Source organism: Buteo buteo, chromosome 8 (genome assembly GCF_964188355.1).
Source record: "Buteo buteo chromosome 8, bButBut1.hap1.1, whole genome shotgun sequence".
Classification (NCBI taxonomy): Eukaryota; Metazoa; Chordata; class Aves; order Accipitriformes; family Accipitridae; genus Buteo; species Buteo buteo.
Window position 1 is genome coordinate 43,806,214 of NC_134178.1, and position 71,543 is coordinate 43,877,756.

The 71,543-nt window shown below is 42.0% G+C and overlaps 2 protein-coding genes across 3 annotated transcripts in view; both read left to right on the plus strand.

Annotated features, from left to right (window-relative positions):
- Positions 1 to 12,990: 12,990 nt before the first annotated feature.
- SLC22A15 (solute carrier family 22 member 15) lies at positions 12,991 to 50,053 on the plus strand. 2 transcript variants are annotated; one of them, XM_075034383.1, is made up of 14 exons: positions 21,112 to 21,145; positions 21,259 to 21,356; positions 22,400 to 22,451; positions 27,491 to 27,703; positions 30,791 to 30,923; positions 32,858 to 33,022; positions 34,031 to 34,160; positions 36,507 to 36,722; positions 38,051 to 38,191; positions 38,968 to 39,053; positions 41,153 to 41,273; positions 42,229 to 42,301; positions 45,647 to 45,835; positions 48,924 to 50,053. In XM_075034383.1, the coding sequence occupies exons 1-14, from the start codon at positions 21,128 to 21,130 to the stop codon at positions 49,008 to 49,010; spliced, it is 1,722 nt and encodes a 573-aa protein (XP_074890484.1). In that variant the 5' UTR covers positions 21,112 to 21,127; the 3' UTR covers positions 49,011 to 50,053. The 2 variants fall into 2 exon arrangements, with proteins under 2 accessions (XP_074890485.1, XP_074890484.1); XM_075034384.1 differs by lacking the exons at positions 21,112 to 21,145; positions 21,259 to 21,356; positions 22,400 to 22,451 and adding an exon at positions 12,991 to 13,153.
- Positions 50,054 to 68,071: 18,018 nt separating this feature from the next.
- MAB21L3 (mab-21 like 3) overlaps positions 68,072 to 71,543 on the plus strand; it is a 16,272-nt gene continuing 12,800 nt past the window's right edge. The window contains exon 1 of the mRNA XM_075034776.1: positions 68,072 to 68,349. Within this exon, the coding sequence (XP_074890877.1) occupies positions 68,302 to 68,349 (48 nt within the window). The 5' untranslated portion in view covers positions 68,072 to 68,301. The remainder of the gene's footprint in view (positions 68,350 to 71,543) is intronic.

Sequence of the window (71,543 nt, forward strand, 5' to 3'; positions counted from 1 at the left end):
TGCTTGTAAGTCTAGCAGCGCATCCCTGCCAAAAAAAAGACTCTCCATTTCCATTTTGACTTTTTCCTTTTCAGTTTACATAGACATATATGCAATTTTTTTTTTCACTTCTTTCTGCTGTTTTCTTTATTAGCAAATACTAAACTATAGACAAGTTTGGGTTGCAGTCCATATGGCACATATGATAAAGTTGTTCCAAGTGGCACTGTGGACTAATCACTTCCCAACTATTCTCCACTCATGAGGAGCAAAGGCAGCTCTGCCTGTATTCTTAGCAAATCTTCCCTTGCTTTTATTGGCAATGCTTCTGTTTTGGCAGCAACCTGTCAAGTTTAGAGCTGGCAACCACAGTTTTTTTTCACATTCTCAGATGAAACGTAGGCAACATGTTTTCTATGAAAACACCCTTCCTACTCTTCATTAGTGTTTCCAACATTATTGTTCTTTGTACAGAAAGCAAATATTGGTAGTTTTCCCTCTCCCACCACTGTCACTTGAACTGACAGGGAGTTTTTGACTAGGAAAAATTGTCCAGTGAAGAAATAACAAGCGAAGTCCCTCTCAGCAAGCCCAGAATGGCCAAGTCTGTTCTACAAGTGAACGTCAAGGTTAAGAGTTGTAAGTTGGTTTTGAATGAGCTGGTAGGTCCACACTGTGCCATGTAAAGATACTTGATTTGTGGTACTGGAAATGCTATGGTGTGTTAGCATCGCTGCACCATGCTCTGGTCACGTCCCATGCACCTCTTTCAGCTGCACAAACACATTACATGGGAAGCAAAGCAAGTCAAGTCCAAGAAGTCAGGTTTCTTTTTTTCACTAAGTATAAAAAAATGTGTCATGCATCTGAGGGCATCAACCAGATCAGCATTCTCTTTGCTTGAGCAATGAGCTTCTCCCTGCAATCCCTGTTTAAATCTCTTCTGGCTTCCTGTGCATCTCACAAATTATTTAAAATCCAAATCCCTGTTGAGACCTTATTTTATCCTCCTAAACCTCTGTTGTCCTACTGTGTCTACCCTTATTGGGAGTTTTCTACCGTTGGCCCCCTCCCTGCAGGAAGGTTGCCAGCCCAGAGCATGCTGTGCTCTGGTCCTTCCTCATCAAATATCATATTTGTTTCTCTGTTCACTACACTCTCTCACTTTGCAACAAGACCAGGGATAGTAGTAGTCTATTTCACAGCTAAATGTGGAAAAATACCTCTTAACATCTTCCAGCACTGTTGCTGACTCCCTGTGCACCTTGTAAATCAGTTTAGCTCATGGCCTCCGTTTCCCTAAGCCTCCTACACTGATTTCTGAATTGCTGCTCCACTCTACCCCTTAGGAGACCTGGTAATCTAGGGTGGGATTCAGTTCCCCATACCCACACACGAGGATTTTAAAAATAAACTGTGAGGCAGTGAGGAAGTTAATCTCTGCTGAGAAGCTTAGAGTGTTTTTTTTCTTGCCCACCCTGGGGTTAGGATGGATATCCCAGCCCCAGTGAAGAGTAACGCAGTAGTTCACACTTGCGCTTCCTTTATCCATCCTAATGGAGCCTCTGCCCCCTCGACACAACTCACTTCAGTGACTGCAATCATTAAAGGCGTTGGAAATAGGGTCTGAGACTCATGCAAACTCCCGCCTCAGGTGTCATGACCAACGAACCGATCAAAAATGCCAGCTCCTCTTAGAATGCCAGCCCTGAATTCATACCCGATGGCAGATCTGTCACACAGTAGCCAAACATGTTAATACAGCTGAAGCCTTTAGGTGCACTTGTACCCTCAAAACTCAGTGGAGTTGCTGTCATCCTCCAACTGTTCAGTGGCCTAGATGAAATTAGTTAGAGGTCTAAATGCAGCTGCTAATAAAGATACTGTCTTTCCGCCTCAGAAAAAGCACCAGCTCCCTTTGCTACCAGATGTCCTCTTTGGCAGTTCGAGTCAACGAGGAGCTAAGTGATGAAGAATGAACCCAGTCTCCAAGAGGAGGCCCCAGGCCCCTGGTGACAGCGGTGGCAACAGCAGAAGGGACGTTCTCTATCGCTGCTGCCTGCTAGGGCCTGGAGTTGATGTCGGTTCCTACTAATGTTGCTTGTCACCAGAATCCGATAGAGCCGCTTGTGCGAACTGTCTCTTGCTCAGGAAACTTCTTCCCTTGGCTCCACGCAGGTCTCCTGGAGATGGGTCTGGGGCTGGATGGGCAGAGCGATCTCAGGAAGAACTGCAGGGTCTGGGACCAGCTGACAAGCACAGCCTGTGGATGTCCACGTTTTTGGGGGGAGGCATGTGTATCCTACCTTCTCTGCTTGCTACTATCAGAAAGAATTCATCCATGGGAAAGCAAACTCGGTTGGATGGACTATTCTCAAAATCCAGAGCTCCTAGAAGGAGGAAATGGAGCAGAAGCACTGCCTGCAACCTTCACTGAGACGTCTATAGATATGAAGGCTACGTGTAGCTCGAATTCCGCACCACTGCCACCTTTGGCAGCAAAAGTGCTCTCCACCTTTCATTTCATTTATAGCAACAGTCCTAAATCAGATTGCTCCAACTGGCCAGCTCTGGGCTGAGCAAAGTGGTCTGGGAGCTGGTTACAGAAAATCACACATCTGAGAACCTTTTATGCACTTTCTCCCTGTGTTTCCAGCTAAGGAGCTTTCCCTGGGAAGTTCTTCCTTTGAGTGCTGTCCAAGAAGCATAGTGGGAGATCTAACAGTGCCCACCAAAGTTTATAAAACTACAAGTGGTATGGAGGATGCGAACTCTCCTCCATTTCACCAAACAAAGAACGTGGTGTTGGCAGGTGGTGTGTTCCAGGACAACAAAAGGAGGTCCTCTTTCACAAAACATGCAGTTACATGGTGGAAATCCTTGCCGCAGGGCACAGTGAACAAAAGAGTTGGTAGGACTTCCAAAGGGGATTGGGCAAGGCAGAAAACCTGTCCAGACCTACTAAGCATAAAGCCATCAGCTGTGGCTGAACCAGCCACATGTTGCAAGAAAACTGGGAAAGGGGGCTGGGAAGTCTTGGGATATGTTTTCCCTTTTCCCTTGATATCCGCAACTGGTCGGTGGTGGAGAGAGTACTGGTCTTTGGTCAGACCCAGTACAGCTACTTTTATATGAAGTGCATACAATGGTATTCTAAGGGTTAACAGGACTAGGTAGGTCCTAGAATGAGCTCATTTCAAAGTCAGATAGCCTACCCTGGCTGAATTAAGATCTCCCTTTCCTTTATCATACAAATCCAGAAGGACCAGAAATTTGGTTGCCTCTTGCTGAATGTATTTTAAATTCCTCTAGAAATCGCTGTACCAGAAGAGCACGTATTTTTAATGCGGAGACATCCTTCTCCTCTTGGAGGACAAAGGTGACTCTCAGATTTCAGCATCGTCCAGATTTTCTAAAAAGTCTTTGAATTTGCTGCACAAGACTTGGGTTCTACCATTTCAGTTTTCTGGAAGGATTTCCCCCATTCAGCCTAAGCTAACTCAAATTTGCTTCTGTGCTATAGGCTTAAATAGGTATAAAACCACTGCATGCGTTTACACCCAGGAATTCAACTGTGTGATTCAGACTTGGAATCGCCACATTCTCTCTCTGCCCCTCTCCCAGGTTTCGCCACCATAAACAAATTTTGCAGCTATTCTGTACCTGTTTTGGCAATTTAATGCTCCCCAGCAGTCTGGAAAATGTGACCATTGCGGCCAAGTGACCCATACGCTGGTAAGCTTGGTACTTAGCATTGCTGTGTCGAGTAAGTCAATCCTCTAAGGGCAGCTGCTTCTCTCACCTCTGGTAGAAAAATGTTTTTTGGCTTTCATTGTATATTATAGCTCCATGCCTGTATAGCGTGGTACGGTGATGGGCGCAATGATTGATAGTAACGGCAATTAAGAGCTAGATCTTTACAAGTCTGGATGGCAAATTTGCGTACCTTTTGCCAGAAGCATCTGACGAGACTGCCTTTGTATTCTGAGAGAGATTAATCCAGGCTACGGCATTCAAACCCAGATTTCAGACACGCCAGCCTGGTCATATTTGAATAGCATAGTCAAGCAGCAAGACACGCAGGTTCTTGCAACGCCCAGCTCGACTCCTGCTTCAGGAGACGCGCTGAGGGGACCGATGCTCGAACGCCTCTCTGCCCAAGCAGTTTGCAACCCGCTTTCGCAGGCGATTAAATAAAACGCGCGGCGACCTGGAGTTCCTCCTTGCTCCCCCCATCAGCCCCCCGCTTCGTTTTCCGAACTTCAAGGCTGAACTCAAGCACATGCAGAAAACGTGCCGGCTGAAGGAGAAAAAAACCTGCCACAGCGTTACGGGGAGATTGACACAAGGCCGGGGGCCTGCTCCTGCTGTCGGCCCGGGCTCCGAGGATGGAGCCAGACCCCGACCCCGAGGGCTGAGCCAGACCCCGGCTCCGACCCCGGTCCCGGTCGCGGCCCCGCGGCAGCGCTCGGCCGCTCCCTGCTGGCCCCGGCCGGCGCCGCAGGAGCTCTTTGTTCCCAGCGCGGAAAAGAACCAGACACAGCCGTTTATTTATTTATGGAGGGTTTTTTTGGGGGGTGTGTGTGGTTTGTTTGGGTTTGGTTTTTTTTTCTTTTTTTCCTCCGGCTCTGAAAAGTGATTTCGGCATCTTTCTCCGTTCTTTTGCCTCTCCCGCCTTTGTTCCGTCCGCATCGGGCAAGCGTTGTGGGGGTCCTGGGGAGACTCGCCCTCACCTCAGAGGGGCACGCTTTGCTTTTCCTCCCAGCCGGTTCTTTTTCCAGCATTGCGGATTGCTGAGGATGCTGAGCAGGAACATGAGAAGCTGTGCCCTGCATAAAAAAAAAAAAAAATCCTGCCCAGCTGAGTTGCAAAGCCCTATCTTAGGAATTACTTCAATGGTTAAGCTCAACTTTCATGTCTGGGTGATTTAAGCTTGTGTCAAAGCTGGTTTTAACTGCGTAGTAAAAAAGAGGTGAGACCGAAGTGTTTCCTTCCCAGGCTCACCAAACAGCTACTAATGCTCAGACTGTGAGCGGTGGGACAGCCAGCCTTGGTACAGATCTGACCTTCTCCAAAATTCACATGTAGCCACCTTGTTTCTTTGTACAGCCAGCTGAACGTTTTGACCCCAGCCGCACGTCCATCCTGTTGCAGTGGTTTGCAGGTTGTCCTGAACCAAATGTATGGGAAGGTCCTGGCTGAGACCTCCAGGCTTCCTGAGGTCCATAGCATATAGGCAGTCAAGCATCTTTCCTGCTGTCAGGGCACTGTAACATCAGCTATCACACCGTCTGCACTTTCACATCCAGGATACGTAACAGCCCCTGCCATTGCCTCTGCTGGAGAAACCCCATATAGTCCAAATCCACTCCATTTGAAAGCCTTCCTCAGGGCCTCTTTCTACCTGAGTGCCTATGGAAATCTGCCAGTACATATTAGCTGTAACGGGCAGTTCAGTGCCAGCGTATTTATCTCATTTATATTGTACCATTTACATTCAGCAGCAAAACCCATTGTCTCCATGTTTTCTGCATCCAGCTAACTTGTGTGTTCGTTTGGATTCACATGACTGTCTCCCTGTTTCACTGTCCCTCATTTCTCTCATTGACTCACGTCTTGCACCAGACTTTAAATTTCTGAGGCAACAATCAACTTGGGAAAATAAAAACTAGGATCGTGGATGGCTGAGAGACCCTTCTGACTGTAGGTGTCCAGGAGCTGCAGGGCAAAGCCAGCTGTTTCTCTGGGATCAGCTGTTTCTCTGGGATGCTGTGCTGGGTAAGGGGTTTGGTGTCTTTCTTTTCCCCACATATCAACTGGAATGTCTGAACACAAGGATGACTTGAAACCTCCTGTTTCCTTGGGTAACGGGAAGCACCTGAAATTCTCCTTTTCCACTGCCTATCTGCACAACCTTCAAAAGCGTCCTTTGCTGTGAAACTCCGTGTGCACTCTCCATTCCTGGTATTACTGAGTGAGGGTCTTCCCTTGCAGACATCTTTTGTTGATGCTCCTACAGGATCCCAAGATCACTTTGAGAACTACAGCTCTTTAGAGAAACGAAGTCCACAAGACCTTTGTGTCTCGGGAACTCCCCCAGGGTGCAAACCTGTTTGCTGGAGAAATGCCCTACTACGACCTATAGAAAACCTCTCTGTGGCACCCTTATTACTGACATAATGAGTATCCCCTACCTCCCACGTCCAGAGCTAAAAATGCAGAATCCTATCACCCATGGATGCTTTCTCTTTTTTGTGCAGAAGCCTAAGGTATGTCTACACAGTTCAGTAGTTCATACTTTGGATAGCCCTGAGCTAGTGCCAGCCAGTGCCTGGCAGTCCCTATAGCACCATCTGTGTCAACCCATTAGGTCAGACAAATAGGGCCTCATGAGACTTTTTATGTCCCTGCCACAGCGCTCTTAGGTCTTCAAACTTCTGCTAATTTTGGCTGTGAGCTTCTACCTGACACTCAGCAGCACCTGTCTGATGTCTGGCTGTCTTCACACCTTCACTTCTGAGGTGTTGTCCTAAGTTATCTCACTTCTTTTGCAAAGGCAAGACAGGACCAAAAGCCTTACTTTGCACTTTGGAGTTGCTGTTGAAGGACAAGTTACTCGTGATAACGTACAGCAGCAGTGATTAAGAAATTCGATGGGGGACAAACATACTGAGCAGAATACCAGCACTGCACTACATGGCACACCTGGGGTAGGAATAGGTGGTGAAATCCATGCGGTTGTCCTTGCTAAGGGCTTTTTGCGTTTTGAGGGCATTGTGAGGAAGCTACCACCTGCCAAGTGCCCTCTCTGCCTCCAAATCCAGAGCGCTGTTGCTTCTGCCAGACAAGCCACCTGTAAGTGCTTCTGTGGGATCTTCGGCAGTCTCCAGAGCGAGAGACACAGTCCAAACAAGTCTTCTGTACACTGGTGATAAGGCAGAGAACGAAGGGTATAAATGTCAAGATTATGAGCACTACTCCAGCCAAATGATGACTGCTTGGAAAGAAAAGAGCCTAGGAAGAACACATGGGTTGTCTCAAAGGCAGTGCGGCACAACTTCGAGAGAACCATTTTGAGCTACAAGCACTCACCTTTATGTTCAACATTGTTAGCTCTGTCTCAGTCACAACAGCCAATCCTGCCTCTTAGGACTACATTGTTTTTCTTTTTTTTTTTTTTTATGTCTAATTTTTTAGTATGTTTAAGCACAAAAGTGTGGTTTGTTATCTCCTTTTCTCAGCCTGAAACCCCTGAAGGTGTTTGTGGTGAAACCAGAGCTCCCACCCCAGGGTAGACACTGCAGGTAATGTCTAAGTGATGGGAAATCGAGCAGGATCAGGACAGTAGTTACAGATGCCGTTGGCCAAGAAGGGTGTTGGATGCAGATGTGCGCCTTGGGACATGACCAGGGGAGACACCTTGAGAGCAACTATCCACTGTCAGAGGTACGTGATGTGTGAGGAAGCTCAGATCTCTCTGGAACCTGAACTGGAGCTGGTTTGCAACAGACAACCGTCCATCTAGCAAGAGATAGGGAATCAGCTTGTAACATCATTCACTGTACAGCCAGAAATTCAGCAGCCCCAAGCCTCATCTAAAATTGAAAAGCGCCTCCAAAGGAACTGTTTGTTGCTTTGTTTGTAAAAAGTGCAAACGGCACATCAGAGAAGCAAAAATGCCTTGGTGGATTGTTTGGCTGAACACTTAGTCAGGGTATATTGTAATGAGCCATATGCTAGCTTTGCATAGTATTATGGGGTAAGCCAGCTGCAACGTGCAGCTGATTAGTCTGGTTGGAAAAATCTTCATTTTCCGTAACAGGAGGCCAGCAAAGGCAAGCATTCTGGCAGGTACCATCAACCCCTCTGACTGCTCCTGTCATCTTGCTGCGGATCAGATGAAGCTAAGAGAGCAAGAGAACCTCTGCTTTATTTCCATCCTAAAGCAGGGACCCTCCTTTAGCCCTAGGCTTGTTTAATAGTAACTGGTTTTATGAACAATAACCCTTTTATATTTTTATGGAAGAGGTTTCCACCACCTCTTCCTGCAGCTGCCATGCTCATTGCCTCAGTCAGAGCTCAGTCGTTCACCATTCTGCATGCAGCTCAGCCGATGTGGTGAAAAACCTCCTGTGAGTTAAGGGGATGGAGGTCAGGAGGGGATGGGAACCTGATGAAGTGCGAGATCACAAAAGTGGCTGTGCAACAAGAAAGCAAATGTCCTTTCTGACCCAAATCCCACCTCCTGCTGTGGCCAAAAGCTGATGCCTAGGCAGGAGTATAAGAAGAGAGGGTAAGTATTTCCTCCAGATATCAGCTTTGAACAATTTGTCTCTCAGGGTCTTTGCGGAGCCAGAGGTGTTTCCTCTTTGCATTAGATAAACCTTGGTGGACTTTCCTTCTGTGTACCTACTGAGCCTTCATTTGAACCTTCTTGACCTTCTGGCATCCACAGTAGCTTGGGCTAAGGAATTTCATAGCTTAATCACAACATCCACTGGCGGAGGAGCTGAAAGTTCCTCCATCAGGAACAGATCTTCTTTAGATCTCAGCTGTGCTAAGTGCTGAATCAACAATTTGTGTGGCCACCCTTTGAATGGGCCAGAAATCCCCACCTAGAAGGTGGGAACATCAATAGTTCTTTTAAGGTCTTTTTTCAAACTACTGTTGGTTGCGTTTCCAAGGCGAAATTAACAGCCGTGTCAGAATCTACTACAAATGAATACAACAAATCCGGAAACACAATGCCAATGAACCAGAATGAGTTTTTAGCTCTAAGATATCTGATTTAACTTTTTTTTTGAGAGAGGAACTTAGCTTAGGGTTATCCCTTTGCATTTACATATATCTAGTGCTTCGAATGCTCTGGGTCATCATTACATACAGACAGAAAGGGGCTGAACATATATGGAACTATTATTTCAGAAAAGCTGAAAAAGAAGCCATACAGCTGTCTCAGTTTTGGGGTGCCCACGTGAATTTGACATGTAAGCCTCTAAAGACCAACAAAACCGTGAAGCCGTAGTAACAGAGGGGGGGTGGGAGCGATGTGGGAAAACCTAGGGGATACCATATTTATGTCTGAGTAAGAAGCCTGAATTGGTCTCATTAAAAGAAAAATTCCCCACAGACAGGATTGTTAAGACTATTCTTAATTTGACATGGTTATTAATGAGGAGGAGGAGGGAGCAAATTACACATTAATGAACTTCACAGACAATAATACTCTGGGAAGATCTGAGGGCTCCAGTGAGGACAGATCATTGGCCAAGTGGAGTGCAACGCTATCATTATGTTGACAAAATGCTGAAACCTCTGAACATCGTATCCAATCCTTTCCAAAACCACCGACCCCACGGGGCAGACACCTTGCATTGTCAGTGAAAATCAGGAAGACAAAAAAGCCTGTTTTCCTCTAAATTCACCACCTGGCCATTGCAGAACGTGACATGAGGCGACCTGCATGTCTGGGGTTTAGGGTGATGGTGAATGGGTATTTTACTTCACCCACCCAGTTCTTCCTCTCCACCCTCTAGGCTCCACCGGGGTTCTTTGCTTCATCCCTCTGGCCAGTGTCCCATAGATACACTCCCGCCGAGAACCACCCTTCAGGCTGACTCCGAAACACCCCCCTTTCTGCCAACACCCAGGTTTCACTGCAAAAAATGAAAAGCCAAATCCCTACTAAAATCAGACATTTTGGTGGTGTGACCAAAATCTGTGAGGTGTAGAATGAAGTGGGAAGACGAGAGGCTCAGTCATAGCTCCCCACCAGCTCTTTTCCCCCGGCGTAGGGCATCGCTGCGTGGTATGGAGATGCCCAAAGCCAACCCGGTGACTTTGGGACAGTCAGGACTGGAGGCTGCCGGAGTCGGAGGTGTTATCTCAGCAGAGCCACGGCAGGAGCAGAGCAAGGGCACTGTCTGGAAGGCAGCACCACGCGGAGGTGAATACAGCAGAGAGCTGCCAGTTCTAACTGCTGCCCACGCAGCGGCAGAGCCTGTAGCTTGGGTGGCTGTAAGGAAGCAGGGAACATCGGAGGGAAAACTCCCAGGCAGGGGTGCTGGAGGTCCCAAGCAAGAGGGAGGAGAGCGATTTGGGAGGCAGTGCCCTCCTGACAGGGAGCAAGCACCGTGACAGCGCTGCCTCTAATTCTGCTCACCTTGGCTCCAGAGTCGAGGAAGGGCTGAGAGTTGACAGCAAAGGCAACAGCCCTCCCTGCTGCTGGGCAAGCTGGAATAAAGCCGTGGTTGCCATAGAGTGCGGCTGAACCGCCTGGGAGGGTGCAGGGAAGAGGGCCGCAGAGCGTCCTGAGCAGCGGGACACCTCCTCTGCATCTTAGCCGAGTAACAGAATGAGACAAGTGCGGTTGGGTGAATGCCAGAAAGGTCCTGACATTTCAGAAATCCTTTGCTGTTTTGCCTTTAATCAATCTGTACTAAGCCTCAAATGTGAAAAGAAGTGCTTAGGGCAAAGGTGAATTTCATATTAAGAGTAAATTGCTCTGACGCTTGTCAATTTGCCGAGACTTTTACAGCAAGGAAATGGTATTATTTCCCAGGCTCCTGCCATGGTCCTAAAGGTCACACCTCATGACACAACTCTCTTCCTTTCTCTCAAGCTGTTGTTCACACAAGAAAAGCCACAAGCATAAAGATGTTGCTGCTGCTTTTTGGTACCAGGTAAAAAAGTCTCAACAATCTAGGTTGTTACATGTTCCTGGAGCTTTATTGTAAAGGTGGAATGAAAATGGACTGTGAAAAGTTCATTGCCACTTTACATGAATATTATTTCACACATGTATTAATCTCCCTTCCCTTCACGTTCCTTCACAAACCAGCCCCATCACTTCTAAGTGAGAACTTCTACCACACGTTCACAATGAAGGCTCTCCAAATAAATGGCAAATACTTTTCATAAAACACACTACAACTACAGTTTTATGAAGACTGCTGTAATGGAGAGAGGCATGTCCTCACTAGGCATTAAATCAAGAACAGCAAGATTTGTGTAGGTCCAGAACTGAACTCTAGAGGCACCTACATAAAAGTCTCACACCAAATTTGCTTTTTTTCAACTACCAGCAGATATGCTACGAAGTATAATTACAGAATATTCCACAGCTGAGGTATGACAGCATTTAGGGGTCCTGCATGAATTGACAGAGTTTAAGCAGGGTGTGCTATGTGGGTACAGCTTCCCAGGCACAGGGCTGACGCTGTTCAATGAAGGTGCAAACCCACTGAGCGCAGACTGTAACTTAGCTGTGCTCTCCTGATGAAACTGGATCAGAGCTAAGCTGTTGTATGGAGAATGCCACAAAACCCAGAACCACCTCGCTAGCGTGGACCCACAACAGCCTCCTGGCCAGGCCCGTAGGGGCTAGCGCATTGCCTTGGTCTAACCAAGGGTCCAGGGGCAACACCTCTTTCCCCCTCCCCTTCCAAACTACGACCAGAGCTGCTGCACCTCATGAGGAACACCACCCCCTCCGCCTAGCACCCATCTCCCCAGTCCTGCGCCCACTCGCTGCGAGCAACCCAGCCGCCCCAGGCACCTCCGTGCTGCTTCCCTGACACCCCGCACAGACCCCCTCAAGTCCCCCCTTACACCCCACCTCACGCCCCCCTCACAGACCCCTCACAGACCCCTCACAGACCTCCTCAAGTCCCCTCTCACACACACACACACACACCCCCCGCACCTCACACCCCACCTCAGGCCCCCCTTGCTAACCCCTCACGGACCCTCCGCAGTGCTGTCACACACCCCTCACAGACCCCTCACACCCCACCTCACAACCTCCTCACAGACCCCCGGCAGTGCTGTCACACACCCCTCACACATCCCTCACAGACCCCTCACACCCCAGCTCACGTCCCCCTCACAGATCTCCGGCAGTGCTGTCACGCACCCCTCACAGACTCCTCACACACCCCTCACACACCCCTCGCAAACCTCCTCAAGTCCTCTCACACCCCTCCCTCATCCCCCCCTCACAGACCCCCGGCAGTGCTGTCACACACCCCTCACAGACTCCTCACACACCCTCACAGACCCCTCACACACCCCTCACAAACCTCCTCAAGTCCTCTCACACACCCCCCCTCACAACCCAGCTCACGTCCCCCTCACAGATCTCCGGCAGTGCTGTCTCACACCCCTCACAGACTCCTCACACACCCCTCACACACCCCTCACACACCCCTCACACACCCCTCGCAAACCTCCTCAAGTCCTCTCACACACCCCCCCTCACACCCCAGCTCACGTCCCCCTCACAGACCCCCGGCAGTGCTGTCACGCACCCCTCACAGACTCCTCACACACCCCTCACAAACCTCCTCAAGTCCTCTCACACACCCCCCCTCACACCCCAGCTCACGTCCCCCTCACAGACCCCCGGCAGTGCTGTCACGCACCCCTCACAGACTCCTCACACACCCCTCACAGACTTCTCACACACCCCTCACACACCCCTCGCAAACCTCCTCAAGTCCTCTCTCACCCCTCCCTCACCCCCCCCTCACAGATCTCCCGGCAGTGCTGTCTCACACCCCTCACAGACTCCTCACACACCCCTCACACACCCCTCACACACCCCTCGCAAACCTCCTCAAGTCCTCTCACCCCCCTCCCTCACCCCCCCCCCCAGACCCCCGGCAGTGCTGTCACACCCCCCTCACACCCCCCTCACACCCCCCTCTCTTCCCCGCCGACGGCCAATGACAACCAGAGGAACGGACGAGCCTCCCTCCCTTCCCCGCCCCCCCCCCCCCCCCCGCCCAATTCCCCCGCTCTTTAAACGGGGAAGGTGCGCGTGCGCCGGCGCCCGTTAACGGCACCACGCCGGCCGCGGCGTTTCCGCTTCCCTGGCGGGCGCGGCCTCGCCCTCCCTCCTCCCCGGGCGGGCCCCTCCCCGGCGCCTGCGCATGAGCGCCGCCTCGCGCCTCCCGCCCTTTCCTCCTCCTCCTCCTCCTCATCTTCCTCCTCCTCGGCGAGGGCCCGGCCGTTGCTCCCCGCCGCGGGCCGGGGATGCGCTGCTCGGCGGTCCCTCGTAGGAGCTACTCGGCGGGCGGGGAGAGGGATGGAGGTGGAGGAGGCGTTCCCGCTGGTGGGGCAGATGGGGCCCTACCAGGTGTATCTGTGCGTCCTGCTGGCCGTGCTCCTCCAGGTGAGAGGCCGCCTCCCCTCCCGACCCTTTTCCCAAGTTCTGTGAGGGAAGCAATGCCGGGAGGGGGGGTGTGTGTGGTGTGTGTGTGCGCCCACCCCGGAGTGTGGGTGCTGTGGGCGGTTGTCCCCTCAGGTGGTTGGGTGGAGGTGCCTGGTGTGAAGGTGTCGGAGGTCTTCTGCTGGGGGCTGTAAATTGGTTTTCTGCTCTGGGTTTAGCCTTGCAGTGGTTTGCTGTGCTCCTGGGGAAGAGGTGACCTCCCGTCCAAAGGCGGAGCGAACTTCTGCGGGGTGAATTTGGGGCAGGTGGCTTGATGCGATCTGAGAAGTTGTGCCTTGTGTCGCTCGGTGGGCGAATCGGGGGTGTGCGGTTTGTCAGGTGAAGGGCTGGTTGAGGCGAAGGTAAACGGGGATTTCCACGCGCTCCACTGGAAGACAGTGACTTCTGTCAGAGGCTCTGATGGAATCCTACACAACCTACAGTTAATGGCCCAGGCTAGTGATCTCTAGGTTGTGTGTGGCTTGTTTGTGGTGGAAATGTTTGAAAAGCTACGGCTGGTCACTGATACCTCTGTGTGCAGAAGCTCTCATCAAATCAGCTGACAGGCCATGACTGCTTATGGTACTTTGATTTGCCTTAACTCTTAGAATGTAGGGGCAGTGTCTCTACATTAGGTATTTGGACGAGGCTCTACATTTGTGGCAAGGGAGATTTAGGTTAGATATTAGGAAAAATTTCTTTACTGAGAGGGTTGTCAGACATTGGAATAGGCTGCCCAGGGAAGTGGTTGAGTCGCCATCCCTGGAGGTATTCAAAAAGCGACTAGACGGGGTACTCCAGAACATGGTTTAGTGGGCATGGATGATGGTTGGACTCGATGATCTTGAAGGTCTTTTCTAACCTAAATGATTCTAGGATTCTATGATTTTGGGTAGTCAGGTTTGTATTCTGAGATACAAACCTGCAACTCTCACGTTTCATGATGAAAATGGAGTCCAAAGTAACAGTGGAGTGCTGTAATACCGTTCAGAGACTGCATGATCAAGTGATGGGTTCTGTAACGAGGTTTGTAGTCTTTACCTCCAGCTTTGCTACATCTTTGTGCCTATTCCTGTGGGGGTGGGGAGGGGAGATGAGGCCAATATGTGCACCTTCACAGTTGGACCTAGGCATATAGTTTGAATCTGGCAGAAGTTTGGTTTACTCCACGTTAACGCTTCAAAAACTTAATTGTAGTGAATTCAGCTAGGCTGACAAATGCTGGCTTATGGCCATTGTGGAAACTTACCAGCTGCCAGAGGGAAGAGGGGAACTTAAGTGTCCTCCTGCTTCTGCTGGCCACTATTTTGTAGTAATCAAGAACTTCCAGTCATGAGCCATGAGACCGAAGATGTCTTCTCCTGGCAGCTAGGGGAATGACAGAAGTATTAAGAAGCTTTGTGAGATGCCCAAAGACAATTCAGATGTCCAGTCCTGCCAGTTGGGAATTCTGTACTTGGTTGCAAAGCTATTTAGCTGATTAATCCTTTAAAATTGGATATTGCTTAGAGCTTGTTCTACTGGCTGACTAGCTGGAAAATTTGTATGCTCACTGAAGACGAGGGATTAAGGAAGCAATAGTTATTTTTCCTTCCAGTGCTGGTCATATTCTGGAATGAACTGCAAAGATGACAAGTGCTCTGTATTCCCCGAGTTTTAAGTAGTATGGGTCAGCTGTTCTGTAATGCGTTTGTTTGTTTGTTTTCTTTTTAATGGATTAACTTGCATTTCTCATGGGTGAAGTAAACAGAAAGATCTTTACAAATCCTGGCACTAATTCAGAGTAACTAAAGAAAAAAAGGTACCAGGTTTGCAGCTCTGTTTTTTTTTTTCTTCTCATGTTTTCTTAATTCTTGAACTTCACCAGTGAGCATCATCCCCTGACTGATATATTTTCTTTGCTTCAGATCATGCAGGTGCAGGAGTTTGTAAAGGATTTAGATGGGAAGCTTGTTGTCTTTCAGTCTGTGAATAGATTTAGACTTACACAGCTGGTTACTGCTTGGGTGGTTGATTGCTCTCTGTGTTCCTTTATTGGTGCCAAGTTACGTAATGTGTCACTGGGATGTTCAAGAGCAAGACTGAAGGCAGGTTCCACGACTGGTGTTAAGTCTTTTGTCTGGTTTATCATCAGTCTTTGGAGGATGGACCCAAAGGTAAGTAATGTATCTGGTGTGTGTGATGTAGAATTAGGTAGTCATGGGCTCCTTTAGTGGATTAGATGTGGCCAGACACTGCAGAAGTCCTGTTAGTTTATGTCACTGGCTTTGCCGTGGACTCGTTATTCCATTTTATTGCTTATTTCCCTGTCCCTTCCCATGTGCTCCCTCAGTTGGCTTGTATTTTCACATAGGCCTGTTGGTATAAAAAAATATTCCTATGTTCTTAAAGATAAGAATACCACATGGGTGAAACCTATTTTTGTCTTTGCTCTGTCAAGTCCTTTCATCTCTGATGCTAATGTACTGCGCTTAAACTTTCTGCTTTCCCTGCCCTGTAAGATTCCCAGCAGATGTTCTTGCTTTCCTTGTAGGCTTTTGTGCTTTTTCATCTCTGCAAGCTTCTAATCTCTTGAGTTTCATACTTTATATGTATTTTCCCCTCATCTTAGTGTTTTTCTTCTCAAAAATTTCTATAGTAAACTACTTCTACCATGTAGCCTTACTGATATGCCAACGTATCTGTCTCTGAATTCTAATTACAAACATAGTTTAGCTCACAGAACTTCTTTGAGGCAAGTTGTACCAAACACTTATGTCGGTATGGGTGAGACTTTCCACATGATAGTCAATTTTCATGTGGGCTTGAGTGAACTGGTACTTGACCTGTGGAATGAGCTTACTGACACTCTGGCAAAAAAAACTCCAGGTTGCTTGTAGTCAGAAAAATGTTTTTGTATGTCATCAGTGTAAAACTAGAGTAAGTGTAAGTCTTGTGGGCTACTTCTTTCATCTTCTTCACTGATTTGTATTAATCCTCTGCTACCTGATGCTGTTATTCATTAACTTGTTGAGCTGGTACTGCATGCCTGGTTTATTCACTACCAACTTAATAGGACTTTGGAAGACTTTTAGGAATGTTCTGTAGCGGTGGTTGCTAATTATGTAATGGAGTGACAACAGCTAATGTAGACCAACGTTTTTTCCAAAATCTATGGAATTACCCAAACACCAAACTTACCTGAAGAATGTGGGGATAGACTAATTATGTGAATTTGAGGCTGGGTTAGTCTTGCATTTCCAGTGTATCTTTAAGAGAGTGAATGAGGAATAAAGGGAGCTGATAACTCTTAAAATACTGAGGACTTGACTTTGAACTGAAAGTAATTGCTTGACACCTATTGATTACTAGAAAGGTGCTCACTACCTTTTGAAGAAATTACATTGAAGCATTATTAAAGAATGGTGTCTCTTGGTGTTTGTTTAGTGTGTCTAGCAACATTAGACAAAATCTCACATCTTGATCAGATGCTTGAGAGTGTACAAGCATATTAAAAAAAGTTTCTTGGTCTCTTGTGACTCAACATAGAGGGTTGAAAGAGGTTTGCCTTTAACAGTGAATCTGAAATACAGGATTCCAAACTGAACCTGCAAAATGTGAGAGTGGAAGTGTGTCCCTACTACCTTTCTATTAAAAGTTTTTTTTTTTAAAAAAACATGTTAGAGTTTAAAAAAAAAAGTTAGGTTTTAGAAGGGAGGTGTTGTTTGTACAGCTGAAAAAGGCTTTGCCTAAAGTTGGGTAATGGGAGTTGCACAGCAGTATGGATAATTACCAAGGATGGTGTTTCCCTCTGTCTCGGGGACTTACTACTAACTGAGGAGAAGGTGGAAAAACAGCCAAGATAGTAACATCAAGTTCCTTGAATAATTGTTTTAAGGCAAAGGCATTCTTGAAGTAGTGCAGCCGTAATGAGTGGTGCTGCTAACACCTTTGCGCTGTTGGCAGCAAGATCCTGTACGACTTCTGTCATTAGGATATCCCAATGCAGAAAGCTGGTCTTTAATCAGACCATCTGCACAAATGTTTTGAGGCAAGGCAGATTCTGGGTCATACGGCTTAAGTAAGGCAGGTTTATCCCAAATCTTTAGAAATAATTCAAAAGAAGTAGTGTCTTGTCTTCAGATATAATACAGATGTGATCCCATACATAGCCTTGTTTAGCTCCGTTTCATGACATTTATCTACCCCCATACACCTTCTACCTCTTTAATAGCATCAGACATTACTCTGTAGTTGTAACAGTAATGAAATACTTTGTCAGTGAATCTTCTTTTAACACTTGTGTTTGCGTAAGTCTATTTTGAACTAGCCAGAATTGATCATAAATTGGGCATCTTACTCCCAGTCCTTGATGAGGTATACTGTTAGGACTTTATCTGAATAGAAAGTGCAAAACAAATCTGAAATTGGTGAACAATTTAAAATGAAGGAAAGAGATGGGTATTACACAAATTGCATTACAATTTCTAGTATAGGGTGCTGAAGGTGTTCAGGAGCTTTGTGACAGGCATGCTGCTTACCTGAAGTTACTTGCGCTGTAACTTAGGCATAGTTCAACTGTATCTATAAGGTATGTAAGCAAGGTGGCAGATATAAAAAGGATTTATAGAATTGCCCTGTAACCTTCCTTCACTTTGATTACCTCACTGTTTGGCTTTTTTCTTTATGTCTGTGGAAGAAGTAAGACTTCTAAGTCCCTCTGGTTCTCAAGAAAGCAGTTGCAGAATGTGTGTCAAATGTGTGCAGCCACTTAGGTGGAAGGGTGGTTTCAAATGAGGCATGAATACAAACATAAAAAGTAGGGGCCCAGATTTTTACTTCTTGAGGTAAGCTGCTTATTCCCACAGCTTTTCGTGCATTGTATCTTACTCAGAACGTGCTTATGCTAAAGGATGGTGTTGCTTTCCTTGTAGAAGTGATGAAGGCTTTTAGAGTAGTTGCATCACTGAATATAATTCCTTGTTCTGATATAGCTTATTCCTGCTTGGGAAGGCTAACTAGGTGGGTGTAAGTATGTAAACTAATCACACGGAAAGATATGTTGCTACTTATTTAGCTAAGAATATTTCTACCTGAAAGTCGGTGTAACTTCTAAGTGAAGACCAATCCTACCATTTACTCCAATTGGGTGGGAGGAATCTTTTAAGGGAAAAAAAGGTAGTTCTTTGGTCGCATGTTACATTTCACTTCAATGATTTGGATGCTAACCAAGACTCCTTGGTCCTTTAATGGCCTGTAAATAAAACATAGCTGCCAGAAGAACCAGAAATATAGTCAAGACCCAGTGTGGTTGGTCTGTCTGTAATTACTCCTTTCAGATCCTTAACTGTTCCTTAAAAGAAACAATCACTTACCTTTTCTGATATTACAGTTATAACTTTAAAAACATGACTGCAGCTGATGCAGACATTATGCTATATTCTGCAGAAAACATGAAACAATGCTGAGTTGTGACATGCTTCCTTAGCAGTGGGGTCCTTAACTCTCAGATATAACACAGAAGTCTAGATTCTAATAACTGCTTACTCACTGATTAATTTTAAGTAGCTAACTTACTATCATTTTTTCCAAAAATAATCCTGAATGGAGGGGGTCATGAATACCTTATCAGCTGCCTACATCTCCATCTTCCCTCAAAATTATGTTTTGTCTTAATCCAAACCAGTGCATTATCCATATAGCTAAGCTTTAAATTTATGCTTGTATGTAGGGGAAAACTATGGTCAGAGTGAACTTGAGGTGGAGAAGAAACATGAGCTGTAGCTTTGAGACCTTCCCTTCTTTAGCTGCATCTGAACTACAAAATACATGTAGTTGAGCTCATATTTAGGTGGTTCTGAGTGTCTTTCACAGTTGCTAGGTCTTCTTGCTCTTCTAATGATTACTACATTTGCTCTGACACTGAAACATGTTCTGTGTGTATCCATATAAACACATCTCGTCAGCTTTTGCAATTTAACTTACAAGGCTGACTTCAGTTTCTGTGCAGTTTAGTCCTAGAAGATGCCTGTTCAATGTGCTGTTGTAAAGACCTTAACAGAATTATTGCTGATGGGCATAGCAAGAAGCATGAGTTTTGGGAGAAGCACAGAGAAGTAGATAATCTGAAGGCCTAGTAACAGAGGGAAGGCAGCAGATTGTTCTGCCTATTTAAAAAAAAACCAAACCAAACAAATGAAAATTCTAAAAAAGTGAAGGCTACATGCTGTGTAGAGTGCAGTGCTCTGGGGCTCTTTAGCTGTGGCTGAATGCCTTGCTTTTGCAATGTCTTTTTAACAACTGGGAGTGGAAGGTGCCTGGGAGGCACCGTGTCAGTGGTGATTGGCATCTTTATATGGAATGTGGGTAAAACAAATGGGGAGATATTTTCAGATTATTAACAATAACTTTTTTGTTACATTGAATATTTTGTGCAATGGGATGGTATTTGGATTCAGTGGAAGCTGAAGCAATCCCATCTTCTGCTGTTAATCAAGATGGCTTTAAGCCTGGCAAACTGTTGAAACAATCCATCTAGCCAGTCTGTCCTCTGAGCACCTTCAGAAGATGAGCCTGGGAGTTCACAGGCGTAATTCTACTGGACAGGATGGATTAAGAATATTTGTATTATGACACATCATCTCCCTTTCCTTCTTCCCTGCCCATGGTCTCTAACTTCCCGTGTTTTGTAGGCAATAAATTACCTGTATTTTTCCAGTAGCAAGCCACATCATCAAGGCTCTCCTCACTGACGTTTCCTCCATTTTAGAGACTCTAATTTCCTTTTCTCTCAGGTGATAGAACTGGCAGATGTGTAATTGAACTCAGAATAATTGTTTCCAACTTGCACATGATTGTGCCTCTTTATTTCTGACCCAAATAGTTTTGTGCTCTCAAATGCTTTTTTGTTTAACTGGTGTAGTTAATATAAGTAGTTCTATTTATAGGTGATGTAGTGCTTCATGTGCATTGTTTGTGTTAAGTAAAAACTCTGCTTGCTTTTTTGCAGGTACCAGCCCGGTGGGACTGAAGTCCCTCTGGAGCAATAGCATCTGTTTTCTAGGTCTTGTCTGTTTACAATAGGATCTCTAAGTTTGGGACTTAACCTGGTTAAACATTTGTGTTTGTGTTCACCAGTCATTTTCCTAATCCTGGTGGGCTTGCAGGGGGGAGGGTGTTAAGATTATTTGCCTTGTAAGGCACAATGAAGCTTTCAAGATCCTCAGGTTAAGAAAGCTGAAGAGAATTGTATGTATAGCTTATTCCAGCTTTCTGTTTGTGGTATGCTGTTCAGTTATTGGTGTCTTAAAGAATAGAGAAAGACCAGAGCTCTTCAATCTCTTTCAATTTGCAGACCTCCTACAGGTGTCCCACTGAAGATGTGGAATCCTTGTGCAGTAAATTTAAGACTGCTGACAGCATTGTGTTTCTTAATTATTTTTCCCAGAACATTAAGAAGTAATTTGGGGACTTCTGAGGCCTATAGGCTGTAAGTTGATTGGTTGCTGATTTAGCAAGTTCCACCACAAAATTGGAAAACTGTTCTTTCAGTTCTGGACCATGATGTTGCTCTGAAATAGCAGTAAACCCCAAATTTTTTTTAAATTAAACCCAAAACCAACCAAACAACAAAACACAAGTAGATCCAATTGCTTATCCTCAAGCAAGTCCTTAAAATGAGTAAATGAATGAAAGCAGCTTATACAAATGTCAGCAGTGTCTTTTAGTGTGGATACTTAAATAGCAGAAACTTCTGAAGTAATCAGTGTATGCTTTTATTGCATCTTTTTACCAGGTTAACTGCTTTAGTCATTTGGTAGCGAGGAAGTCCAGGCACAGCCTAGAATGAGCTCTTCTCTTAGTCTTAGCAGAACTCCCTCTGCGAGACCAAAGGTGCTTACCCAACGTTCTTTGGCAGTGTCCCAGACCAGTGTGCTAAGGTGTGAACTTTGATCTCTTATGCTGGCTGTGACTCAGGTATGTTGATAGCCAAAGCAGGCTGGAAGATATGGAGAGAAAGAGGGACAAAGATGAAATGCAGACAAAAGAATAATCATGCTTGTGTGTTTCTTTTTTTTTTTTACCAGCAGCTGCTGACTTTTTCTTCATTATCCTGTCAGGCTATTGAGACAGTTTGTAGTATATTCATAGACTGGAATAGGAACTTCTGGCACTTTTTTGTTCTCCTGTAAGTCCTTTACATAAGAAGAATGGAGTGGCACTTCTGATGTGGTATTGATGAAACTGTACAGCTGGTGTTCAGCTGAGGAGTCTTGGCATTTGATTGCACGCTAATGTAATTTAACTTTCTTGAATATTCCTGTTCAAGCACAGGTAGTATTTATAGTGCTTTTCATTAATTTTGGTTCTTGGTTCTTGTTTATTGGCTTGGTGCTCTAACTTACCAGTGTGTGAGCATTTTTGGCAGAGAGGAACTGGAAGTTTACGTGTAGGTATTTTAATAAGGCACCTAAGCTTTCTTTCTGCCTTCTGTTTTTAAAGGTAGAAAAATAATACTTCCAGCTTCCTTATTCATGTTTAGAGGCCTGTCACCCTATGATGTGAAGGTGACTTTATTTCCCTTGCTCAGGGTGATCCAGTCGTAGCAGTGGCAAGTCCTGTCGCAGCCCTTTTATATGAGTACATGCTAGATAAGTATGTTTGCCTCTAAGTGTTGCACATAGTCCAGCATACTACAAAAATGCAAATGCTTTAGGCTATACTGCCTGAAGTGGTTCTGGATTCGTTTTCAGTCTACCAGCATGCAGTCAGCTGCTGTGCTACCTCTTTAAACATGTAGTAAAACTTCTGTTAATTTCTGCCACTGAACTTGATGCTTTGTAGGGCAAGGCTGTGAGTCTTTTTCTCTGCGTGGTGTACTTAGTAATGTGCCAGAAGCATTGTAGCACCTGGCTACATTGTAGGTCTCTAGCAAATTCCAGATCTCTATAGTACCATGTGCATTGCCTGTACCTCTTAACATTATTTTGAAGAAAAAAACCCCGTACTTGTGGTCATTTTTAATGTTTCTGTGGTAGGTAGCACACTAGGTGTTAATTTATTCAAGAGGCTGGTATACCACCATAGAGGAATCCTACTGAACTCTTTTCAATCCTGTAAATTGTTTCATCTGTCCCAGAGCAAACTGTGTAGATAATCGTCTTGCAAGATTTTGCTTCAATTCAAAACTGACAGCTGACTTAACAGCAAGCTCATTATCTCTATCTGTAGCACTGTGGAGAAATCCAGCTTGCAGGAAGTAATAGCAACCTGTCTCTTGATGGTAAGTTTTCTTATTTGTGTATTCTGGTATTTGGGAGAATGGGGTGGTGGAAGAGGTAAAAGAATCTTGTGCTTTTGACACAATTTAATGAAGTATGCGTACTCACAGAGTTAAATTCACTCGTGATCTTGTGTGAAGAATATTGTTTTGTTCTTGGAGAACACTTTGTGGAACTTTGTTTTGACTTTCCTTTGTCACCCTCTGCATTCCACCTTCTGTTTTGCTCTCCAGTTACAAGGAGACTGACAAGCAGTCTTGGGTTCACTGACAATAACTGAGAAATCTCAAATGGTATCAATTTACCTAGAAATACTGGATCTCTAGAATGGCACTAGTGACAAAAGTGCAGAGCTGAAATTACTTCCCTAAATTTTGCTGGTAAAGATCACTTCTGCGTGTTGGCAGAAAAAGGGTAGATTCGTTTTCTCATGATAGACTACAAAATAATTATTAAAGCAACTTGAGCTGAGGAAGTGAGAGCCTAGGTCTGTATCCTGCAGTCCTATCACCAATGCTATCACCAGTTTTGTCATCATTAGGTAGGCAGGAGTACAGGTACAAGGTGTGTGCAGGGTTCCCATGGCCCTGTCAGGCAAAGGTGTGTACACAGGAGTTGGCTCTTTGGACTACCTTTGCAGAAAACTTGTGTAATGAAGTTATTTGCTCTTGAGACTCAACTGTTTGCCTGTGCCGATGGGAAGTAAAGCAGGCCTTGTCTGTGTGTGTGTGTGTGTGCGCTGTTTGGTGGCAGCAGTTGCTCGACTAATCTGCACGTGTGCTGCCTGGCTGGTCTGAGCAGAAGGAGCACCAAACCCCTACTGATGCCATTGCCTGCCAAAATGATACTGAGCATGAAACAGAGTTGATGTGTGTGTTTGGATGTTTGGAACAGAGAAGAAGGGGAAGCTAGGGGCACGTTTTCCACAAACCTGTAGGAAATGAGGCTCTGAGATGTACAGTGTTAGATTTCAGTGTTGATGTTGAAGAATTCTAGGATAAAGCTGCGTATGGGCTTGGGCAGACTTTGGGCCTTTTTATGTGGATTCTGGAGGCCTACACTGTAAGGTCAAAAACCTCTGAATTGGGTAGGTTTCTCAGTTTCTCTACAGAAACCCTAAGTTCTTTCAAAATATGTGTTGACTTTCTCATTGCACAGATAATAATCAACAGTGGTTACATTCTTGATGGGGAATATTTCCTATCAGAGTGGGGCTGGGTTTAAGTGTCTGAGAGATGACATTGTGTCTGGCACATGATGGGTCTTCGCTTTGTAACTACAACATAGCCTTTCCTTCTGTCTTAAGGTGTTCTCTCATTGCGCTACCAAGAGGGGGAAGAGACATTGCTAGGAGAGTGTGTTGTTAGCAGCAGGTAAAAATTTTGCAGCAGAAAGATGTTTTAGGGCTTTCCCACACAAGAATTGGGGGGGGGGGGGGAATTCATGTGAGTTTAAAGGCAAATCACCCTTTTGAAGTAACTTGGAGCAGATGAGATCATCAGACTTTCAAAAATAAGGTGGTCCTCCAGCTTTTCAGCTGCTTGTCATGGGTTCAGCAAAAAATGACTCTAATCCTAAAATGTTACCATCTCTTAACTGTAGGCTTCTGCCAGAGCCAGGTTCTTCCTTAATTTCTATCTTTCCTCAAGGTGCAGTTTTAATGTTTCTGTGTTTGAAAGGTCAGCAGTTAGTGGCTTACTCATTATTTTGTTCAGCAGTGAATGCTTCAGCTGATACTTGCCTAGAATAACCAGGCTGGTTGTGAATTGCTAATGAGCTGATTAAAAAGGTTGAAAGCACTTCCTAGTAGAATTTAAGTCTTGCTTTTATTTTTCATTTGTGCTTCATAATGGGTAAATTATGAGGTCTAAAAGAGTTTCTTAAATTATTTTTGTGTAGTTTCATTATACATAAATGTAACTATTTAAGTTCTTCCTCTCCTTCCCTTGCTAGTCTTATTAGAGATTCTACATTTTCCTTGGTGTTATTTTCATAATAAATTACTTCCAACAAAGCTGGTCAAGACATTCCAGATATTTCTATTAATACTAATTTTAAAATGTTAATTTAATTTCAAAATCTGTTAATGAAATAGCTATAAATAGCTGACTAAAACTCCTTCTACTTACCAGAGAAAGTGAAAGTTTACAGGTTATTAGTGTGTTGCCTTTTAATAAATCTCCTTACACCATGGACTTCTAATCTAGACAACTATAAAATTTTAACCTACAGAGAATATAAACAGGAAAAACTTAAACCAAACTAACAAAACTCTCAGCATTTCATCATCAGTGACTATGAGCTGCTGCCTCCTCCCCCTATGCTTGGTGTTCATCTTGATTAATACAGATCAGTGCAGGGAATTTGGTGGGGAACTGTTAACATCCATGCAGAGCCAGTTAAAAATCTTTAATGAATAGAAGGTATACATTAAATGACATAAATTTGACTTGACTTGCACTATATGGGTTGTAGAACAAATGAAAAATTAAATGCTTTGTTTGCCATGGTGTGTATAAAGTAGCCATTTTATACCTTATAAAGTTGTTTTATATAATATTTCTATTCTGATTTGATAGCATTTTATATTGATTACCAGCCCACACAACTGTGATTGCCAAGTGCAAGCATTTTGAATTCTTAGAGGGGGAATCTCCAGGTTCATTAACAGAAAGCCCTGCCTTTTATTTGAATGTTAAAAACTGTATTCTGAATTTCTTTAAGTTTGCACTTCATCATATTTAAGACTACTCCTAGAAAATATTTCTGGACTTCAGAAGTGTAAATTTTGGGGGGTGTTTTGTGGGTGTTGGTTTTGTTTTGATTTTGCAATGAAATGAAGAAGGTTTACCATGCCTGTTAGCCAAAGTACGAGGCAGATGATCACTAGGAAAAACAGTCTTGTGGCAGCAGTGACTCCAGTGAACTTCAGTATAGAACAATACTATTTGATAACATAAAACATGTCTCCATCTTCATACATTTTTCTGATTCAACAGATCAATTGAAAGTGTTTCTATCTTTGTTATATCCTTGCTTGCTGCAGCCACTCGGATGCTTAAGGCTGGATTTTTTTATTGAAAAAATATCTGTAGTGTTTCTTTGTGTGCCTGCAATCACTTATTTTTTGATTTAGTTTTCTGTAGCTGGGGTGGGTTTCACCTACAGCAAAAATGAAAAGTGTTATGCTTTCTTTCTCTAAACTAAATCCCTTGAGGATTTCATTTCCTGAACTACTTCAAAAATATGTTTATTATTTCACAAGACAAAAGCGAGGATGTTATCACTTAGTCCTGACATGGATTGTCTGAGATAGTTGGAATACAGGGATGCACCACAGATCATGACCTGTAATTCTCATTTCTCAGTAATTTCAAACTGTTCTTGAGAGTACCGTATCCATACATCCCTAGCAACATGGCCACTCAGCTTTGTTAACACCTCTTTCCCCATGTAATCTTAGTCATTGCCTTCTTTTGCAGACAAAGTCTTTTACTTTCACCATTATCTATCTAGAAGTTGTTATTTAGTTTAAATAATAACATACGTAACATTGTGGTTTTTCTTCCAAATTCCTTTTGATATTCAATAATTCTATATTAAAAAATGGGAAGAGAATGATTTTTTGAAATATTTACCTCCTGCCACTACAGTAGCAGTTGATCATGTAGAATGCAAAAAGGAGCTGATGGAAAGGACGTGCTTTCAGGTAATAACTCGGGGGTCTCTGTGTTAATTTAGTAGTAATTCTCATTCAGACCTGGGTGTAACTCTGCTCAGCTGTTGAACAGAATAGGATTATGTCGTGTTGCTTGCATTGGAATTCAGAGGTCCTCAGACTTTTTTTTTGTGCCTATCTATGGTCTTCCCAGTTTTGAGAATTATTTATGTAGCAGCTTTCTGAGAGAACACACTTCCTGCTGGTACATTTTTCCCAAGAACATACGGAGGAGGTGCTGGGAGCAGAGCAGGGACTGTATTCAGGAGGTAGCTGAAGTGGGGTTTGAGGAACGGAGTGGCATGGCTGAGGGGTTTTTTAATGGATGTAGTAGTAGCCAGGAGAAACAACAGAATATTTTTTTTTGTCAGGAGCTACTGTGCTGAGTTACTGTTCTTCAGTGAGGGCTTGTGACAAGAGGCATTGTTATTTGGAGAGTGGGGGGGGTCTTTGTGTTGTTGCCAGCAACTCCTTTTGTCTCAGAAGATGTTGTCATCTGTCTTCTGTTGCTGAACTCGTGGCACTTCTATGTTCAAACAGGTCTAAAACCACTGGGTTTTAAGATGGAGTTGTAATGTAGCCTGTTAAAGCAGTGGCCTGTGAATGTTCTTATAAGCAAGCAGCAGTGACCCAGCTCTAGACCAGGCTTGAAATGTCTGGGTTTCCAGCAGTTGTATTTATTCTTTCCTAAACAAAGCCAGCTGTTAATTGTGGTATTTAGACCTTGTGTGTCTGTATAAATGTGTAGATATATAAAAAATGCATATGTATGTTCACATGTGTGTCTTTATCTCTTTTTTTTAAGAGTAAAACAGGTTCACAGAAGATTAAAAAATAGGAAAGAATTGATTTTGGTAAAACTGGGAAAGATTAGATATGAAACAGTGAGGAGGAAATTTATTCCAAATATCCAAGTAGGGGAATGAACAACACAGGTGGAAGGAGGGGATGTAGTAGAATAATATACTTGGATTAATGGATAGTTTTATTTTGTCTCCTTAGTATTACTAACAACTTTTCATGCATCCAGGAGGTGTACTTACTGTGTGTGAGAGTTGGGGGGCCTCTGACTGAGGGAAGGGTGTCAGGAGAGGAACTTTTTTCTCTCAAATAATCAACATATCAAAAGTGCAAGAACCACCATCTTGAAGTTATGGTTCTGTAGCGCGTGATATTTGGTAGATGGTGGCTATACATGGCATCTTGTAGTGGTACAAGGTGAATATAAAATATGAGTATTTTTAATACTGATTTGATTCAGCTGCAGAGGAAACATTGCTTGGATGTATGTTTAGCATCTTTGGTTTTTGTCTTTCATGCCAGCTCTATGTGGCCACTGAAGCTATCCTCATTGCACTGGTGGGTGCAACTCCTCCCTACCACTGGGATCTCCAAGAGCTCTCAGCTAATCGGAGCCATGGCAACCAGACAGTGAGTGAGCAGAGAGCTTTTGGGGAATGGCTTCTGACTGCCAATGGCAGTGAGGTGCATAAGCACATACACTTCAGCAGCAGCTTCACATCAATAGTCTCAGAGGTAAGTCTGAAATGTGCTTCATTGCCTTGTGTTGAGTAGTAAATCTTATTGGGTTGGTTGCAGGGGCCTGGTTATACTGCTTTTTTCTTCCATACCAATGCATGTTTTGATTAGCAAATGAAACAGGTGCTGCCTCCAGGTAGGGAACAGGTAATCTATTCATATCTTTACTGGCAAGAAAAACTAGCTTTTTTTATGCAGATCTTGACCAAAGTTCTGCTCCAAAACTTCTAACCTTCTTCATGTGGAAGTTATATATTGTATCCTGTAGCCTGGTTCCACAAATGAGCTGGAATCGTGCTATTTGTTGTACTAATGTACTCAAAATCCGTTATGGACCCTGAGCTCTTTCTGGCCACCTCTTGTGATTCCCTTGCTAAGGTCAAATGCATGTAGTGCATCCATCATGCAGTTAGCAAGCAGTGGAGGAACTGGAGAAGAACTGGCTTTTGCAGTCTTTGCAACTCCAGGTATGAGGGAAGACATGGGCAGTAGGGAGTCAGGTGGACAAAGCAACTCTCCCTTTTCTATCCCAAAACAAGTTTTAGCTTTATTGGTGTGGTGGTGTGGCCTCTGTGTTCTCTAAGTGTCTTCTTTCGTGGTCTAGCCACAGTCCCTACAGAAATGATTCCAGACTCTGCACTGTGCAACACCTGCCCTTCCTGGGGCTTTCAGAATCTGTTAATGTCAAATTGTTCTGTGCAAGAGCCTTATCTGAGTGCATCTGTTACAAGACCTGAATTTAGAGCTGTACAGTTGAGTGAAGTGTAGTACCACTTGATAATTCATGGCTATTGTCTGGAGGCATTAATGCTATCTGAATTAGCCCTGTAAAGCACTTTATTGGTAATAAGCATATTAATAAAATCTGCCAGCTTTGGAATAGTACCAAACAGTTGTGTACAACAGGCATTGCTTCCTATTCTGGTAATAAAGAGGATATAAGTACTTCTGCCACTATTTAAATTAAAATCGTAATGGATGGTGGATTTTCTTTTTGGCATTATTTAAAGCTCAGTAAGGTTTTCAAACTTTCTCTGCGTTTTTCTTTTTTGCTTTTTAATTTTTCCAAGATTCTTTTATTCTTTTAAACTTGACAAGTCAGATGTGTGTGGAGCCTAGCAATGTTTTAGGACATAAATTTTATAAAGATTCTTAGGCATTTTAGTTGAATGAATATGAAATGCAGGTAAAGAACAAAGTTTACTTAAAAAGTACAAAACTGAAAAAAAATCCCAAGGCAACTTGTGTAGATTCTGCTTTGTAGTTCTTTAACATACTTCTCAGTAAAAGCCAATGTGTATAAAAGTCTTGTTACCTCTCCCGTTTCCCACTGTTAAAATAGTTTTTTCAAAATTTTAGCTGAATGTGGTATATTTGGAAGTTATGTGCTAAATATAAAGATGTTGGTGAGATCACACTTATTGGGGTATATCTCATCACTATCTAATTTCATTACTGATGTGTAAAGAAGCTTTTTCTACATTTGAGGAGGAGTAATGCTTAACTTGTGGCATCACTTACTAATAATATGACCATTGCAAATTTACACTGAAAAATATTCTAATGTAAAAAGCTTGATTTATGAATATCAAGCATATACATGTAATATGCTTTATGTGGAAGCCCTTTAGAGGCCGCCTTAGCTGTTGAGATTAATTTGCAGAACAAATTTTGCTTCGCAACCAAATTATCCCTTAATCCCCCAATGATTCAGAAGGTATCAAATGTCACTGAGTTTCAGTGTTGGCAGTTTCTTTAATATTTATACCAAAAGTTAGGGCATGATTCTTGTAGCTTGTATAAAACAAACTGACCATGTTATTTCAAGATAAAATTAATCTCATATGCTGTTATTATACAAATGTATTTTTCTGGGAATTGTTTTTAAAATCTAGAGAAGCTTCAAAAACTGATTTGTTGTCACATGGTTAGTTTTAGAATTGAATTTTGTTAGTCTTGTCGCTTTATGGGCACATTACCTACCGTATCAGTAAACACCTCACCATTAAAGTGACAATTCAAAATGAAGCGTATACTGAGAGTAAGCAAGTTATGTTCTTGGAGCTTCTGAATGATTTTGTTTTGTTAGCTCCCTAATCTTGGTGAGGTTTAATTGCATGGCTCTGTTCTCATGGTGAGGTAGTTTATAACTGAGCTTTGAAATAATATAAGCTTTGCTAGAAAGGATATCTAATGGGATTTTGGTAGAGGAAGAGAAGATTATGAGGAGAAGATTAGAGTGTTATTGCAGGGATAATGACATAATCACCAGCTTACCAGCACAGGAAGAAAAGTTGGGTATCACTAAAAGGAAACATTATCTCAGAGTGCAAGAGGAGTAGAAAATTAAAGAACAGAAGATGTGAAGTTTTTAAAATAGAAAAGGAAATAACTTTTGAACAGTGAGAACGTGGCATATTTTCATTCTACAGTTTTGTGGGGGAAAGACTCTCCTGTCAGGTTCAACCTGAGACATTAATTCTGTAAGAAGCAAACATATGAAGATCAGGTTTGTATTTGGAATTGAGAAGAACTGGAAATGACACAAATTACACTGTGAAAAATATGAGTATTTGCAATACCAGAAAACCTGTCTAATGCTACCAAAGTGTTTCTCAGTGACAAGACAGTTCATAAGGAGGAACATATGCAGGGTTATCGTTGGACGTAAACCACAATTTTTATTTTTGCGTAGTGTGCCTACACACTGTGGCAACATAGGTCAGGAGGTAGGACTGAGTGTATTTATGCTAGCAGATTTATGTGAGAAAAGGCAATAAAAGGGAGAGTGGGAGAAGGCTGCAAAAATTACAATATTCTGAGGGATCTGGCCTTGGTTTCAGAATCAAAGACTGCACATGATTTGGGGGAACTGTGTAATTCGTTAGTACCACCCAGTGAGTCAGAGACAGCAGTTGTGTTTTGGTGACTATCTGATGCCTGACTGAATGTGATGCTTAGGAGATTTATGCAAAGTTTGATTTTTCCTTAAAGTATGTCATCCTTCTCCAAGTATTAGCTATTGGTGAACTGCTGAACTGTTTGGATTCTGGTTAATTAGCCTTTTTTTTTTTCTCCATCCAGTGGTTTTTAATTGGCAACACATCATACAAAGTCAGTGCTGCCAGTTCTTTCTACTTCAGTGGTGTGTTTGTGGGAGCAATCTCCTTTGGCCAGCTCTCAGATCGCTTTGGGAGGAAGAAGGTCTATCTCACAGGTAACCACTGCCACCTAACAAAATGAATAAAGTGGAGGTGTTGTGTCTCTGAAGATCCGTGTCAAGAGCCCGGTTTCTGCTGAGAGCTTGATATGCAGCAGTGAATCATGTGCTGTGATTTTTTTTTTATTTATTTTTTTTGTCCTTCCGGTATGCTTCAGGAATAGAAGTAGGGACAAGAAATTAATATTTGACTATTCAATCACCATCTGAATATCTGGGAGGTGTTCTGGATTTAGAAATCATACCATAAGGACTTACACTCATGCATGTCATGCTCATGGGATCTCCATGTGTTGCAATTAATATTCCTAGTAACCTGCTAGGAATTTGTTGCACATCTTATCTCCTGTCAGCATGACTTATATTTTTATGTATTTGTGATCCTCATCGTGTTTTAAAGCTCACAAGCTTTTTTACTGTCCCCAGATCAGACAACATTTGGAACTTCAAATTTTGTGTATGTATTTATGAAGTTGTGTGTCAATGGATGAGCAAGTAGAATTAAAAAATGGATTATTTTTTTTAAAGGAACAACCTCATTCAAAGCAGATAAAGGTGGGCCTGCTATGCAGTGCAAAGTCCCCATGTACTGTCCCTGGTAACGTTTCTCTTCTCTAGTTTGTATAGACTATTTTCTAAGAATGAGGGGACATACCCAGTTCTCTTTAATATCTTTATCAATGATCTGGATGAGGGGATTGAGTGCACCCTCAGTAAGTTTGAGATGACACCAAGGTGGGAGGGAGTGTTGATCTGCTCGAGGGTAGGAAGGCTCTACAGAGGGATCTGGACAGGCTGGATCCATGGGCCAAGGATAACTGTATGAGGTTCGACAAGGCCAAGTGCCAGGTCCTGCATTTGGGTCACAACAACCCCATGCAGCGCTACAGGCTTGGGGAAGAGTGGCTGGAAAGCTGCCTGGCAAAAAAAAGACCTGGAGGTGCTGGTTAGCAGCCAGCTGAATATGAGCCAGCAGTGTGCCCAGGTGGCCAAGAAGGCCAACGGCATCCTGGCCTGTATCAGAAATAGTGTGGCCAGCAGGAGCAGGGAGGTGGTTGTTCCCCTGTACTCGGCACTGGTGAGGCCGCACCTCGAGTACTGTGTTCGGTGTTGGGCCCCTCGCTACAGGGAAGATGTTGAGGTGCTGGAGCGTGTCCAGAGAAGGGCAACGAAGCTGGTGAGGGGCCTGGAGCACAAGTCTGATGAGGAGCGGCTGAGGGAACTGGGGCTGTTTAATCTGGAGAAAAGGAGGCTGAGGGGAGACCTTATTGCTCTCTACAACTACCTGAAAGGAGGTTGTAGTGAGGTGGGTGCTGGTCTCTTCTGTCAAGTAACTAGTCATAGGACAAGAGGAAATGGTCTCAAATTGTGCCAGGGGAGATTTAGATAGGATATTAGAAAAAAATTCTTTACTGAAAGGGTTGTCAGGCATTAGAACAGGCTGCCCAGGGAAGTGGTTGAGTCACCATCCCTGGAGGTATTTAAAAGATGTGTAGATGTGGTGCTTAGGGACATGGTTTAGTGGGCATGGTTGACAGTTGGACTTGATCTTAAAGGTCTTTTCCAACCTAAATGATTCTATGATTCTATTTGGTCATATATTTAATCTGTGGCTTCTGTATGGGGATAAGTATCAAGCCATCTTAACTGGAGCTAGACAGTAATTCTGAGTATATGAAAAAATTGTCTGCCGTGAACTGAATTTGAAGGTTTGGTACTGCAAATTATGTATCAGAAACCACTCCTTTTGTGTCCCCCCCTTTTATGATACTGACTTTAAGTAATTAAATTTCTGTTCAAACCTGTGTTGTAGTTGTTGACTGTGATTGCTTGGGACAGATGCCACTGAACATCAAGTAAAGATACTGATAAATGCTTCTGTTTTAACTGAAGTACTCTTCTGAAATGAAACCTTTTGACTTGTTTTCCAGGTTTTGCTCTTGACATCTTGTTTGCCATTGCAAATGGATTCTCACCCTCATATGAATTCTTTGCCATCTCTCGCTTCTTGGTAGGGATGATGAATGGTGGGATGTCACTGGTGGCCTTTGTTCTACTGAATGAGTGTGTGGGTACTGCCTACTGGGCATTAGCAGGTAAAGTTTGAGTGCCAGTGTCTTTATTGTCAGAATTTATAAATTTCAGTCTCTCGTACTGCTTGAGACACACCACAGCTAACACCATAGCAGTTGTGAATTTAACTGCTTGAGCATCTGTGTGACCACAGTCTTTGAGCCCGGCTTTGTTTGATACGAACCTTAGGCAAGCACAGTAGATGGCTTGGGGCCATTCAGTTTTCTGCATCACTCAAGTTGACAAAGGTCCTGTTGAAACATCCCCTGTGAATGTTACGCAGCTAACTACTAATCGGAGGTTCATGATTGCTGAGCTCTATCCATTGGAATTTTGGACTCTGCTAAACAGAGCTTAGTGTTTGTGTGCTAAATATCAATTCTTTCATTCCTGGCAGTTCTTCAAAAGAAATCAAAAGTGTTTTTATATAATGGGAAAATGAGACAACTGTTGTTTGTGTTTAAAAAAAATAAAATAAATTGTCCCATGTGGTAATCAACCTTAGAATTTAGAACAAAAGATCCAGACGCTCTTAACTGTCTTGGCTGCTAGTGTTGAAGCTGTCCTTCAGATGTGGCTATAAACCGTACTGTTACAGCTCTGGGGCCTGACTTTTACCCAGTCTGTGACAAGTGCCAAAGAAGGGCTATGCTGAGACTGTTTTAAAACAGAGTATCTTGCAAATCATGAACTACAAATGAATACTATACATTCCTAAAAATACCAGTTTTTCAATGGTTTGTAGTATTTATTTTTACACATAGAAAGCTAAAACATTTATATTTGGAATTACAAGACTTAATTGTTTATGGTGCTTTGGACTTGTATTGATCTTTGCAATTAGATGTAATACTTCTGTCCTGCATGGGTAAAGGACAGAATATTCTTTCATTGAATAGCTGTGGTTTTGCCTGTATTGCTCAGTGAATTTTTCTTAATGAAGTGTTAGTTTCTGTCTGATCCCATGTGTTGAGATTTAATGTCCCTTAAAGGTGTCATAATGTTTTGTTTTGTTTTTAATTGTATGTTAGGATCTATTGGTGGCTTGTTCTTTGCTGTGGGAATTGCCCAGTATGCTTTATTAGGGTACTTCATTCGTTCCTGGAGAACTCTGGCTGTTGTGGTTAACCTGGAAGGAACAATCGTCTTTCTTCTCTCTCTGTAAGTTATTTTTCAAACTGAGTTTCATCAAGAAAGATGTCAAAAATAAGAAAGAAAAAAAAAAAACATCCCAACCCCAAAACCCCAATGAGCAAACCAAACAACTAAGTCAAGGTGCCTTTTTAGGATGGCATGAAATGGTGTAACTAAGGTATTTCTCTCAACCTCTACCACCCCATGCTCTGTGCTTTCTTTAAATAGCAGTGCTGCAGTATTTGAGAATGTAAGTGTACATTGTATTGTATATGCATTATTACTGGAGATGGGAACAGTCTCTAGAGTGGTGTAGAAGCCCATCCTGTTCTTTAACTGTTATATGTAGATGATCTAAACTGTTGTCTGGTATGCTACAAGACACTATCTATACATGTTGAAAGATACAAAAATGTTTTTGTGGTTATGTGATAACATGATGTTTCTCTTACAATTGTGCTTACACAGAAGGAACAGCATCAAAATTGCTTGCCCATAAGTCTTAAAGGTGACACGCAAAAGAAAAAATGGACAGCTTCCTTTTATTTTTCAAATGTGATTAGGAAAGAATAGGAAGAAGGCTTCTTTAAGTGTCATGGTTTAACCCCAGCCAGCAACTAAGCACCACGCAGCCACACACTCACTTCCCCCCTTCCCAGTGGGATGGGGAAAAAAAAATGGGGAAAAGAAATAAAACTCATGGGTTGAGATAAGAATGGTTTAATAGAACAGAAAAGAAGAAACTAATAATGATAACACTAATAAAATGACAACAGTAATAATAAAAGGATTGGAATATACAAATGATGCACAGTGCAATTGCTCACTACCCGCCGATCGATGCTCAGTTAGTCCCTGAGTGGCGATCCCCCCTGCCCCCACTCCCCCAGTTTATATACTGGGCATGACATCACATGGTATGGAATACCCCAGTGGCCACTTTGGGTCAGCTGCCCTGGCCATGTCCCCTCCCAACTTCTTGTGCCCCTCCAGCCTTCTTGCTGGCTGGGCATCAGAAGCTGAAAAATCCTTGATTTTTAGATTAAACATTACTTAGCAACAACTGAAAACATCAGTGTTATCACCATTCTTCTCATACCTAGCTCAAAAACATAGCACTGTACCAGCTACTAGGAAGACAATTAACTCTATCCCAGCTGAAACCAGGACATTAAGATAGTAGGGGTTTTGTGTTTGTGGACTTCAGCACTGAAAGCTATATGATGCAGTGTGCTCTTCTTGCATACTTCCTGACAGCAAAATCTCAGTAACTTAAAAGAAGAAAATAACTTTAGCTGCTGTTTAAACTTAAGGCTTTTTTTCCTTCTGACATCTATTTAACTTCAGTAACTAACTTTATTCAAAAAGTTCTTTGCTAAAGAGTCAACACATCCTTTTGAAGGAAGCATCAGAACTCAGGGAGAGGTCTTGGAGGCTGTTCATGAGGTGGAAGGCAGAAATGACACTTCTGATATTTCAAAACTTAATGGTGTTTGGGGCCTTTGGAGAAAAATTTTAACTTTCAGATCGATATGTACAATTTTTTGAAGTGCTTTGTGCTTGGAACTTCAGAGCTGTGCTCAGAGGCCTACCTTACTGTAAGAAAAGATTTTTTTTATTTCAAATTTCACACTGCCTCCTTCCCACATTGCTTAAAATTACTCTGTGCAGAAAATGCTACCAGATTTTTTTTTTATCATGGGGAAGAAAACATGTTCCTTTCTAAGCTCTTTTTTTTTTATAAAAGCATAGAATCACTTCCTTTAAAGGAAAAATGTCACTTCTGGTCAGAGGCAAAAATCTTAAAAAGCTGCTGGCAAAAGACTAAAGTTTAAATTAGTTCTGGGAATCTGAAAGTAATAGAAGATTTGTTTTTTACTCTGTGTTGGCATTATAGGCCTACCAAATGAACAGTACACATGGGGAGCAAGAGCATGACCTTTGCACAGCCTCTGTCTTCCCGTCTGCGGGAGAGAATTTGGGGAAAAAATTGGAAAATGAGGAATGGAAGACAACTAGTTGGTGTTACAAAACCATCCTGTGTTACTTTTAGTAATGTGGTGCATCCTTAATTCTGAATTCTCTGAAGACAGGGTCCTAATGATACTGCAACTTGTAGTATTGTGTATGTATATGTGTGTATTTATGTATATACTCAGTGTAACTTCTTGGTATCTAAATTACATGTGGCTTACATTCCCTTTCCTTTCAAAATGCTTTGCCTCTGTTTCAGTAAGTGAATTTTATACCCGAAGGGTTGTTTGAGAAATTTTGTTATACTGAAGTGTGTTTCAGCCTTATTTCCATAGACAAGTCCAACCTCATAGAAAAGAAAAGCCCTAAAGCTGCCTGTGTATGTATGTGTGTTTTCAGATTCATTCCAGAGTCTCCCCGCTGGCTCTATTCACAAGGCCGGCTGAATGAAGCAGAAGATGCCCTCTACCTCATTGCGAAGAGGAACCGCAAGCAGAAGTGCACTTTTTCGTTAAAACTCCCAGCAGAGAGGAGCTCCAGAGAGGCGGGCAGCTTCTTGGATCTGTTCCGATATAAGATTCTCTTGGGACGCACCTTGATCATGATGTTTACCTGGTACTTGAAATACTTTGTAGGCCCAGCTGTGCTACTACTGTTGCCTCTTTTTAAGTCTTTGAGAGAACATGTTTCTGAGAATTGGCTCATCCTGCAGATAGTACTTTGTCTCAGCCTGTATTATTAGGGACACTACCTAAAAAGGATCCTTGTATTATAATATTTCCTTAATGCATTTCTAATATGAAGCCATTTTTACAGTCTAGTTCTGAGGTGTGTTATCTTTGCATTTGTCGTGCTTTTTGAGTCTCAAAATAGTTCAGAACTACTTCTTCCTTTCTGACCCTCAAAGGCTGCTGAGATTAGTCGTGCTGTCCTCCTCTTTGGCCCAGTGCTGTGTCAGTACTTTCAGTCACATGGATTATTCTTTGTTTTCTGTGTAAGGAGCCCATTAGCAGGTGGGTGGTCTACCTTGTCTAATGAGTGTGTTTATTTTCTTACGAGAAGGTGCTGCCAGTGCTAGCAGTTCCTGTAGTAAGGAACAGGAACCCATGATGCTACCTCTAGTCACTAGCAGAAATTTAATGCCAAAAGTGCCTGTTTTGTTTCAGATAGTTCTGCTAGCCCTAAGTCTTTTGCTGCTACTTTGAAATAAACGTTATATATGATGTAGTACGTGAGTCCTCTGGAGTTACTGTTCATACAGTTGCTTTTATAATGCATATATTTGGGGAAGATGTATTGATTAAGAAAAAAACAAATGGCATTATTTCATCAGCAGACAACATAGAGCTGTTTTCCTGTTGCTTTTCCAAATGCTTATTACAGAATAGTCTATTTTTCTGTTCCTTAAATGAGAATTGCTGATTTCCTGCAGAATGAATTAGTGACCTGTTCCTTTCCTCTCTGTAAAGACGACATCCAGTCAGGGTTACAAAAGAAAAGTAAAAAATCAGAATTGGAGAGTGAATAAAACTGGACCAGGGTGTAGAAATTAAAAGAAGGTGGAAGTGTCATCTGAACTGTTTGAGAAAGGGTTTGCACATAATTGGAAAAGTATGGATGAAAGTGAAACCTGATAAAAACAAAAAGGACAAAGACATCATTCCTTGAGTCAAATAATATAATCATGATCATATTTTAACTTCTGGTTTATGCACGTTCTTAAGTGTATTCTTCAGTTTAACTGAGTTGTAAGTCTGGAATTGGGTCTGTGGAGAGACAAAATGGTTTCTTTACCTAGAAAGCATCATGCACTTGTAAAGAAACATTTTAGACCTGTCTTCTGAAACACTAAATATAGTTTATAGTGTATTGTGCCAGACCAGTGCTGTGATTTGGCAGGCAAAGCAGCAGCTCTGATTTTATTCTTTTTCTGTCTTCTGCAGGTTTGTGTGCAGTTTGGTTTACTATGGTCTTACTCTTAATGTGGGTGACTTGGGTGGAAGTATTTATGCCAATTTAGCCCTTTCAGGGCTGATAGAAATCCCAGCATACCCAATATGTATTTACTTGATTAACCAAAAATGGTAAGTATGAAATTTATTTACCCATTCAGGGTTTTGTTTTGTGACAATTTTTCTCAAAGATAAGTTTCCTGTATATTGCATCTCCTAGCTTGTATCTGTCGTGTGGGGCTTCCTGCTTCAATTTGAAAGTGGCATTGATATATCTTTATTTCAAATAACAGTTTAACTTGTTCTCAGTAGCTTACTTCATTAATGAGCCGTTTCAATTTGGCTCAGAGATGAGGCTGATCTCCTGGATCAGTAGAACCTAGCTGTGCTGACTCCATGCTAACACAAGATGGCGTTCTTCCCACCTCTGTCCTGTAATCCCCATTCTCACTGTTATGTCAAAGCTATTGCAACTAAACTCAGCTGAAGCTATCGTGTGGTTTCGTGTAATAGTTGCTGTGTGCACTAGTGTGTGAGCAGAGCTGTTGATTCAGATATTTAGCCTTTTCCTGAGCCGTGATACTCTGGACAATGTCTTTCACTTTTTGTAGAATTCACCTCCCAATCTCTTCTCTACGTGTCTCCTGAGGAGCTTTACAAATGTGCACACACAGCGGGAAGCAAATCAAAATCCTAGAATTGTCAGCCACTGCATAAAGGCTTCTTGGTGCTCATTTTAAGAGTGCAATAGAAACTTGTTTAAAAACAGTGTGAGAGGAAGTGTTTGTGGGAGATGACATTCAGAATTTCCAACTGCAAATAAAGAGACAACGTGAATTTAGAGGACTCATTGCTCTGCAAACTACAGATCTAATGCAGAATAAAGCTTTGTTATCCTTGCACATCAGGTTTGGTCGGAAGCGAACATTGAGTGCGTTTCTGTTCCTGGGAGGATTGGCTTGTCTTATTGTCATGTTTCTTCCTAAAAAGAAAGGTAAATATTTCCTTTTGTTTCTGGAGTATGTGATAAAAATTGGTAAATACAGTATCCTACAGCCTAAGAATTTGATGGTTGCCAGTAGATTACGCTCATACCATGTGTGAGTCTCAATTTTTGAAGCCAGAGAAGCTAACTTGCAAAAAGGATAAGCAGCAGCCTTCCTAAAATCTTAAGGAAATCTTGTTAGAAACGTTTGGATTTCAACTTTTGTCTTTGGATTCTGCCCTTTACTTCTGATCATATCAATCACTCCTTTCCAGTGTTTCTGACTTAATCCCAAAGAATCATGTTTCTTGGGGTATCTCATTAGCCAAATGATATGTCAGTGTAAGTAGTACCCATGCAACTTGTATGTATCTCTCCAAGTGAAAGACCAATGTCAAAAGATCCTAAGAATTGAATATTGGGGCAAGTTTCCATCTTTTCCTCACTGTTCTGTAATGTTCAAGACTGGTGTGATTTGTGGTATTAGTAACGTGGCCACATAACTTTTAGTTCAGAGAGCAGTCTGAAAGCCTTCTGAAGCAAGGGGTCTTTAAGAAATGTGAAATGAAATGTATTTTTTGTAAAGGGACACTAACATTCATTTCTTCATTTTTCAATGTTTTTCAAAACAATAGAAACAAAATTGCAAAGTGAGCAATTTTTCCCTTTAAAACCAGCTACATAAATTCATCTCGGCTTGTTAAGATTTGCGCGTGTATAACATGTGTCATAAGGAGAGAAAATGCTTCAAATGTTTGAAGCATGATTCAAAAATATTAAATATTTATGATGAGAGAGTGCATAAACTGTTCTAGATGGCAATGAGCCTAATAGGTGAAACTTTCTTTAAAGGGCTGCAACTCAAGTTTCCAGAAATATTCCAGATGCTAGACCCTGGACACTCAGAGATATTCTGGTTAGGCTGGTACCAGTCATCAAGTAGTTTTTGCATATCAGTTGAAGTACAATGTGAATAGAAAAAGATTTTCAGAGTCTAGAACTGTGAGACCCCAGGAAATCAGCTGTGTTGAACTGCCAAAGTCAGCCAGGAGCCAGGTGCCCTAGGAAGCAAAATGGCTAACTGGCCAGAAGCAAGCACCTGTCTCTACTGAGCATGATTTGTTCAAAGCAGTAATGGCTTATGCTGTAGCCTGCCTTGGTAGGCATTTAATGCATGTTCTGATGTGCCTGGTATAAGTGAATAAGCACTGGCTGTTCAGACAAAACTGAGCTGGGTGCGATATTTGGTATGGTTCTTTACAGCATCTTCTTGTCTTTTGTTTTTCTTCTAAAGTAATAATGTTAGAAGCATGTTATCATACTATGGAATTGACACTGAATAGGGCTCTTTTTACTAAAACAACGTTGCTCACTTTTGAAAAATGTATCTGTTATTCTATTCTTAAACTACTTCTAAGTTCAGTATTTTATTAGTGGTAGACTCAGAAAATGTTGAGTTTTAGTTTCAGCTTTTACTATGTTTATAGGATTTTTGTCTTATGTTTCTAAAATTTGTTACTCTAGTAGAGCCTTAATATAGGATTCCAATGCATTAAAGATGTCACTTACTGGAACACCAAGGACAAGGAAAGGAAAACTCAGTTTCTCTTTTTTCTGGTATTCAGCAATAGTTCCATTCTGTAGTCTCTGGGACTGTTCAGTCATTTAAACCAGTCTTTTTCTATTAGATTATATTTAATAGAATGGAAACAATTTGGGGCTAGTTAGCAAGTCTGCTGTGAATTTGAAATCCATTTTTTTCAGTTATTTTTTCACAGTGTGTTAGATGGAGAGTTTTCTTCTTTGTACAAATTTGATTGCACAGATAAAGGTAATAAATCTGTAGACACAAAATATAAATTATGTTGGATGATTTCTGCCATTTCTGCCTAAAAGAAAGCTCCTTGGATTCTCTTGAGTTTTGAGAGTTCTCCTGAAGGTACAGATCACCTCTGACAGATACTGTCCTTTAGTAGAAGAACACTTGGCTGCCATAGCAGATTCTTCAGTAGATTCCTTTTTACTCCATACCGTTGTGTGATTGAAATGATTGCAGAGATGTATTTGAGTGCTCGAAAGCCTTACATGGGTCACATTTTCTCTATCAGATACTGGAGTGTTCGCAGTGGTGAATAGTCGCTCTCTGTCTTTGCTGGGGAAATTGACAATCAGTGCTGCATTTAACATTGTCTACATCTACACATCAGAACTTTATCCCACAGTGATCAGGTAACACAAGTTAATTTTAAGGTCTTCATTTTTCTGGTTCTCTTACCTGATCACATTTTACTTCTCTATTTTTTTCTATTAACTGTACCTTTTCATTTGACATTTTCAGTTATGTATAATGATTATCTGTAGTTCTATATGCAAAATTTCTTCCTTTATCCTCTTCTCACTTCCTCCTCCCTCAAATTTGCAGTGTTCTCTTCAGACTAACCATACTCTTTATATAACAGTAAAATAGTCCTTTGGTTGCTTGGTATGCCCACAGCCCCTCTCCACTAATGAGGATAACAATAGTATTGCTGATATTTCTTTAATGAGTGATATCTGTAACTTTCAGTGCTTTATAAGCCAGACAGCTCTATTAAACAGTCACACTTGCTTAACCAGCAACATGAAGATGACTGGTCAATAAGCTTTGTAAAAGTAACTTAATGCTTCATAGGGTATATGTAAGCAACAGTAAAGTTTCACTCACTAGAGGCAGAAGTACCTTGTGCTTGTGCTGACAGAGCTGACAAAAGCATCTATCATATGGGTCCAATTTTTAATAGATATTTTAACCAGGTGTTATTGTTGATGATCAGCCACCAGTGAAACCAGTGTTTTTCATGGGTGGGCAAATTTGCTGATACATAGGATTTGGATAAAGGAACTTAGCCAAAGTTTCAGGCAGAGACAAGATGCATTAACTGAAATTGCACTTTCTTTGCCTCTCTATATGTGTGTATATGTTAGAATTGTGAATGTGCAGGGGATTTTTGCTCCTCTTTAAGCACAAAGTATATGTTTTAATTCCTGTCTTGGGATGCTTTCAGTTATATTTGACTTCTCTTTTCTGTTTAATGTGGTCAGGGTCATGAATGAGGGGGGTGTTTTTTCCTTGCTTATTGGCACTTTTCAAGTCATAATTTCTCCTATGCAAATGTCACTGATTAATCATTTTTTTTCTTCTTAGGAATGTTGGAATGGGTGCCTGCTCCATGTTTTCCCGTGTTGGTGGAATCATTGCTCCTTTCGTCCCTTCATTGGTTTGTATGAACTTCTCACTGTTATATATGGTTTTGTTTTGTGACTCGGATGTATCTAGAGGTGGAAATGTTTTGGATAAATTATGTATATAAACTAAGGTATGTAAATTTCATGTCGTAACAGTATTGTGGTAGGCCAAAGGCATTGCAGTATATTCTGTGTGATTAGACAAAAGCTCAACATTTAGTTCAGGTGTTTTAAGCCTTTTTAAGCCTAAGAATTTTGGGACTTAGCTAGTGGACTTTAGCAATATAGTAATTTCAAAATACCAAGATGGTGATACCCAATTTTAAGCCTGAAGCAAGTAATAGCAAAAACCCCACATAGTTAAAAGATCTACTGCCTCAAGAGAAAGCATATGGGCTTAATAACTAGTGTTTCTGAGAATAAATTAGTTTTACCATCAGTGCACTTCATTGAATATCCATGGATTATAATTATCAGCAAAGTGGTTCATCTTTCAATGAATGAAGGTGATGATGTGAAGACCTGATATACTGTCAAGGTTTTTGAGCACAAACTTCACAGCAGTCTGTCAAGGCAAAGAAAAATTCTGAAGAACGAAACATGGGAATGATACTGTTGTTTTCCTCTATGTTCATAGTCTTATGTGTATGCAGGTAAAAGAGTGTGCCAGTTTTCCACACAAACTGCTTGCTGAGGTCAAGTGACAATTCCTTTAATGTGACAGATTTCACCTGGAATAACTTTCCTGTCTGCCGTTTGCCATCTTGTTAGGTCAGGCAGAAGGGCAGCAAAAGGGCAGGTGAGCACAGTGAGCCTTTTAATCTGCAGAATGAAACATGGGGTAGGTGAGAGTATGAGCACCTCAGGGGTACAACAGGCAAAGCCAAGACTGGTGCAGGTCTCCCAGGCAGATGTAATAGGCAGCTTTTATGTAGCAGTTGGGACATCCATTATGTTGTATCTGGCAGAGATTTGGCACTGCAGGAGACGCAAATCTTGGATCATCATGTTTGAAGGGGTCCCATGAAAGTGAAAAAAGCTCTGGTTAAATAACAAATGAACATTGATTTGAGAAAAGAATGAACTATTTTTGTGCTGTGGAATTTCTTCAACTATTTTAATGCATTTTTTCAGTATCTTTTGTCTGGGGATCTTATAAAAAGGGTAGGAATGGGAGAAGTTAGTTGCTGAACTAAGAGATGAAATGTTGCTCTTGTATTTGATCACAGCCTGTTACTTTCTCAATTTAGAATTGCTCTTTACTATACAAAGTGAGGTTTTTGAAACAAACAGCTAAACTCTTGCCTTTTTTAAGTGACCCTACTTTACTGGTTGTCTGAAAGTGAATGTACACATTTTGGAACTATATTGTAGATGACTTGTATTTTTGCACACACCTTTCCCCAGTGTAGTTTTACTTGTAACAAGCTATGTGAAAACAGGGACAGACGTCAAAGGAGGAGTATAAACATTGCTTAGGCTGTCAGGGGTGATAACAGGAAGGCCAAAGCTCAGTTGAAGGTAAAACTAGCACAGAGCATAAATAGGGATTCCATCTGCTAAAGGAAATTTAGAGAAAATGTTTAGCCAGTTGTCGAATGGGATGGACATCCTATTGGCAAATGAGATGGAATAAGCTGAAATACTTAACACTTTTGCTTTAGTCTTCATAGGCAAAGCCTGACCCCAAGACTCTGTACATATCAGCGCAGTTGAGGAAGCAGAGGACCAGCAAACAGTGGAGGAGCAATAGGTTCAAGAACACTTAAAGCTGAAAGCTTTCCATTCCATGGAATAGGATTCCCTAAGAGGTGGTGAAAGAGCTGGCTGTGATAGTGAGGCAAGTGTCCATCACCTGTGACAAACCATTGTTGTAGAGACAGGTCATTGGTAACTGTGGGGAAAAAAAAAAAGCTGATGCTATGTGCATCTTTAAGATCAGAAAGTGGATCCAGGAAGTTACAGGCTGAGCAGCTCAAACTCAGTCTCTGGGACGTGACCTCTCAGTCTGCTTCTGAGCATGTGAAGGCCAAGAAGGTAATCAGGATCAGTGAACATGCATTTACAAAGAGCAATTCATTCTCAGCCAGTTTGATTTGATAGTCAGCTATTTCATTGCAGGAAGTGATATGGATGAGGAGAGGGAGGAGAGCAGAAAAGGGGTTTGTAAGGCTTTTGACACTGTCCCACAGCATTCTTGATTGGAAGCTGAGGAAGTGTGTCCTGCATGAAAGGAATACTGGATTTGAATGTTGCATGGACCACCAGGCTCAAAGGGATAGTGACAGGCTCAGTATTTGGTGGCTGGTGACAAGTGGAAGACAAGACAATAAATCCTCCTCGTATTTCTAGAGGGTGGAAAGTAAGGAGGAGTGATTGGCACACCACATGGTAGATCTTGAGTCCAGTGGGACCTTTTGGGCCAACAGAAGTCCCATGAAGGCCAACAAGAAGAGTAAAATTCTGTTTCTGGTGTGGACCAATTACATGGTCAGTACAGGCTGGGAACCAACTGGCTGAGTAGCAGCCTTGCTGGAAGAGACCAAGGTATGACAGAGGATGGCAAGTTAAATGGGAGCTAGCAGTGTCCTCATCACAAACAGGCAGACTTCACACTGAGCTACATCAGGCCAAATTCAGTATGTGGCCCATAGATTAAGCGCCCTCCTAGTTCTAGAGGGATGTTGAAAAATCTGGGGAGGGCCCAGTGGAAGGGTAACCAAGATGGTCAGGGTCCTAGAGCACATGGCTTCAGGTGAAAGCTTGAGGGAATATTGCACCTCTGATCTTCCCAGCAGTGTGGAACAGTTCAGCAGGGGTCAATGGCCACAAGTTTTGGCTTGGGGGTTAGATAGGAAATTTGGAAAATATTCTTTTTGAGAGGCTTAATGCAGCCCTGGAAGAGTCTACTCAGAGGGGGAATCTCCATCCTTGGAGCTTTTTCAATACTTGGTTACACAAAACTATGATTGACCCAGTCTAGTGCTGGCTGTAGTCGTGTGTAGAGTAGGTGGTTGGCCTAGATGACCTCAGGAGATGTCTTCTAACCAGTGTGTCTGTGATTCTGTGATATCTCTTCCCTACTACAAAGTGATGTTGCATTTGTGAAAAAGTATATATGTTATGGACAAGAATTGAGTATAAATTCAGCAGGCATTTCTTTTTAACGTCCATCCCCAAAATCTGTGTGAATCTTATGGTATTGACAAGATGCAATTGACAATAGCGAGTAAAAAAGACCAGTAGGACTGGCAACCATTATGCTAAATATGAACACAAACACTTGCCACGTGGAATGGTTGTAAATTAAGTGCTTTAATACGCAGTATGAACTAGAGGGAACCAATCTCAACCTAACTCTCTGTTCTTTTTTCCAGAAATCTGTACAGTGGTCTCTGCCTTATATTGTGTTTGGAGCAACTGGTCTTTTGTCTGGTCTCTTAAGTTTATTGTTGCCAGAGACCTTAAACAGCCCTTTGCTAGAAACTATTTCAGACCTGCAGGTATGCTCATACTGGAGGCTGGGTGATGAAGCGATGTCATTGCAAGCCCTAGATGGCTCACAGGTATATTCTTTTTTTTTTCCTAGTACTTTTCTGTTGTGTTTATTTCAGCTGTCAGCTTGAATATGCCACTCTAAATAGATTAGGATAGTGATTCTTGGCCTGTGGAGGATAGGCCCCAAGGAGATACAGAAGGTAGTTTAGTAACCTTACCATCATGTCTGAAATGTTGTCTGGAAATGCAGGCTGAAACATAGCTGGGTTAATTCATCCCTTCCAGGCCAAAAGCTTACAATCTTTTCCTTTGGAATAAAGGACTCAGTGGTGTCTGTGCCTCTCTAATCTTTACGATGGATTGCTGCAGCATGCTTCTTGCAAAGCTGGCCATTGAAGTTTGAGAAGCCTTAGATGTTAAAGAAAACAGAAGCCTGTTTGTGAAGGGCTATTCTCAAAGGCGGCACACTGTATTTCTGCCCTGACCTGAACTGGCTGTTCTGCAGTGTCAATTATTAGGTCTATCCTAGAGAGTCTTTAAATGGGTTGAAGCTAGACTAACCTCTGAGATCTGTCCCACTGCTGATTCTGGGAAATGAGATTTGTTGAGAACTTTGGAACTACAAAACTCCTAGACATAAGTTTAAATGTGGTAGCAGGATATTTTTCAGTGAGGTTTTCTTAAATGTTTTTTCATGTTGTTTTATACTTTGTTTTGTCAAACTCCTGGACACCTCTTGAGGTGTGTACAGCTTAGTTGTGTGGAGGGTTGGTTTTTTTTTTTTACATGGCTGCTCCTCTGTGAATGGAGTGGGATTAGAGAAAAGTAGCTAGAGCGCTGGAAGTGGGTGTTTGAATTTGGGTAAGGTTTTAATGTTTAAATCCTGGTCCCAAAATTGTAGGTATCGATGGACTAATAAAAATTGAGTAAGTGGTCAGAAGACTTGAAGGGCAACTCAAAAAAATGTTAGTTGTCCCATCAGGCTGGGAAGAGACAGGATCCTTATAACACCTTTTACTTTAATTTGATTAATTTTTGGTCAAGCAGTCTGAGATTCACAGGTAGTCATAAACTTATTTTTACAGAAATCAGGAAGCAGAGTAACATTTATTTCTAGAATGAGAACAGTTGCTTCCTTTCAAAGGCTTCAACACGTTTCCTTGTTTACCAATTTTAGCTGTAATAATTCTTGACAGGACAGCACAGTTTAGTGACAAAAGCACCCTTGAAGAAGGCTCGAAAGAGGCAGCCCTGTAACAATTAATTTTATACTTTAGCTACTTTACATGCACATTTTATAAACATTTTTAACCGTACTGGATAATGTGTTATGGCACCACATTCTTGCTGGTTACACAAATCCATCATATACATTTACCTCAAGTTTACACCAGCTGTTATTTTGGTAATTACATCATTATTGCATCTTAACTGTGCAGATGGTTTACTAACAAAAAACAATTCTAGCCAACAGTGCAGGTGTTACAACTTAGATGGGGCAAGTCACATTTTTATTTTCCTTTGTAACCAAGTAAAGTCAATATTGCCCTTTGAGGAGACAAGTATTGTTTGTCTATCAGTATTTGCACAACTTGGTTTGCTTATGTCAAGCAGCCTTCTCAAGTTTAAATCTTCCCTGCTTGCACTTCTGCAGGCTTCTTAAAAAATCTCAACCTGAACAGGATCTGCAAAATAAAAAAATTAATTTGAGAATGTTCTTCAGGAACACTTTTCCCCAGATGGATTAAAATTATTGAATCCAAATGGAAAAAAGTCGTTGGTTCAGGGCTGATGTAATCACATCTTCACTGAAGTTACGGATCTGGAATGTCTGTGACATATTAGGGCTTTATTTTAAAGCTCATAAAGAAAGCGCTGATAAAATGAAAAGCTGCTAAACATTAACCCTATTTGACAGAGCCATGGAGAGGTCTTACAAAGCTGCTATAAGAAAGATGTAGAATTTATTTGGCATACCCTGAATTTCCCCCTGTGGAATCCATTGTCCTTTTGTACCACTTTAAAGATAACATGCATTCTGGTTGCCCAGAATAGAGGTTTTGTCTCTGTTAACATACATGAATGTGATATTCAAGTTGGACAGCATCCAGTGATAGCCTGACTTTCCTCAAATAATTTTAGAAATCCAGAAAAAAGCATAACATGATTCCCTTTATATTTTCTGACAGGTCTTAGTGCTCAAACTGTTTGAAATTCCTTTGCAGTTAACGCACGTCGCTGTAGCAAAACTCCTCTGAAGACAGATCTAAAGCTACAGATTTTGCTTGCATGGTACTGTCAGTCAGGAACATGATTTCCATTTCTCTATTTTTCACCTTCTCTCTCACCCTTCTTTGCATATGACTAGGCAGGCAGAAGTCTTAGGGTGGATGCAAGCATACTGGAAAAAAAATAATCCTAAATACTCAAACTAAATGGAGTTCATATTAGCAAGAGAATCTTTTTAACTGGAATAATTTGTATCAGTTCCATGGAAAAATGCTATAGTGGCCAAATAAAAATCAATTAGCTGTAATAGCTGACTTTAGTTTGGGTATATGATATAAGTTATGTTGTTAAAAGGACTCTGGCTGGAGTAGTTATGCCTATAATGAGTTTACTTTCTGAACATATGAAGTGGTAATTTTTTTCCCTTTTCCATATCACCTTTAATTAGTGTTGCAGGGGGATCTTTTTAATTGAAAACTTGTATAGGAAAATGCCCATGCTACACATGGAGAAATAATAGTTCAGGATGGAGAAGCTTTTAGCTGATCAAGTAACCTGTGTGTTCTGAGCCTGTTTCCAGTAGCTCACTACTGAGTAGGGACCTTAGACTTAAATTAAGAAAACTGAGTAGATTATCACTTCAGAACTGTTCTAGCTGGTCTCTCTCCTGTATGTATTTTCTAGTGTACTGATGGAGCAGAGAAAGTCCATCCACTAGAAGTCTCTCTCTTTTAAAGAACCAAGGACACACAGAAATCTTAATTCACATAATGTCTTTTACGAAGTTTTAATACAGTGATTTGACCTGTCTTTTCTTACTTTTTCCTCTACCAGCATTCCAACAGAAGTGTAATGGTTCATGCTTACTTATTTTGAGATTGATGTAGTGGCTTCTGCACTAACCAATGACTTCATTTTTGTTTCTAGTCTGGAGACAAAGACAGTTCTGCAGGGAGTGGAAGTGAAGATGAGGAGTTTTATGATGCTGATGAAGAGACTCATATGATCAAGTAATGAAAAGAAGAAACACTGGCCTATTTTATGCCTTTTCTTACTTGTCTTACAGCTGGACCGACTGGATGAGTACTGGAGACCTCACCTGTCAGGGAATGTAATTGGGCAAGTGCTTGTGTTTTTCCTGACTAGGAGAGGGGTTTGAGTACTGTTCAGACTAATTATGCCACTGATGCTCTCCATATGAGACAGCTGTTCAAATTCTTGTGGTTCAGAATGACAGTGCATGGACTGCATTTGAAGCCAGGTGAGACAGCAAGGGTGGGATCATGTGTTTTTGAAGCCTAGGAAATTGGGCTTAGACAGATTTGGACAGCTCATCAATGCACATGCTTGTATTTTATTTTCAAGGTGGTTGATTTTGATTCAGTACAAACTGATAAACTGGAAAACATCCACTGTTCTTTTTCTGTAGAGTGAAAGTGGTCACAATGTGCTGTGTGCTACTCCAGTGGGAACAAATTCCTGAAACTGTATGTTAAAGTGGTTTCTGTGTATTGAATAGGGGAAAGGCAACTATGAACATAAGGTTTCTCTATCTGCACATAGACACCTGTATAAAGTTATAGGGTGCAGCTGGTTTAGTCATGTGCATTAACTTAGTGATAATGGGAGGCCAGGAGGAGGGACTACAGAAAAGAACAACCATAAAGCCTGCAGACATAAAGGGCATTACTGATTTTTTTCCCTTCTTTTCATCCACTGAGCATTTTCTTGGGCTGTCTTATGCATACATTTGCCACGTGTTCCCCACATCTCAGCACTGCTGTTTATAGCTTTGCCTACTTTTACCTTGTCCTCACTTTGCCATAAATATTGAAGCTCCACAACTTCTCTGTGCAGTGAAATAATTATGTGAAGGATATAGTTTCATGGGTGGGACATAGGTGAGGTATTTATCACATACTGTGTGTGTGAGGTGTGTGTTAGAATATATAGCTCATTTTTGTGGACCTATCTGTGTCTTTATTTCTGGAAGAAACTTAACTCTGAAGTGTTAAGAGCAACTATGGGTTGCTGTTACATTTTGGGGGTTATTGCCAGGAAGCTGCTAGTATTTATTTTAAAATCTTGTGTGTAAATAAAGTCCTCATTTAAAAAAAAAAAAAAGGCAAACCTCTTTGAGACAGAATTTGGTTACCTGTTTCTTAACCAGGTGCTTGTTCAAGCACTTGGTTACTTGACCATGTTGAGGAAGACAACTTCACTCTCCTGATCACACTGAACTTTCTGTAAGTGCTTCAGTAGAGGGATTTGGAATCTTGAAATATGAAACATGAACATAGGAAATGTTCCAGCTACAAAGATGAGGCTTTACAAGGATTCAGTTTTCTTGATTACATTGTCATCTTCATCCTCTAACCTGTGGCATTCTATTTAAGATTGATTTCTATAAAATGTTTGTTAGTCTTTATACTTGGAGATTCTAGCGAAGTGCCGCACAACGGCAGCAAGTATATTGTTAGGCTTGCTAGCCATTTTTGTGGATGTTAAAGTAAAAAAACTGGATTAAAAAAAAACCAAACAAAAAACCCCTAAAAGTTGACTGCTGAGTAGTTTCTGGATAAACTGGGAAGCTCCTTTACTCTGAAAGGAAAGTAAACAGCATCAGAAGTTTGCAGCTAGCTGCTTGAACTTTGTTCACTGGGAACTGTAATGCTGAACGAAGGGCAGCTACCCTGGCTGGTGCAGAGGGCGGCCCAGAGACTGCAGATTCACACATGCAGTAGTCCCATATGGCCTGGACTTGATCCAGGCATTGACTGTGAGCAAAGTTGGAAACTTCAGTCCCTATGGACAATGTGTCAGTATTGTGATTTTCATCTGCGTTAAGAGCTTCACTAGAAGAATTCCAGCCTGCAGTCTTTGCTTTGTTTTTTCCAGACTGTTGAGTAGTTGTTGTAAATGTGGCAGGGCACTTTTAAATGCAGCCAGGTAGTCTTTCTGCCTTGTTTGGCCCTTCTGTATGCAAGAAAATTGCTCCAAATAAGGTACTTGAAAAGGTTGAATCTGTTTGTTCAAAGAATTTTTTTTAGTTTTGCATTCACATTTTGAATTATGGACAGCTGGAAAACTGACTTTTTGTTGCTGATGGCTTCTAAATAAATAAAACCTGTTTGCTTAGAAGCAAACAGTGGTAAGCCTGACGGTATTAACATGCTGCCAAGACCCAACAGGTTCTCTTAGGTGTTTGCTGCCTCTGTCCCTCTTTGGATGGTAGGTTGAGTAAGTCACCTGAGAGGCAGACAGGAACTGTTAGCCTTCCTCTCTCCCTAGTTTTCCTGTCATTATCTGCTACTGGCAACCCTGGTCATGCCATGGGACACCTCAGCATAATTTTCATTAGAACAGTAGGATGCTGTAATGATTCAGGTGGAGGAGATCACTCTCTGCAGGACCTGAGCTGCATTTTGTGACAGTCTTCAACTAGGCTTAGTTAATAAATCTCAGTGTTTGGGCAGTAAGCTTGCCCTGAGAAGCTACTGGAGAGCAGAGGCTAATACAGTACTAGACATACCACAGTTTATGACATACTGTAATGTGAAGATCTGAGACCCAACATCCTTGCTTTAGTTAAGTATGACAACCTTACCCACGTTTTTTGCTAGAGTAGCTTTGTATATGAAGCAGCCTATACTGTTAGTTGGGTTTTGTGTTGTGCAGGCACTAGGATACCTACCCCCAAGACGGGAACTCCATCCCTGGATTCCTTTGGTTTTGTAGCCGTCATTTTTTTCAGCCAGCTCACTTAGTGGGATTATGCTAGAGATGAGAGAGGCTTTCCCATGGTGCTGATTAGTCAGATCTTAATACTGTCTCAGGTGAGGTATGTTTAGGATTTTGCTATCTGGGGACCTCACAAGTGATACTTGAATACAGCTAGGAGTGAAGGAGAGTGACAGGTCATGTAAGACAGCATGGAGGAGAATCAGCTGGAGGGAGTCGAAAGAATAGAGGATTCAACAGAAACACTTTAGGGCAAGGGTAAGTGAAAACACAAGATAGTAGCCGTTGGGTGGAAATACCCTTCTAGCTGCTTGTGTTGACTTCAAGATTCTTCTTTCAGAGCTAGCATTGGTTCCAGGGTGTCTTATTGGGGACACTAGTTTCATGATTTCCTTTTTAATGTCAGCTTTGTTCAGCACTACTACTTCAGTGATGAAACATTTCTTCTGATCCATATAAAATGTGGAATGCTTCAGTTTTCTTTTGGACTCAGCTTTTCTATGAAATGGGATGTCACTGAAATCATTAAAATTTGTAAAGCCCTGTTTTGGAGAATGCTGTATAACTGGTCGTCACTTAATTTGCCTTTAGAAAGATAGGAAGATGAGACTTATTTGATGCATTTTTATCACGCAACTTCTTGTAAAGTGATACTTCAGCCTTCTAAAAGGATTTTACTACCTGGCTATTCTTGATAGGCTGAAGAGAATAGAATAAGGAAGTGATTTGACAAGTTTATTTTTTTAAACTACTTCCCCTGAAGACAAAGCTAGTGCTCCCCGATTGGGGAAGTGCTGTTCAGAGACTCCCTGACACACCAGAAACTTGAAAGTTCTGTGTTAAAGGAGAGCCACAGGTAACTTGGTGTTCAGGTCAGGGTGTTGAGTGAAGACCATGTCCACACCTTTCCAGAGACACGTAATTAACACGGAGCAGGTTGTAGCTAGTTGCCACCTTTGTTACAGTCAAGGCTTTAAGGATTGCAGCCACGTGTTCCTCTGCTCACAGTGCGTAATCCATGCCAGGATTTCCAGACTGTATGGATGTACAGAGGCTAGCAGAATATCCTTTGCAGAACCATGGGGAATGCAGTTAAGCTGTACATTTTCCAGCCTATTTCACCTAAGTGTATAAAAGCCATTTGCAAGAGAACATTTTTGTTGTACTAGGAAAAGGGGAAAGTGAGGAACAAACTTACTTTTCCTAGAGTGTGTTAATGGAAACATTTGAGCTAAAACTCTTGTTCCTGAGTCTTCCGCATAATCACCGAATGCAGATTTGGTTAGTATTTTGTTTTAGCTGAAGGATGGTGTGCTATGTATACCTTTTCCCACCCTGTTAGAGCTGCTTTGATCATGCTCTTTGATGCAGCTGAATCTAGGCATCTGTGCATGCAAGTTGTGAGCCTTGCAGTAAGTATGTCAGAAAAGCCCAAGAGTGGTGCTGTCATTTGGTGGTGGAGGTTAGTCTGGCCTGACACATTTAATGCCTGCATCAGAAATGTCTATATTCAGCTGTTTACCAAATGGGAGACTTAGGGTATAGCTGTATTTTAAGTCTTGTTGCTTGTATCTTACTATGAGATATATTAAGTGGAAGAAAGATAGGTACATAAGAAAACCTGTGACAGATCTAACTGTAGAATTGGAGGGTGAACAAACTTATACAGAATCTTTTCCATGCTATGTATTTTTAATGCTTTGTCCAGTCTATTGTAGCCTTCAGATTTTGCAGGTGCTACTGTTATTTAAGTCTAATAGAGCTGGATAAAACTTTCACCCTGATAGTCTGAATTTACTGAACTCTCTTATGTTATTTTTGGTACTACTTGCTGTTTCTGTCATTCTGAAAAAAGCTCCTGTATTGCCTAATGGGGAGCAGATTTTTCTGTTCTAATTTAAAGTGCCTGTGTTACAAAAGTTGTCTTTAATTTCCTCGGTCAACTTGATACGGGACTGTGTGTAAAGTAACATCATGGAATTGGATTATATAAGTGCCAAAGACAGTTTTTGCTGGAAAGCAATGGTCCAAAACTAGTTCTAGCTGCATTCATTTGGAATTCTTCCATGCAACCTGCTAAAACTGGTATTTACAAGCATCTCCAGAGCTTTAGGGGACAGAAAGAGAGTTACTTTTGCTTGTCTTTCATTGCTCAGTTCACTTAAGTAGCTTTTGTTTCTGGGAAACCAAAGAAATTAAATGAAGGATTTAAGATAAAGTGTAAGTTTTGTAGAACATGCAGAATTTATACCATGTAGCCATTATGGAGAAATCTGCAGAGTCTGTTTGCTTCTGAGTTGGAAGTGTCAAAGCTTACTCTAAGACTGATAAAACCTGGTTAAAAACTGCACATTGGAATTTGTTAGTTCATTCATCAGCCTTACAAATGAGCATTGCTAATAACAGCTTGCCTGGAGCTTCATAGGATCTAGCATATTTCTATAAAATGCACAGTCTGTTTGAGGTATTACTAAATAATAATGTCTAGAGTTTAAATCCCTATTGCAACTAGAATTCACTGCAAGTCAGCCCTATCATGGCTGCTTGTTTGCCAGTCAGTAAGTAGGCAGATGGCTAAATGTTTATGCAGTAAGAGCTGGCTGCCCCCAGAAGAATGGTTTAAAAGAAATAATCTTTCTCCAGTGTGTATGCAGAATGAAGCAGGACCATGGGGTATCAGGGTCCTCTCATACAGCAAGCTTATAGAAGGGAGTATTATTTAAATAAGTACTTGCCCACTCTTATTTACAAAAGGTTTGTAGAGGAAGCAGGTCTTTAGCATGCATGTTACTGCCTCCCTCCAACACATCTGAGGTGCTCGTATTATACTTACTTTGTCAGGAGGCAGGCAGAAAGTATGGCAGTCAGAAAACCTTTGCCAATATTGAAAGTTACATTTACTTAAAGACACTGATGAAAATTGTTATAGAGCAGAAAACTGCTGGGCAATTTGTGATAAAAGAATTTATTGTGGTTGTGATTTTACATATGCCTCTAAAAGACTGGTTTCAAGTATTTGATCTTTGTCACTCCCCAAAGTCTAATCCAAACTTTATTTTGTTCTTGTTAAAAGTTGAGTAAGTCATGTAGAAATTGGAAGTATATTTTTCATATGGATACTTTTATTGCACTACCTTTCCTTCCTGAATCTAATAATACTTTGATTTTTTTAAGCTACCTCTTTATGTTGAGCTTTCTTGTCAATTTTGTATTTAATTGATTTTTATAAACTACAAAATATTTCCTTCTTTTATTTATGTGGGAATCCATAACTTAAAGACCACAAGTCTTCCTTCTGTTTTTTAAGTTTTTCTTGAAGGCCTTTTAAATTTAAAGACTTAAGCTTTTGAAGGAGCAGCAGAATTACACACTTAGAACACGGATTTTCCTGTGTGTACTGTTTGCTTTTAGAAGGGCCAGAAGCCCTTAATTTTATACTGACCTCGGTTGAGGATGTGACTCTTTGGGGGCAATAAAAAGTTTTGAGTTGGGAAATTTTAATCCATTTAATTTATTGTCAATTAAAGAGCTTCTAGTTATTGGTTTTGATGTTGAAAGAAAAAATAAAGAAAGCATGTAGGGAAAACACTGCTGCTTTTTTCCAGACACCACTTTTCCCTCTCTCCCCCCATGCCATCCTCCACCCCACGGTGGTCTCCAGTTCTTTGGCTGCATGTTATATGCTCAGTCCCTTCAGCAAGGCAACAGGCAGCACAGGAGATTGGGATCAGTCTGTTGTGCTTGCTGTTCTTTCACTGCTCCTTGTTTCTTACTCAGCTGCTCTCGTGTGGGTTTTTTCACCAGCCGCAGTCCCTTCGGTGTTGTAGCTCCAAGTCTACTCTCAGCCTCTGCTCAGGCTATGATTTTCCTTTGGCATTTCTCCTGCTCAGCTGCCTCTCCTTTCGGCTCCTGTTGTGCTGGCATGGTCTTCTCCTTTTTTCCTCCTACTGCTATAGCACTGTAATCTTTTTCTTGGCATTTACTGCCCTTTCTTAAACATGCTTTTGCAGAAGTGCCAGAAACTCCTCTGACAGAGTTGGAGTGCAGTGGGTCAGTCCCCACTGTGCCCAAGAGGCAACAGACACTAACTGAAACACAGGAGGATCCATCTGAACATAGGGAAGCACTTTTTTTACGGTGAGGGTGACGGAGCACTGGCACGTGTTGCCTGGAGAGGTTGTGGAGTCTCCACGCGTGGAGATATTCAAAAGCCATCTGGACATAGTCCTGGGCAGCCTGCTTTAGTAGGTGGCCCTGCTTGAGCAGGGGGCTTGGATCAGATGGCCTCCAGAGGTCCTTTCCGACCTCAACCGTTACATGATTTCTGAGCTGGCTGGAACCAGCACAGGGCAGTCCTGGGCTTCTTCCCACACAAGGCACCCTGCAGCCCCAAAACCCTGACAGTTACGCTCAATACGTGACTGTACAGGGTTTTCTTGCAAATCAAGTCCTTACAGTTTGAGCTGACAGTTTTTGTGAGTGGTAGTTGGTACTGTATTCCCTTTCTGTGTTACTGTTGTCTTAGGTCAAGTAAATGAAACTCCTAAGGATATAATCAGACGTTTGTAGTAGAGTTCTGTGTCTGGTTACATTTGCATCCCTGCTGATTTCAGAAGACAGTGCTTAGATCTCCACTTGACCAGAGGAGCAGCCAAAGGGGTAAACTACTTTCTGTTCAACCCTGCATCATCATGAAAACAAATCTTCATATAGTCTCTGTATCCTGTAGACTTTGTATTGTTTCCTCATGCCAGTTTAATTTGAACCAACAATCAAAAGTCCTTGGCAGTTGAGAGTTGAGTAACAGGAAAGTGGGCATAGGGGGGAATAGATTCACTACGTCAAACAAAAATCAAGTTGTATATAGTTGGTGTGTGTATTTTTAAATATTTAATTTGGATTACTTGAACACTGAGTGTTATGAGCCTTCCTGTGTAAAAAATACTTCCTGTATTAGTGTGCTGTTGTTAACTCAGAGTTGTACTGCTGAAAAGTCTGTTTTTAGAATACTTGATCTAAGAAGTGGCAACTAAAGACAGCATAAGCTTTTCCACAACAGACCTTTTATGGTGGTATATTCATATGTTCTGTGAACAGCTGTTGGATCCATCTTTTTAAGATGTTCTTTACCATAGGTGAGGGGCCATAACAAATGTTGAAATATTCAGAATAATTGCACTTACCTATTCTGTTTTCTTAATGTATTTCCTATGCATACTGCCTTACCTGTACGTACTGTATTTCACTGGAGGTACAAAAGGTAAATATCAGGTTCTTAATTTATAATATGTAAATGAGTTTTAAAAATAATTCTGTAATACTACATATTTTCCAGTGATATCTGTCTTCTAAGAGAGGGTGATGGTGGTAAGGCCAGGTGAATTTAGTCAAAAGTTAATATTGGTGGTCTTTACATTCTCACTTAATTTCTGAATGATTTTGATCATTTGAAATATATTTTTCTTTTAAGATTTTTGTAGAGGCTAACCTATGCTAGTAAGCCAACTTTTAGATGATTTGTAACAGCTCTGATACTGCCTCTGACTCATACAGTTCATATAATGTCTTTGTAACTTATTTTGTGCCTTTTCTTCCCCTGACACAATCTCTCAATAAAAACAAGCTCTTTTGCAACACTGCAAACCTATTTTATTGTACTGATTTTTTTACTTGCCTGACCCTTTTGTTTTGTTTTCTGGAGGGGGCTGAAGCTCTCATAATAGAATAGATATTTATAACGGACTCTGCAGAAGAAAATTGACAAGGTGGAAAGCAGGTCATTTTGGAATGGCAGTGCTACAAAGCGCCTGGGAAACTGGGACTGTCAGTACTAATCAATATATTCCACCATATCTATCACAAATCATTTTTAACAAAAACCGGCACCAGTGGAATGTGAGAATCAATTTACTACTGGCTTCAGTTGTGCTGATTGATGTTGAAAGACTGGAAACACTTTGGGGGGTTTAGCATAGCAAAATGTCTGTGGTGGTGTTACTAACATTTGTACTGGGGGAGTTCCCACGAACACTGGTTGGCACTTAACACCCCTTCTTTAAAGTGCTATGCAAATGCACAAAAACAGTCCCTGTCCTCAGGGCTTGTGCCTAAACATCTTGGCAGGGAATGGCAGAATTTGAACATTTGTCTTCATTACCTGGAAATGAGGTGATGAATAGCTTGACTGCATTTCCTGTCCCCTGTCCAGTGACAAAGAAAATATTGTCTGAATCTGAAAAAGTGACTGTGGGAAATAGGGATCAGTGCTCTATTTTAAACTGCTTTCATACCTCTGTATATGCTTTTTAAAAAAAATATATGTATATTCTCCTTGAATAGCTAGTCCCTTGAGCAGATGCCAAAGCACTTCATCTATCAGTATTTTAAAGTGTGCATACCAAAGATGATAGGTGGTCTGCATGATAGATAATATTACCAGACCTTGTGTTATGTTGAATTTTACTCTTCCTCAACATGGAGCTAAGAGCAATAATCCAGCCAGACTCCCTATTTGTGCTTCCTGGGCACAAACCACTGCAAAAGTCATCCTTTGCCCTTCTATTGCTTGCTGCAAAAGAAAAATGCAACCATCTTAAGTATCTTTTCTGAGATGCTTTCTAGAATCTCCTGAACCTTTCAACAGTGTATTTTGAAGTCTTTTGAACTCAAATGTTTTAATCAGCAGCCTTTCCAGAATGAGTAATTAGAATATATGAAGCATATACCAGCATCCAAAATAACTTATATTGTTCATCCCTTGATCTAAAGTTACCAGACAAAGGTCATCTTTTCTTGTTATTTCTGATCCTGTGAGCCTTACTGTTATTTTTGATACTTGAGATACTTAGGATTTTACTGTAGTTTTCACTTTTGCTGCTGTTACACCATGGAGGTGATGATTGAAGGCTGACTTTTTAGAGGCATCCAGTTATGTGTTCAGCGTAGTTCCACCCATAGCCACTCAAATTTGTTGTTCCCTCCTCTCTAATATGTTTCAATTACATGCTGCAGGGGACTGCTGGCCTGAGAGACTTTGATGGTTGTCATCTACGTGAGGACAAGGAGCGCTTCTGTGAGCTGCCACTGGGTCTGGCAGTATGGTCTGCCATACCCAAGGGCTGATTTACATTGACGTACCTTTCTTTTGATACTGTGTTAACTTGGGCTGCTCTTAAATGCAGCTTTCCTTGCCTATGCTTTGTCTGGGAACTGGCTGTATCTTGCTGTAACTGGCGCCTGTTTGCCTACTGAGCCAGTGCGTTACATACGCACTTTGTGGAAAAACGGGGTGAGACGCCAAGAATGGAGGAAGGGGCCACAGATTACATATGGGAAAGACTGTGGTTCACATGGCTGTGAGATTTATTTTTTAGTCAGTGTAGCTTTAACTTTTGCTTTGTTGTGATGCTTCTGCTGTCAGTAATTTTTCACACTGACAAGAGGAAGGCACCTCTGGAAGTCATTAAATGGGAGGTGTGGAACTAAAGTGCCATCCCTTGAAAGCAGGGATGTTTCGAGAAATGTGCTTGTCCCTTGCCAATAACAGCCAGTACTGGTGTTGAGATGGCAGTAGTAAGCATTGCCTGCAAGCAGCTATCAGGCAAAATTACTCAGTTCTTTCAAACTGCACCAGCCTCAAATTTAACTGAAGTTACCTTCTACTGGGCTCATAAAACTATTTCCAAGCAGTGCGCTTCTGAGAGAGACTCAACTCTTTTCCAGCATTGTCATCTTGCATCTAGTTGGTTACACAGAGACAAGACAAATACTTGTTGTCAAATTCTCTCTGTCTTGGTGAATAAAGGTCTCTAATCCTGACCTATTACTTATTTAAGAGCACTTTCAATGAACAATCCTTGCTGCAGGGAGGAGGGGGGGACCCTCAACTTATTGATCAAACTTGGTAACAGCAGGTAATATAATGTCATACTTGGGAAAGTGGTTCTTGGGTGACTTATTCTTGCCATTTCTTTTTTCTAGTAAAGATCACAAAGATGCAACAGAACAGGTTTACCTCCATCCTAGGGAGGGACGAGGTAATAGGCACCAGAAAAATCGTAGCATGCTTTTTGATCCCATTTTCCCTTCCACACTTCTGCTACCGAAAGGTAGCTAAAATGTGACAATCCTGCAATCTCTTCTGCATCTAAAAGTGGGCAATTTTGTTCATTTCTCTGCACTTTGTATAATCCATGCAGTAGCTTGGCAAAACTACAATGGGGAATGACATGAGGGCTCACTGAAGGGAAGGCTGACTGATCTGTGCAGATGGGATTACTTGGAAGTTTGCAAGTTCAGAAACAATTAAAACCCTAGTTCAGCTTTATTTTGATTCAGCTATGGTTTGAGCCATGGACCAGATCCCAAAGCTGGAGTGCTTTCATGGGGGGAGGGGGGGGTGGTTTGGGGGGGTTTGGGGGTTTTTTTTTGTTGTTGTTGTTTTTGGTTTGGGGTTTTTTTTTTGTTGTTGTTGTTTTTTTTTAGGATTGTTGTTAGCTCTCAGATGCTGCATCTTGCAATACGAGACCCCTGATCCCTAACCTGTCTTCCAGCTGCTGTGCCTACCAGCTGTGCCAGGACAAGGTGATGCCTTTGCTAATGTCATGATGGAGCTGTCTGCTGGGTGTGCTTAGCATAAGCAGAGAAACAAGCATAAGCAGCATAAAGGCACTTTGTGCAAGTAAAAACTACTGTTAAAGGAAGTTGTTCAGTGTAGGGTAATTCTTCTCTCAATCAACTGCTGCTCATTCCAAGAGCTCCTGCAGAGCTTTGTCACCTCCCAAAGCTATTAGTAGCACTTGGATTTGGTAGAAATCCTCTACCTCCTTTTGGGTAGTGGATGCACTAAATAGTAGAGGCTACTTCTGCACCAAGTCCTAGCAATTGACTGGCAGTTTCTCCCTTTTCCCCAAATATGAGGTGCTATCTTCCAAACTCTGGGCTTCAAGTAGAAGTAGAAGCTGTTAGAAGAAATATTCTGTCTACAGTTAGATCAAGGAGCCAAACGCAGGTCAGTGCAGAGCTCCCTTGTGTGACAGGAGGGCAGCAGGGCTCCATCCTTCAGCATGCCTGTACTACTACTTGTGAAGATCTGCCCTGCTAGATTGAGCCTGCACTGCTGATTTTTTTTTTATTATTTTTTTTTTATGGTTCTGGTTTCCTGCTCTGCCATCACCCTTGTTTTTCTGTAATACTGGAAGTGGCTACTTGTACTTCACATACTGTTTTTTCTCCTATGATTTTAAACCTGCATCAAGGCACCTCACCAGCTGTTGTATATCCTGACCCATGGATACGCTTGCAGTGGGCACCAAACACCCACCCTGCTGTATGTTGGTTCTTAAACAACAGTGAGAGTCTTGTGCTTGCACAGACCCTATTCTGTTTGGGTCAAGCTCTCTTTCTGGTTTGTTTGATATTCACATTGAAATGTTTGATTAATACCTTGTTAAAGGAAGTGGAGAAAAATCCTCTCAAGCCTCTGCAAGCCCTGTCAACGCATACAGTGCCAATGCAGTGATTAGGACAGAACCTTTGAATACTACAGCTGAAATTGTTGCCAGCTCTGGGTAAGTCACTTTTTCTTACCAAAGTTTGTTGCTTTCTTGAACCCTCCACCCTCACTTCCATCTATGAAATGGAGCGAGCGTGAATTCGCCAGATCACAGGCTATGTTCAGTGTTTATAATGGTGATGCTGGGCAGGGTGCATCTCTGTTAAAGTTGGCACAAGGATATCGTAGAGAAACTGAAAATTCCTAGGAAATTAATTTTTAATGCTTTGATGCTTGCATGGTACATAGGGAGGGTGAGCTTTTGGGATGGCGTGGCTTTCAGAAACGGTATACGCAAGGGCAGGAGAAAGCAGTGCTTGCATAGTGGCCTCTTCTCAGGGATATTGGGTTGTTTGAGAGTCTATTATCTTCTCCAAAGTTTTGAATTACAGCTGTGGCCATTTGATGTTTTTATCTACTAGCCTTTGGTTTGTTAGAGAGCAGTGAATGGGGTAGAAGTTCACTCAGATGAGATCTTTGTTGTCCCAGACAGCAGGAACTGGACTGAATATCCCTGTGCTCCTATGAACGCCGTTCCACTTCCTCTTCCCTTCTGACCCAAATTCACCATGGTGGAAAAGCAGTCCTGCCCTCTCCTACCAGACAACTGGTAGCTTTATTCACCTTGTTTCCCCTCCTAAATACAGACACACACACACACATACAGGCATCTGCCTGCCCTCCCCTCCCTCCGTGAAAGCCCAAGGTGCAAAGAGATGGCTTGCGCCTTCACGCACTAGCCTGGCCAAGCAACTTATTCTGCGTATTCCCAGTGCTTTTGTTGCAGGATTGTTTCTCCTCCCTCCCTCCTCCTTTCAGTGCCCTGTATCTGCATTTAACTAGTTCTAGCCCTAAATATCTACCCTGTGTCCTATCACTGCCTGGAGCAGATGCAGCGCAAATGATTGACCCTCTCCCTTTGGCAATTTGGCTTTGACTGCACAAAACAGCCAATAAAGTGGAAACAGCTGGGCAGCTGATTATGGAGATTAGCTTGAAGCTGTACAGTTTTATGGTCTAAGATAGAGCAGGAAGTGTTTGCTCAAAGAATGCAATTGCATTCCTCCTTTCTCCTGCTGCCTGCTCTTGACAAATTTTTAGAAATCCCTGACTAAAAGAATAGCATATGTATTTGCCAGACGCAGCTTGGACTGGAGGCTGTTAGCTCATTTTCCAGTGACTGAAGCTGGAGTGTGTAGCAATGCAGGGTCATGATCTGATCTGTCTAGAAGTTCTCTGAAAAGACTTGACTGAAGCCTCTGTTGAAATTCTCAGGCAAGGCTGGTTCTCACTAGTTTGTCTGCTGAATCTCTTGATCTGCTTTGTGATAAATATATCATACTTCTAATGAAGAGCATCTCTTTTCTCGCTTCTCCTGGTGCTCTCGTTCTTGTCTGTATAGTAATTCTTCCCTCATAGCAATTGTTTCTCTCCGGGCCCTCCCACTATAGAGTCTCAATGATTCTCTCCTCCCCTTCTTTCTTCCCACCCAAAGCATGCATCTGTCTTGCCCTTTCCTCCTGGTTTTCTTGAGACTCTTCTACAGATATGACAAAACCTTCCTTTATCCTGGTTGCTTCTTCAGCTTCTCCTTTCCATCCTCTCCCTGATGCCATGTTAGCCTCAAAACAGTGTCCAAGTTGACATATCCTAGGGATCACCTATTAGTTGTAAGTTTGATATCTGTTACCTGTGTGTGTGAGACGACATAAGCTGAGAAGTTTGATCGGACAGCTTTTACAGTAGATTGGCCATACAGCTAACCAAGATTGTACAAAACCACAGCTGTTTTAATATGGTTCAAGCTCTTGCAGAATGTGGTTGTCCAGCCCTCTGCACTCTTTTTTTTTTCTTTTCTTTTTTTTTTTTCAATCTCACTCCCCTCCCCTAGAAGTGTATCTCCTAGCACTCGGAAGTAGTTCCCAAGGACCAGGCTCTTTGGGTCTGGAGACCCTTCTCAACTGCTTGCTGAAGCTGACCTATTCGTTCTGCAATAATTACATTTTCTAGTTCTGGCTCCAAGGAACACTTGTATGTTTTTTACTAGTCAGTCACTGGATGAAGCACATAAACAGGGATGCCAGTCTGAGTCTTCTCTCTCCCAAGTGAGTTTGTGCTAGAGTGACTATTCTCACTTAGCACTGTTGATTTATTCAATTTGCTTCAAACTGCCATATACTTAAGCAATAAGTTCTGAATCGGATCAATTTGGACACAACAGCAAAGTGTAAAAATAATACAAGCTAACATTGTTTGTGCTCTGGAGGGCAGCCACAGAAAAAATACCAGCTCCTGGAAATGCTGTGGTCCAGTCTGATTCAGCCTCTGGTATAGACAGAGCATCATTGCAAGCGTGCTTCTTGTTTTGGCTCTTGTAAATCTCAGCTGTGGTCTGTCTCTCCCAGAGTTACTGTGCTTCTAGATTTAAAGTCCTTTTCTTGACAGCTGAAAATAATCAGTCTACCAAGAGCCAAGCAAACCTATGCTGAGATCAAAAAAGAGGCAGCTTTTTCTCACTTGCCAAGGCTTCCAGTGCTAAATGTTTTTCCAGTTGCACTGTGCTCTGCCAAACACCGTGTTTTCTCCAGATGCTGTTCTTCTAACCATGTGTTTAAATCAGTGAGAGCTTCTTGGTATTGAGTATTTCCTTTCTGGCGTTCAGGCCATTTACCTAGGCATATAAATAAAAGTGCTGGAAGGCTCCTGGTTTTATGAATGTTGGCCATAGGTAGTTTTTTAAGATGGTGGGACATCCTGATTGAAACAATAGATCAGTAGTAGTTTAGTGATGGATAAAACACAGTGATAGAGGAAGAATATCCTTTGCAGATGCTTGGAAATGGTCTAGTGGAATACCTTATGTTTAAATCACGATGCACTGAATTTGTACTATTTCAGTGAACTTCCAGAAGACAATACATGGATTTAGAACTCAAAATGCCGGTTTTCCTGCCCAACATCTCAGTCAACTCTCCTGGGAGCCTTAGAGCTGATGCAGCTACGACTCCCACCTTCCTGGCCCCCTGCCACCCTCTGAGCTGACCATTATGAACTTGGAAATTTCCAGACTCTCTGAACAGCTCACCACACTGGGTGCCAGTGATCTTGGCAATACTAGAAGCCCTGCTGTATGGTTTATGTTTGCTGCCCAGTGGCTTGCTTCTTAACACCAGCTGCAAAACTGACTGGATTCTTGTGAACTTGCTGGTTGAGGCTGGTCAGTGCTGAGTAGCAGCATCATAACCTCAGCATTTTCAGAATTTCCTGCATTCTCAGCTAGTGATGCTGGAGTGATCACTTTCTTTGGAAATGCTACCCTGCAGCCTGAAAAGATTCAAGTTGTAAATAATTTTGGGTTTCAAAACACTTCCCAGGTTAAGAGAACTCATTTCTAGCAAAAGCTATCTGCCTTTTTCTGATATGTCCGGTCTGGCCACGAATGGAAAAAAGATATCAGGCTTGATAAACTACTGGACCTGATCCAATGCTGTGCTTCGTTTGGAAAGGATATAAACCTTTAACTTACTTGATATGAAGTGCAGGCCCAAGGCTAATGTGAAAACGTGTGGCAGCGAGAACAAGCAGCATAGGCATTTGGAGCATTTTTGAGCCTGCCAAGTATTGATCGGTGAGGGGTGGGAATGAGTGGAGAAGCATTTCAATTTGGCATCCATATGTGATTCTGATGCTGTCACAGTGAATTAGCAGCACTTTCTTTTCCCTGTAGTCCATCCCAGGCTTTTGTCATTGAAGCATCCCCTTTGCCCGTATCTACTAGTTAAAAGACAAAGTGAAAAAAACCCAAATAAATTCACAGACCTTGTGCCCCCAAAAAGCCTGATTATGTTATGCTAGTATCTTCTGAATGGAGACTGAACAGGACTGAACCATCACCGCTAAAGTCTGTTGCAGCATAAATGTTACAGGGGATTCAAGCTACAATTACTCATTTTGTACAGTCACTTAATCCACTAATGGGGAGAAATGGGGCAACAGTTTAAGAAGGCAAGAGAACTGTCAGAGATTATTAAATCTACTGGGATGATTTGTTTTGGTAGTCTCTCTTGACCCAAGTACATGCTTCAGCTAATGCAACAGACTTAATGCCTCTGGTAATTAGAGCAAGAAGTGATGGGTCATCATTAGGAACTGCAAATTAAGGGTTGTATTTCATCTGGAAGGCAGCATCTTCAATGTGGCTTATTTGTTGCCACTGCAGATCATCTGTGAGTCACAAGTGGTACATTGGACTGACTCATTTGTGTGATTTAGTAGAGGCTTTTTAATACATGCTTACTGTTCCGTATGAGTAGTTTTTCTAAATAGTTGCCAAACAGAAAAAGCCACAATATTGGACTTCCCCATACAGTTAATACTACTGCTCTTATTTACACGATGTTGGTGATTGTTTTATTGTTGTGCAGTTCACAGTTCAGATTATTTTTTGATTGTAGGATTGAAATATATTTGTCATATCTATGAAACTGAAGAGCGAAGAAAGGAAAGCCAGGCAAGCATGGAAAGCATCAGTAATTGGCAGCTTCAGAAGATACAAGAGCCGATCTAATACCATTCAAGGTATATATTCACAGAATACTTTTGTGTGGGTTTCGCAGATCCACAATCATATTAATATCAGTTCTGGATGTTGACAAAAGCATGAATGAAGATGATATATCAGATTTTGCAGATTCTTCCCACTTTGGGTCTGTCCTCTTTTCTCTCTGCGGATGTTCCTCTCTCTGCACTCCCCTTTCTCCGTATTCTTCCCTTCTGATGCAGGTTTTTCCCGCGGTAATATTCCCTCCTCACACATGGCCATCTGCCTCTACTTTTCTCCTGTGTTCTGTGCTATCTGGTCCTCAGGGAACAAACGAGAGTCCTTGTGATATCTGTTTTCCTCAGTGAGGTCAAGACGGGCTGCTGTCTCCCATACCACCGTGCTGGTTTTGCCTTTATGGAAGGGCCTATTGCCACTCTAACCTGTACTGTATTTTGCTGTTGGTGTAAGGGCCTTTATCGGTTGCAGTGTTTTCTGTTGGTCAAATAGTTCTCTTCTCATCCTGTAAGCAGCGTAATAAAATCCACAGGCACTCGGTGCAAGTTGTCGATCTGCTATTATCTCCTGCATCCAGTTCTTATAACTGTTCTTCTCCTTCTCTCTTTCTTTGGATTCATTGAAGTCCAAGGAAATTACAAAGCAGCAAATTCTTACAGCTGGAGCAAGGAGTTCTCGGGGTTGAGAAAAGCCTGTGTTTGATGTTACTTTTGATACTGGATTTCTTGTTGCTTTTTCCTCTGCCGTCTCCCCTTGCACCTCCTTCACAGTGACAATAAGGGAGAGTTATTTATTCTCTTCAGATGGCAGGAGCAGGTAGAAACCATTGCTCAGATCCTTGGACTTCAGCATAAACTCGGACTTGAACTTAAATATTCTTGAACATAAACCAAAAAGATGGTCCTTGTCCAAGACTTTATACCACCTTCCTTCACTATGAGGAGGGGGAGCTGGGGACATCCAGACCCTCTTGGGGAAGTGCTTTCCAATAGAAAAGGATTATAAACATAAGGTGTGTTATTGTATACACGAAAAATGACCAAAACCACTCCATCTGTCTGCCAGCACCTGTGACTCTGGACAGCTGTCACGAGGAGAGACCAGTAAGTCTTGACGTGAGCAAGAATGAGGTACGGTTCCCTAAAAATTGGGAGGGGGCTCGTCTTTTTCAGTGCCCAACTCCCATGGAAGCTGGTTTGGGAAGTAAATGCCTACGTGTCTTTGCGAAGGAGTCCTCAAGTCCCTCAGCAAAAAGACACAGGCACAGAGAGCCTGGGAGGCACAGAGAAAGGTTTGATTTGTAGATTCCAGGGAATCAGATGTCCTGCAGGTATTGGTGCTCCACTAATGTACTTAGTATTTGATTGTTAATAAGGAACATCGTGAAGGATAACTAGCAACATCAGTGCCTGCCCTGAGGTAGCACCCAGTGCCTACCCAAGTGCTGCCTTTTGCCAGCTGCTGTAGAAGTAATAAATCAGTCAAGGGATGTCAAAGGTCAGCTTCCAGGGGGAAATAATGATTTTACTCAAGTGGAGTGTGCCTTCCTTAATAAGGGACACTTAGCAGCATGGGATCTCATCTCTGTACTCTGTCACTCCCTTCCATGTGCTGATGTACCCTTTTTTTCTAAAAGCCACCAACCCTCGCTGGATCAATGAGGCCTGATCAATTGTTTTTCCCTCTGAATTATCCATATGGGGTTGTTAGCTGAGCTGCTGGCAGAAAACGAGAGACAGCTTTCTGTCTGTTTACTGTAAAGAAAGCAAAGCAAACTACAGGAGGGGACAGGCTGCAGGATATTTACTGTCAATACAGCCGGAGAGAGAGGAGATATAAGGAGAGGGGAGGAGAGGGGAGCAGAGGCTGCAGACTGCAACCCAAATGAATGATCTGAGTGTAAAAATACCCATGCAGTTTCAGACAGAAAGTGGGTGGATTGAAGTCAACAAGGGATAGCTGAGGGTGTTTAACAAATGGTTTAGTGAAGGGCTAGTGAGGCAGGAAAGTACTTGTGGCACACAGAATAATAATGCTGTGCACGAGCATACTGAATCTGCAGTGCAATCTGAAGGGCGCTTCCAGATCTGCCCTGAGACAGAGCAGTAGCTGGGATATTTTTGTGTGTGCCTGCATGCAAGACCCATCATTTACAAGTAATAAGATGAATAATAATGATTGAACTTAGAAAACAGTAATTGGAGCTAGTTTTCCAAAGCAGCTGGATATCACCATTGTAACTCAGACCAGAAAAAAAAAAAAATCTAAAAAAAATAGGCATACTTCCTTGCTTCTCTCTCCTCTTCTTTATCCACAGAGGAATTAGGTGACCTGAGCTTCACAGGGCAAGAAGGCTCTGAGCAGCTTGCTCTGAGTATCCCTCTACTTCCAGAGGCAGGTGAACGAGTGAAGAGTGAATTCACACTTTAGAGAGCAGCGAAGACCATCTTGCCATGAAACCATTCACAGATGAAGATGTAGAAATCTACATCCAGAGCAAGGTAAGGCTTTATCTGTCCAGATTTTCTGTCTCCCACACTAGGTGTTGATTCTGAAGGGTGCCAAACTTGACAGTTAGTTGCTCGCCTGCTGTCTTCATTTCTGAGACAAGACTGGGTGAAGTTTCATGAGAACTGTATTTCTAATGAGATTTCTAGGTTTCTGTTGCAGAATGTTATCAGGGATCTGAGCTGGTAGCCTAATTTTCCAAGGTGCTTGTCCTCTTCTCCTTCAGATGTCCTGAATTTTTGCTCCGGATCTGGAATTCCCAATATGAGACTAGCTGTAATTGCCAGCATTTAAGCTAAGGAAAGGTCCTTGCCCTCTCCCTGTCCAGTGGTCTTGGCTTGACAGAAACAAGACTGAAACCATGCCAGGGGTTGCCTCTAAGAAAGACGCATGTAGGAACTAGAGAGAGAGAGAGGAGAGAGACAGATATTGTTAGAATTCACCTATCAGTCTGTCACCTCAGCTAAGGGTACTTCTCTATATAGCATGATTAAAATAACATGTCTTATTAGCACATGTGGGCTGGAACCACGTTTTCTGTTTTATGAGATGTTCCAGCACTCCATTTTTATTTTCCCATTATGAAATGAAGTAAAACAGAATAAAATCATCAATGAAACAATACTGTTTAATAAAAGCAACTCTAAGTGAGCCATAACATTTTTTAAAGCTGACATGTTTCATCACAGTACTTAGGTAGGTCCTGTTTTATAGTCTGCTTTCCCCAACAAAATGCAAAAGTGAAAAATCATCTCAAAATGGAAAACTGTAAAGCTTTCTGTTCTGTAAAGGAAGAAATATTCTGGTACCATGAAGGGGCTGGTAAGAAAGGTTTGTTTTCTCTATGGAAATGTTTTGGTGACAAGCAGGTGTATTTCTTTGAGAACTTTTCGTTTTCAGCCATGCAGTGTTGTGCACCGGAAAATCATTCCATGAGAATCTGTTCAGTAAGCTATAATAGCGAACACTTCTCTGAAGGTTTATAAAGCGGAGCTACAAAGGAGGGAACAGAGGGAAGCCATGCACAGGAAGATGCTCATATGACAGCCATAAGTACAGGGAACAGAAGCGGAGTGCAGTTAAGCGAGGCTCATAGTTGCCAATATTTTAGGTTCTACAGAAAGTCTGTTTTCTAGCAGCCCTCCAGCTCTGATGGATTCCTAGTTTCTGCCTACTCCTGAGCCTCCTGTCCAAGTGAGGCTGCCTAACCTTCAGGCAGCCCCAGTGCTGCTTGTCAAATGCTGCTTGTTTTTGAAAATAAGTCAACCACCTGGTGCAATGAATCTCTATGATACCAAAGAATTCTTCCTTAAGCCGCTCAGCAAAGGAAAAACTCAAGTGCATATGGAGTTGATATGACTGGCTAAATAAGAACAAACATGAGTGTTCTTAGCAATCCCCAGCAAATCCCAGTCCTGCTTTTTTCCTCCATAATAAAACCTTAACTGCCCTTGTTGTTCTGGTTTTGTGCATTTGTTTTGGCATGATTTCCAAAGTTAAGACCTGGTAAGGGGGATGCCAGTAGGTAGTAGAAGCAACTATCCAACAAAGAGCTTATTCTGTGTCTTCTCCCAACATGTCTGTGCTGGTGCTAAAGACATCTTAGATAAATGCCTTGGCTCTTCGGAAGCTGCATTCACTCACTCATGTTCTGTCTTCTGATTTTTATGCCTTCCCTTCTGTAGGAAGGTTATATTTTCCAATAGCATGATTAGGGAGCTAATTGTGGTTACCAACAGTTAGGACCGTCTGTCACATGCCCTTTGTTCTTTTATCCCTGCCCCGGCAATGAGGAGTACATGCAGAAAGAGGTGTTTAGTGGTACCTTCCCTAATAGGTTTTTTGAGAGTCTATACTTTCTTAAAGATTTCATGACAACTGCTGTAGCCTAGCCAGTAGGTGATGAAGGCACAATTAAATAAGGCCAGGCTGGGTTGGATGGATTCTCCCAGGATACTGGAGCTGGCAGAAAGTGTTTCTAGCAGGTGGCCCTTAGAGAGAACATAGTGTGAGCAATGCGTACAGAGGCACTCTTAGATCTCCGTTTGAGCTGACCCACAGCGATTGTGTACTTTCAACAGAAAAAGTCTGCTTTTTGTGTCTAAAAGCTCTTAAAGTGGACAACTTTCTCTACCGCTCATACCTTTTGCTTGTTTGAGAAACCATTAGGATATCTTCTGGATGAGCAAAAACATGGTGGAGGAAATAGCTATAGCTGTAGGTGGAGAAGTGCTGTAAATGAAAGCTGAGATGAGGTGAAAATTAACATGGACTAAAATTTTCCAGTGTAAATTTTCTAAAAAAAAAAAAAGGTACATGTAAGCTAGCTAAAACTAGTCTCGGGGGACAAGGATGAATTGGAATGAGGAGGAGGAGGGCGAATTACTAGGGAAATTAAAGGGTATAACATAAACATAAGGGACTATGTGTTGTTAGCATAGCAAAGAATCAGGATGTCAAGGGTAGATGAGAGCCCAGCAAAGGGAACAATATGATACTACAGTCTGATGTATTTCCCACTTCCAAAAACTATTCAGGCTTAGTAAAAATACTGTTAACTTTGTTGGCTGGTGGGGGAGGTATTCAAACTCTGCTCATCTTCAAGCTCAGTGTTAGTCAATTGCTATTCATTGGCTAATTGGTCTTAGACAAGCACTAGTCCTTTTTAGTCCATTGTATGGTCTGTTGTTGTGAAGAAGTGAATCTTTTTTGTCACCTCCCAGGGCTTGGGGACACATTTCAACACATTTGAGTGTGTTGTCTGACAGGTCAACGTGTGACATAAAGGAGTCCAAAAGGACTTTTCATGAAGTCCTTGTCAGTGGTATTTTCTAAAAGGGAGAAGAGTCTTATTTAGAAGCTGAAGAAGATGCTAAGCAAGCAGGACACAGGAGTTTTAGAATAGAATCACGGAATGGTTTAGGTTGAAAGGGACCTTTAAAGATCATCTAGTGCAACCTCCCTGCTGTGGGCAGTGACATCTCTCCTTAGGTCAGGTTGCTCAAAGCCCCATCCAACCTGACTTTTGGTGTTTACCAGCTCTGTCTCATGGTAAGTTGGTTGTAACACACAGGGAACGATAAATTTTATTCCCAGTGCAGCACAGGCACAAATGTTTCAGGGTGCTTTAGGTTGATTCTGTTTCCCACCAGAGACAGAGACTGCACTTACCTGTAATATGAAATAT

Excerpts from the sequence above, each read along its gene's own strand:
- SLC22A15 (XM_075034383.1), top strand. Across the intron at positions 27,704-30,790 it reads TCACATCAATAGTCTCAGAG|TGGTTTTTAATTGGCAACAC; the intron begins GTAAGTCTGAAA and ends TTCTCCATCCAG. Across the intron at positions 45,836-48,923 it reads AAGCCCTAGATGGCTCACAG|TCTGGAGACAAAGACAGTTC; the intron begins GTATATTCTTTT and ends TTTTGTTTCTAG.